The 72089-nt window shown below is 43.8% G+C and overlaps 1 protein-coding gene across 1 annotated transcript; it reads left to right on the top strand.

The window, feature by feature from the left end:
* Positions 1–52259: 52259 nt before the first annotated feature.
* Positions 52260–70711, top strand: LOC144761987 (cryptic protein-like). Its single transcript, XM_078647153.1, has 6 exons — positions 52260–52276; positions 59647–59696; positions 59818–59991; positions 62492–62606; positions 62699–62805; positions 69391–70711. Coding segments are annotated over exons 1-6 (567 nt in total). The 5' UTR covers positions 52260–52274; the 3' UTR covers positions 69510–70711.
* Positions 70712–72089: the final 1378 nt, after the last annotated feature.

Below are 72089 nucleotides of genomic sequence, written 5' to 3'. Positions count from 1 at the left end.
GCCCGACAGCACGATTTCACTGATCTATAAGAAACTGATCAATAATAGAGCTGATTTGCTTGTGCGCCTTAGGGCTATTTGGAGTGCTGACGGACTAGAAGTGGATGACGAGGACTGGCAATCTGCTTTGTCCTCGCCTAAGGAGGTTGCTATTCCTGCTCGCCTTAGGTTTGTCCAGCTTAGGATCCTCCATCGTGTGTATGTTACTGGTCCGAGTCTGGTTCGTATGGGTTATTCTTTAGACGGGTTGTGCAAGCGTGGCTGCGGTATGTCTGGCACCTTCCTCCACATTCTATGGGAATGTCCGGAGGTGGTTGAGTTTTGGTCCCGAATACATGTGGTGATGGAGAGAGTTACTGGTGTGTCGCTGCTGCCCGAAGCCAGGCGTTGTCTGCTGAATGTCTGGGAACCTAATGATTACAACACTGCGCAGATCAACTGGGCGACCCTTGGTAATATGGTTGCGAAGAGAGATATCGCTCAGCTCTGGGGATCCCACAGGCCACCCACTGTATCAAAATGGAAGGAGAACATGGATTGGTGCATGTTTCAGGAGAAGACTGTGTACCTATCCCGGGGCAGGCCCAAGAAGTGAGGTAGGATCTGGTCTCAATGGAATGCATATCGTGGAAATATATGTACTCCCCCGCAAGATGTATATCCCGAAGCCTCCTTGCCCCCCTAACTGGCATTCCGATTTCTATTGTAGATAGTATTACTGTTTGTTTCCTCGCCTACCCCCCCCCACAAATATTGAATGTACTGTCTGTACTGTACACTAGAGCTCTGCCTACATGGACTCATGATCGTGCTTTACTGTATTTTTGCCTTGTGAGTTTTGTTAATTTGTTTATTTGACTGTTTTAATAAAAAAAATTAAAAAAACAACAACAAAAAATTAGAGAAGAGTAAGAAAAAGAAATGAGAATAAATTGAAAATAGTAAGATAGAGCTGGAGAGACAGGACTGGGAAGATAGATGCAGCAGCAACAAATAGAAAGGGATAGCAGGGGAAAGATTGAGAGAGGCAGTGGGGGTAGAGATTGGGAGTAAATAGAGAAAGTAAGAAAGCCGAAAGGAGTGAAATGATAGGTACATGTAAACAAATGGTGACTGGCGATTTTATGTGAACCTTACAGCTTATGTTTTGGCAAATACACCTGGCCCAATGTGATTTCAAAGCACAATTTGGCACTTTATTTTCTAAAAGGTATCTTAGTGTAAGCGCCACAAATTACCTTGCATAGTGGTCTTTAAAATTCTGCTTTTTGCAAACTGCTTAACAATAGCACCCCCTTGTTATTTGTGACTATTTGCTCTTTGTGAGAAGTGCCAACACGTTCTCTTTTAATGCATATCATAATGCATTTCTGTTGGTATAGTCGATGAAAAGTACAACCTACTGGCTGAGAAGGTAAAGTTCTGTAAAGGAGGTAATGTTGTATTCTAGTGTACATTTAAGTATGCCAGTTTCTTAATTGCCTCATAACATGAATCTTGATACAGAATGTCCCAGGTACAACATCCTGCAGGAAAAGAAATGTGAGTATTGAGGTTGTACATTCAGCACTTCAGAGTGTCTGAGGGAGGGCTCTGAGCTGAGGTCAATTTTTTTTTCAAATGTGATAAGCTTTGGATTACACAAAGATTAAACAGTTTAGAAAATACACTGAGCTACCAGTCAGCCTACTTAACTTTACATCCTTCTACTTTAAATCCCATCTAATTGATAGGATTCAATGTTGATTTTTTTAAAAGCCGATTGAGTGTCCTTTAATATGTACCTCAAAAAATCTGCATATTTCTTCACATAGAATCAGACTGTGTGCACCCTGAATATCAAAACTAGAATACCAGAATATCGATGACAGAATATTGCTTCAAAAATATCTATAGGTAAGTAACCATAGTTTTTCTATTCCTTACACCACATATATGTACCTACACAATATATATATATCTATCTTCCAGGTATGTAGATGGGGGTTACGAAGAGTAACTCTATACTTCCCTATATGCATTTCCTTCAGATATTCTGTCCTTCATATCCTTGCACCTCGATGTTGTGAGGGGGCAATATTTAGTAGTACAACGAGTCTTTGGGAAAAGTAGCACCTATAGAGTACAGCTTTAATGTTTGGTCTACTATGCCCCTGATGTATATGCATGCACTCCTGCTAGTGCTAATCTAAAGGTCCGTAGAAACATACTCTCTTCTATCTAGATATTTCTTGAGTGTCTGTTCCTACAAAGCATCTGGGGACACATAAAATAGTATTTGTCCATAATCCTTCTTACAAAAGCTATTTGTGATAAGCTGGACATCCATCTCTGTCAGGCAGGATAAGGATGAGAAAGAATTATGACAGAGGTATATAAGTTAAGGTCTGTGAGGGATATAGGGCTAAACATTGACCTGTGGTCCATCGCAACTGTTTAGAAAATTAAATATGTATTAGCAGATTCATAAAGTACATACATGTAACAGAGCAAAATGTGATTTTAAAATGTTGAAGCACTCTGTATATGTGAAGGAATTTCAAATTAGAAGCTAAAAATTAAGTTGGTATCCATAAATTGATTTGTAGGAGCAGGGCAACTACAGCAAACTCTAGTTTGGACGATTCGTGGTCTTCACTGAGAAGCACTAGTGTGCTCCAACAGAAAGAGAGGATGTAGTAAGAGTAAAAAAATATGTCTCATTTTTTTGGGAGGAGGGGGTCGCTAAAGATCCCGACTGCAAGAAGGACGCCTTGTAACAAGGCTTTGTCGGGCAGGAACTACAATCTGACATTTATCCTGACAATATGCAGGGACTCAGACTTGCCGCCACTCTCTCTGCTATCTCAGCAGGATTGAAGGCCGATTGAGCCCCCTTGGGGAAGAAATGTGGCACAGGACCTGGATTGCAAGATTGCAGCTGGTGAGGCCTAGCAGACCACGTTGCAACCTTGACCTCAGTACCACTATGTGCTGCCCAGGTGCGACAGGCGAGATGGGAGGACTTATGAAGGCTGCACGGATGGCTGACCTTAAACTGGGAGGCAGCATAAAGTGGGTCCTCTGGAAGGCCTGATATTGAGGTGCTTAAGCCCTACTGGACCATAAGGGGTGGGGCCAGCCATGATGGCGGGAGTGGCTATAGATGCCCTGCTTCCTCAGTGGCAGATTAATTGCCCGGTGTTGCATCTATCTCGGAGCCCCAGGCTCGCTCCTGTCCCCCAGTGGTGGTCTCCTGGGGAGAGGCGGGGATATTGCTGGACTTGCCTGCCTTAGGATATTTAAAACTGCATGGAGCCTACACTGCCTATAAACTGTTGGGCTTATTTACAAGCCCCTTGCGCCGCCGGTGCGTCACATTTTGTGACACACCTGCGGTGCATTTTGCTGCCCCATATTTACAAGGACAGAAAAAGCCACCTTGCGTGGCTTTTCCTGACCTTGTAAATACGACCTCTTTACCTGCACCACTTTGCATGAAAGGGGCATTCTATGGGTGTTCCCATGCAAAACCTATGGAATCTGACACATTTCCAGATTTATGAGAAATCGTAAACCTGGTAATGCGTCTGAATGCTACGCCTCCCCAGGGGAGGCGTAACGAGGAGAAATGTATTAATTTCTCCTCGTTTTTTTTCATCATTCTATGAGTGCTGCATTCTGCAGCCCACGTATAATGAGAAATAACCTCTTATGATTGTTTATGTGCAGGATGGTGTCCCTTGCTTGTATTGTGTTTTTAAGAAAAAGAAGATGAATAAAGAGTTTTTAGGAAAAACTACGTTCACATTTGTTTCTTCAGATGACCATAATTTATCATCCTGAATTTTGAAATATGGATTGAATACTTATGGTGTGCATATAATTGATCTTGAAGTTGTGTGCTGAACCACTGCTGTTGATGTTCATTTTGGGAAGCAGTTCCCTTTTAGGGGTGTAGAAGGGTCGCACCTCTGGTTCATTGCACCACTGTGTATCCCATTTTACATTTCTAACTCTGTGTGGATGGGTGCAGGACTTGTGTGCCTTGATCCTTCTCTTTTGCCTAGACAAATCATTCTCAACTTCCACCTGGATGACCCCACATACATTAACTACACCATCCTCCTGGAATGAATGGACAACATCGGCCTCACCCAGTTGGTTACAGACCACACATACAGAGCAGGACACACACTGGACCCTATCTTCAAGTAAGCTACAGAGTCAAATACAGCCATGCCACAGAACCCACCTGGACCAACCACTTCATCATCCACTTCACCATCACATAATCACCTGGAAACACCTTCAACCCTCCCAGCACTTCCTCACACAGCTGGAGCAAAGTGACACAAACCCAGTGGATGGATGCCCTTAACTTCACCCAGCCCAATGCCGCAACCAACGTAAAACAAACAGTCGAGAACTTCAACACCTGGATCACCAATGCCGTAGAACAAGTCGCCCCCTTAAAACCAGCCAAATCCCTCATATCAACCAAAACAAACCATCTGGTACACACTGGAACTCAGCACAATGAAATGCAGTTGCAAACAACTGGAGAGAAGATGGCGCAACAGCGGAGAAGACAGAAAAGCCACCTTCAAGTCAGCCCTCAACAAATACCATCAATGACTCAAAGTTGTGAAAAAGGACTACCTTTCAGATCGCATCAAGGCAAGCGCTGACCACACCTAAGAACACTTCACTATTGTCTGAGTTCTCCTGTCCAGCAGCCACCAAGAACATGATTCCTCCTTCACAGGAACTCTACAGCGCTGTACCCTTGGGATAGTGTTCACATTGCACCAGTGGATAACCAGTAAACTGCGCAGACTGGTGTTGAGACCATACAGAATGTAATGACCACATTTTACGCTACTCTGTACACCTCCACAAGCCACATTAGGCATGACCTCCTACCTGGATGCTGTCCATTTACTGTGGCTAGATGACGGACACCGTAGGTTTCCCCAAAAAACATTGACGTGGGGAATATCATACAAGCAATCAATGGATTGCTTGGAGATACGGCACTGGGCCTAGACGAAATTACTATGACCTTTTACAAACAATATGCTCCTATTTTGGCCCCTCATCTTTTGGCCATTTGTCCCTACTGTGTGCCCAGTCCTGGATGTTGAAAAAGCATTTGACACCCTGGATTGGTACTACATGTTTGGGCCCTGCAGAGTGTGGGCATTTTGGGCAGACTCCTGCGGCTGATTAATCTTCTAATGCTGAGCATCAATAAGAGTCAGGATAGTGCAGACGATAGCACGGCCATTCACCAGCATGGGCACACCAATGACCTTCTCGTGTATCAGATGTGTGCACCAGTGTAGACGTTTGCACACATCCTAAACTCCTTCAAAGCCTGGTGTCTGGGGATTAACTAAGACCTACATAGTTCCGCTGCATCCTGACTGTCCTGTGCAGGTTATTGCAGTTGGTGTTCATGTCCTTCGAATGGAACTGCTCACCTTCAGGTATTTGGGCTTTAATATTTGTCATTTGTTGCAGGAATTAATAATGCCAATCTCAAAAAGGTGATTTCCGTCATGTGGCCTCTGATTGCTTTTGGTATTCCCTTCCTCTACATTGCAGAGCTGGGTGGCAATTTCAAATGCTGATGTTACCATGGCTCCTATATTGCATTGCAACCCTACTGCTTCACGGCCCCTGTTGTACCTTTCGTATATTGAATGTAATGCTGAGGCCTTATCTGGAAGACAGGGATTCGCAGAGTGGCCCCATCCAAACTGCAGCTGCCGTCTAAGCACAGTGTTTGGGTCCCCTGTGTTGGAGCACTGTTTATCAGCCTAACTCCAATGGCCCAACCGGTAACTGGCTGGGCTCATCCTAGTAGAAGGAGAGTGGAGATGGAGACTGAAGCGTGGACTCTGAGACAGGAATTGTTCGTCCCCAACTCCACACTTACAGCATCCTCTGATAGCCTCCTTCAGGTGGTGCATCACTGCCATCGCAGCGCACTGCAGCTATTGCCTGGGGTTCCTGTGTTGCTGTGGAGATTCCCCTTGCCTGTGTCCGATTGGGGAACCACGGGGGCTTATTGTGTCCTGCATATATTACCAGTGTCCGGTAGCCATGTATTTGTAAAGCGGTAGAGTGGATACTCCCCCTCCACCTCCCCACACACCGAAGGATGATTGTGGGTGCTTTGACTGCGCCTTCATTAACTATTCTCGAAGGGCCTCTGGCTTAAGGTTTTTGTTTTATGTATTCATGGTTCAAACTTGTTACACCATCACAATTCACTGGGCTGCGCTGGCTTTGAACATCTGCTACACAATACTGTGATTGCAATGTTGGACTGTAAGGCTCAAACTAAATTAGGGAGATACTTTTCCTATCCGAAGACAAGAGAAAGAGGCAAAATAGTGGACAAGACCAAGGGATGAGATCTACAGACTGTTTCTTGTTGCCTTCACACATCCCTGGGCATATAATGCTTCATCCCTGGCCTTTGTGCTGCTTGTTAGGCCAGCACTTCAATACTCAACGGGTCCCCCAAAGGGTCACTTTAGCAGAGAAAGTGCAAGTGTGGGGGCATCCTAGGTGTGTGTTCAAGTGAGTAATTTAAAACTGTCTAGGAGATATCAAAAGAATCTTTAATGTGAGGACCCTCCTCACAGGGTTTAACCACAAACAAGGTTGTTGCTACTATTTAGGAAAGATTTACTTGAGTAGTTTTAAGATTATGGATATAGTGTAATCAGATTAACATGTTTCGTGCCATATGGTCTGAAAAAAAATCAATGGTGCTTCTTCAGGACAGAAAAAGGAGATAGAGATCCTACCTCACACCTATGTCGTGATGTGTTGTGACGGTATCCCCATGACAAGAAAGATACCTGGTTAAAGTTTAAAAATGATATTCCAAACCTAAGAGGCAGAAAGGAGAAGAAAGAAAAAAGATTTAACTCTGCATATTTTGGTATCTGGTATAATTTGAGTCCTCACATTAAAGATAATTTTGATATCTTCTACACAGTTTTAACTTAGACACGTTCACACACATTATTACCCCCACCACACCTAGGACGCCCCCAAACCTTGCTCTTTTAACCATACGGCTTAAAAACAAAAGATCGCTTCTAAAGTGACCCTCTGGGGGACACGTAGGGAATTACAGTGCCAGCCCTACGAGGAGGAAATAGCCCAATGATAAAGCAGTACATCCTCAGGGATGAGTGAGGGCAACAAAAAACATTCCTTAAGATTCCCTCCCCAGGTCTCGTCCACCATGTTGCCTCTTGCGCTTGTCTTCTGATGGGAACAGTACCTGCCTAATTTGGTTTGACCATAACTATTGGAACCCAGGTACTGCACCTTCATTGCCTCCCATTCCCCCCGCCCCCTCTTTGTATTTTTGGTACTGTAATGCTCAACATTTACAATGTATATGTAAAGTATCAAAACCCACTGGGAATGGTATTAAAAAAATTGAAAATGTCAATTTAACTCTGCCGACATATTAATGGTGCAGTTCATGCTTCCTACTAGACATTCACACCTCTGCCGGGTGTGAGGTAGGCCATATTAAACTCTTAACTCTCAACTGAATGGCAAACGCAAAAGTGATAACATCTATCCTTCTTTTTCAGATCTGATAAAGTATGAAGAGGAAATTTTGGGATTGAAATCTGGGAGCAACACATTGACCCAACAAGCTTTGATCTTGACACACTTTTTGTTCTATCGATTTGTATGGATGTTCCATTAACCCATGGCCCAGCATGGGTGCTGCCAATCTTCCTAGTGTACATATGTTGGTGTGGGTAGGGAGGGGTTAAGGTAGGGATTTTGTGTATGTTGTAATGTTGTATGCATAAATCGGAAAAATCTGTCATCTGGTTAACCTACGTATTAACTTACTATTCTGGACAGGGCCTATAAAGAAGAAGAAACCTTTATTGAAGTCTTGATACTGTTCTAGAGTAGTTTCAGTTTGATCGACAATTGGGGACTCGATCTCCCTTCTAGGTCTGACGTGTACTAGATGTGTGTTTCTGTGATAATCAGATGGGGCTAGAAAAACTGGTGGCAGTAGGAAGGCAATGTAACATGTTCCATCCCAATCGAGGGGCAGACGAACATATGCGGTCTGACCACAAACAAAATAAGAATGACGTGAGGCTTTAACAATAGATTTCCCACTGGCACTATACTCGACAGTAGTAGTACAATCACTATGTCCTACATGTGCGGAACCATTCTTTCTGACACATAATTCGCCTTTGACTGGTAGTACTGAAATAGCAGGTAAATCTGGAGTAGTATCAGACTGAACATTCAGGACCATAAAATTCGAAGAATAATTACCTAAATTATAAACTTCATTTTCTAGATCTAACCCTGTTCTATGGGGGAGACCTTGCTTGTCTGGAAAACATGTTCTATTCAGAAGGGACATATCATTGGAGGATGACGTTAACGTGGACCATGCTCCACACGAACCATTATGTGAAAACGGATAAGGAAAGAGTGGCAGAACTCCCTTCGGTGTCTGAAAAGGGGGGAGTCGACCACACACCCAACAATTAGTAGCATTGCTGGTCTGGTGTGAATAGTGTAACATTCTGATGAATGTATTATTTCTCATAGCAAGACGATAGGATAACTCGTGAGGAGGCAGATCACTAAATGTGTGCTCTACTGTGGCATTAGAAAACTTATTTACATGAGAAATTGGAAAACATAAATGTAATGCATAACTTGTGCAGGTAACCATTAAACTTAGAAACAATAAGAAACTTAAAATGACGATACATCGTATAGAGTTTTGACTAACTCTCTCACTATGGGGGTCTATCTCATACATGTCAGGGACCTGTCTAACCGTTTCACCCGAGAGGGACTTAGACAATTAAACTGGCTGACTTATTTTACTAGACCGGAGTTTTAACTTATACTCCTGCTGCGGAGTTTTCTCTAACAGAGGAACTTTTAATTCAGATTTAAGTTCTGGTTTCAGGCAGTCTTTAGAAATGGAACAGTCCTTTGCAAAAGATTTTTCACGAAGTCCATGGAATTTTTTGACGTGGGACAGGTGAACCCATCCCTTCCTGCCCTCCAATTTCACGGCAGTCCTTGTTGTAAGTAATACCATCTGAGGCTCCTTCCAACGGGGCTCCAGCGGACTTGAACGATCAAAGTTCCTGACCAATACGAGGTCGCCTGGAATGACCTCATGCGGTTTCACCTCGGTGTTGTCTGGAAATGCGGCGGCAACCTGTGAACGACAAGAGTGTAGGGCAGACATCAAGGAAGCTAGGTAATCTGTCAGCATATTACTGGAAACATCTGTAATACTGCGGGGTCTAGGTGTACCCCACATGTTTGGGGGGCGGCCGAATACGACCTCGTACGGGGACAGACCTGATCTGGAATGTGCGACCATCCGCATGTAGAATAGAGCAACTGGCAGGGCTACTAGCCAGTCTACACCTTTCTCTTTACATATCTTGGCAATACGGATTTTCAGGGTCTGATTATGTCTCTCTACGAGACCGGCTGCTTCAGGATGGCGCACACAATGGAACTTCCACTGGTACCCTAACAGAAGGGAAACATGTTTCATCAACTCAGATGAGAATGGCTGGCCGTTATCAGAATACACGACCCTAGGGAGTCCATAACGGGGGAAGAATTCACGAACCAACTGCTTGGCAGTGGTCGCTGCTGTATAATCTGGAACTGGATATGCTTCTGTCCACCTGGACAAAGCGCATACAACTACAAGGACATACTTGAAACCTCGACATCGCTCCATCTGAATATAATCCATCTGGAGGACTTCAAAAGGGTGGTCAGGGGGTTGGAATCCACCTTGTTCCACCGGGACACTTTTACCTGGATTGAACTGGCAACATATCATACAGGTACGGACTTTCTGCTTGGCTACAGCTCGTAAGTGCTTGTTGAACCAGAGGTTCTGTATACTGTCTAACATAGCTTTCTCTCCTAGATGTGCTGGACTATGTGCGGTATTAATAATGACTTGAACCATAGAGTCGGGGAGAAACCATGTGGCTTTTCCCTTCGTCACCCATCCCTGATCTGTCTGGACCCCTCCTTGTTCGGACCATTTCTTTATTTCTTCAGGAGTAGCATGTAACTGTATGTCTATGACATCTTGTGTAGGGTCCTTAACTGTCATACAAGTAGTCTGTTCTGGAGTGGATGTCTGTGTCCTGTTAACTGGAATGTCTGGTGTCTGAGCTGTAAGCTTGGCTGTTCGATCTGCTAGATCGTTACCTTGGGAAATGATGTCAGTAATTTTCGTGTGTGCCTTGCACTTCATGATAGCGATAGCTGTCGGTAAATGTATTGCATCTAACAGAGCTTGAATGAGGAGACCATGCTGAATCTTGGTTCCATGAGAAGTCATGAAACCTCTCTCCTGCCAGAGCACTCCGAAGTCGTGTACAACTCCGAATGCGTAACGTGAATCTGTATATATGTTTACTTTCAGGTTCTTGGCACGTATGCAGGCTTGGGTCAGAGCAACTAGCTCTGCTGCTTGAGCAGACAGGGTGTCAATACGGTGTGTTTCAATAACTTCAGTTTCAGAAGTCACTGCATACGCGGCTACTAGTTCTCCTGTACTAGTTCTCATACATGAACCATCCACATAAAGTGTAAGGTCGGGATTAGGTAATGCAATGTCTGTCAGGTCTTGTCTTGGCTTAGTCATAGTGTTAATGACTTCCACACAGTCATGTGTGGCCGGATTTGAAGTAACTGACGGCAACAGTGTAGCAGGATTTAGAATGTTGCAGCGTCTGATTTCTATGTGTGGCTGGAACAGTGTCAGTTCATAACCTGTTAAACGTGCAATTGTCAAGTGCTGAGTCTGTGTTCGGTTTAAAAGAATTTCCACGGAATGTGGAACTTGTACTGTCAGGGAGTGTCCTAATACTATGGAATCACTTTGTCTGATAGCTAGAGCTGTGGCTGCAACTGACTTGAGGCACGCAGGCAGAGCCTGGGCTACTGGATCTAATGTGCTCGAAAAATAAGCACAGGGCTTGTACTGTCCTGCTTGATCTTGTGTGAGAACAGATAATGCAGTACCATCACGTTCTGTGACAAAAAGTGTAAAAGACTTACTGTAGTTCGGTGTAGCTAGAACAGGTGCTTGGCATAAGGCTTTCTTTAATTCATTAAAAACAAGTGTATGTTCCTGGGTCCAAGGGAGGACAGTCGATACGGCTGCCTCCTGTGTCGTTAACTGTATCAGTGGCTTGGCTAGAAATGCATACTGAGGAATCCATTGTCTGCAGTAAGAAGTGAGGCCAATAAAAGCTCGTACCTCCTTCTGTGTCTTGGGCTGTGGAAGACTCGCTATCAACTGGATACGGTCTGGTGTCAACTGCCTACCCCACTTGGACAATAAGTGGCCTAAGTAGATCACTTGCTGGACACAGAATTGTAATTTGGAAGGGGACACCTTCTGCCCCTGCTCGGCCAGAAAATACAGGACTGTAAGTGACGCACGCTCGCAGTCACGTTCAGAACGGGCTGTGATCAGTAGCTCATCGACATACTGGAGCAGGGCAGTGTCAGTTGGCATGTGAATGTTGTCTAGTTGTCTCTTGAGTGCTTGACTGTAAATACTAGGACTTTCTGTGAAACCTTGTGGAGCTCGTGTGAATTTATAGCTCCTTCCATTTAAACAAAAACCAAAAAGGTACTGGATGAATGGGGACACTGAAAAATGCATTCTTGAGGTCGATAACAGTGAAAAACGTAGCTTCAGAATCAATAGCTGTCAATAGGGATGAAATATCTGGGACTACTGGATACTGGGGTATGATACATTTATTAAGCTCTCGAAGGTCAATCACTAATCGATATACTGGAGGTGCATTTGGATCAGTACGTTTCATGACTGGAATGATAGGAGAATTACATACATTGGAGTCAGTTTCTACAACCACTCCTTGAGCGATGAGCTCATCAATAATTTTGGATAAGGCTGCTACAGCCTCAGGTGGCAATCTGTACTGTCTGATTCGTGGCAAGACTATACCTTGCTTGAGAGTCACACGATGGGGTGTGATTTGCATAAAACCTACATCAGTTGGACCTTGCGCCCATAAATGCTGCGGTACATTTGACAATCTTGGATCAAAATCACGTAATACATAGTGACCTTTAAAGTCTCTTAAAAATAATCGGATTCCTTCTGGGGAACAGCAAATAACTGCACCTAATTCTTTCAATGTTTTAATGCCTAACAAATTTTCTGGACATGACTTCGTAAGTAATAAATCAGTAGTTCGGGACAATGGACCAACTTCTAGAGAAACTGGTTTTGAAATCTCGTTCACAATAGGCTTTCCTGAAAATCCAAGGGAAACATTTCTAGAGCCTGAGAGCGGAGCCCCTGGAACCTCGTCATGACTGATAGTAGTCCTACTTGCCCCTGTATCAATCAAAAACTTTCTGTCTTTCCCTAATACTTGACTGTGCACATAGGGACCCTCTTGATCTACAGGTATCTCGATGAGAGGCAAGCCTACCTCCCTCTCTAGGCTGTTTCATGAATACTGTTGATACTCTGGATACTCTGACTGAGCATACTGGTACATCTGCTGTGTAACATGCTGTGTTGCAGCGATAGGCTGCGGTGCTGGAACTGTCTGTTGTGCATTCTGTGGTGACTGAGAAGTCTGTGAAACTTGTTCTTGTCTAGGCGGACGTGGTCTTTCTTTAGTCTTACCAGTTGCTATATTGTGTTTCAGAACTGCACACTCGTTTATAAAATGACCTGGCTGTTTACAATAATTGCATGTCCCTTTAACGGGAGCTGCAGGATGACTGGCTTGATTCGGACCCCTCTTCTGACTGTCTTGTGGAACAGATTGTGCAACTAATACTTTCATTTTCGTGTCTTTCATACGTCTCCTTTCGTGTTCTTGCTCTTCCCTGATTCTATTCTGGTGATACTGGAGCATCTGAAGCATTTGTGACGGGGTACTAGCTTGCCAGGTACTTTCGACTTTTAAAACCCGATTTTTAACTTGTGGGCTTGAATTCTCGACTAGTTTAGTAACAAAAAGATGAGGGTATGACTCGCTACTCGTCTTCAAACCACTGTTGATAATAAAACATTTTTCGAATCTAGAATAAAAATCACTAGTATCTTCATCCTGTTTCTGTTTGCATGCTGAGATTGCATCCCAATCTTCCTTTTTCGTGGCTAGTAACCTTGGCAAAACTTGAATCAATAACTCTGGCAATTCTTTACATTTGTCCCCAAGACCGGTACCTGGTACTCGTATTTTATCTTCAGCTTCTAGAGCTGTCCAATCTATCTTTTGCTCTCCCACCTCCCATTCTTTTTCCTTGAGTTTTTCATATACCCCTGCGGGCAACAGGACCTTTAACATTTTAATGACATCTGGATACGTGTATTCTCCCATACGGAGCATGTCTTTTAATTCTCGATGGAACCCTGCTGGATCTTTGTCGTGACAGGGAATTAATTTCTTCATCTCTAAGAGTTCCATCTTTGTGACAGGGGTGTAAACAAATACTCGTTGCATTTCACCACCCTCTGTCCTAACTGGGTGTACTTCCCGTAATGGATGCTGTCTATCTATGTAAAATGGTTTACTTTCTGGAGGTGAGACGTGAACAAAATGCGGATTAAGAAACGTTCTATATTTGTGGCGCTGTTCTAGAATAACACTAATTAAATCGGTACCTAAACCTTTCCATCTATACTGGAGTAACTCGTTCAGAACATCATGTAACGGACCTGGATCAGAATGTTGTCCCTCATACAGTGTAATGAGGTGCTGGATCATATACATACCCACCAGTCGCTGCTCGGCTGGGGGCAGTTTCAGAAACATTTGTGCCACTATTTCGTCTGGAAAAGTGGTAGAATCAGTAGTCCATTGGACTGCTGATCGGGCTAGTTCTTGTTCATGCATAGTACTAAGTTCACTATAACCGATTCTTGATTTTAGAATGTGATCGGTAGCTTGAAATACTTGTTCAAGAGAACCTTGTTCTGGTGCTGGAGGAGGGAAAACTTTCTTGTGTTCTAGACGTGAATGCCGGTCGGGAAGTCTAGTTCTACCTACATACGCTATTCTGGTGGGATTCTCGTCGTTTACCTCTTCAGTATCAGAATCGTCTTATTTCTCACTTACTTGTGCTGCTTTTCGTTTCTCGTGTCTCGTGTAACTTTATTATTTCCCTACGGATCTTCTTGTACATACTCTCTATACTACTTAGTGTCCTGTGTCTTCCCTCGGCTATATTATCACTCCACTTTGTCAGGACTCTCATTTCGGTCGGATCTTTAGTCGGACAATCTTGTTCCCTTACTAAACAATTGATTAGAAATTTTAATAGCATGAGCTGGGTCTCAGCTTTCCTTAGAGACATGATTTCGCCAATACTTTCTGGATTGTCTCCTGTACGGATGAAACGATATATTCTGTCTAGATCTTCTTTCATATTCGGTAGGGTGTCCAAATACTCGGTCACCCGTCTTACGCGCAATGAATATATAACCATATTATCATCGCCTGGGACTGGATCATAACGGCATTCGGTAAGAGCTCGCTTGATATCTGCAACGGACTGATGTTTGGGCGTACGCTGTAACGCACGTTCATGTAACTCGACTAACGTTACACGTTTGTGTGGCGGCGGGGTACCAGGAGGACCTCCCCCCGCGGCCCCTAAACTGGAATCGTCGACTGATACTCTTCGTGCTGGCAGAGTGACCGATGTAGCGGGTACTTGTACTGTAGGCTGGACCGGGGGTACCGTAACAGGTGCTGTAACAGGTGCCCCGGTGGCTGTAGGAACAGGAATTACATTATTTACAGGAGCGGGCGGAACAGGATTTGCATATTCTGGGACCGTGTCGTCCAAATAGGACGAGAGAAAAATATCAGCTGCGGTCGGTTTGTGACGTAGCTTAATCGGAACTAATGGCGGCGGGAAATTACATGGTGCTTCCGGGGTTGCTTTCGACAAGCCCTCGGCAAGAAGAGGATACATACCCTTAATAAGGGCATTTCTCTGTCTGTCTGACTGTTCGGCTTTAACTCGTTCACCTATTTCGATTAATTCCCTTTCTTGGGCTCTTTCTGAGGATTCCCTACTTAATTCTAACTTTCTGATTTCTTTTTCGGTTCTTTTATGAGATTCTTTGCTCCATAACTCGATGGCATCTTTCTGGGACTGTCTGGATTTCTTTTTCCATAATGCTTCTTCTACTCGCATGATGCACTCGGCATCCCACGTACCTGATACGGGCCATCTATACTTTTCCTCTAATTGCTTGGTGTACTCCACCCATAAATCTAGATATAATATGGCACTTATGCCATGCTTTTGATACATAAAATGACCTGGACTGTCCCTAGGCGGGACAGGAACTGCTTCCTCGAGCAGACCTTTTCTAGTTTTTAACTGACGTAACTTTGAGAACAAAGGCATAACTAGGCTGGAGTCTGGACACAATACAATACACAATGAACACGATAATAACTTGAAAAACAAATCACTCATACCACGACACTGAAAACACATGAATTGGCATTTAACAGTTCGGACAGAATATCATCTGGAATACTGAGAACAGAACACATGAATTTCTCGAGAACAGAACAGAACTTACTGGAATGACTAGATGCACTGCTAAAACAGTACGAAACTTACCGGTCTCATAAAGAGACACGTCAGGACCCGCATCCACCTAGGTGGACACTTCGTGTTGGATCTGTGTACCCAAACCCACGGACCAGAGACAAATTAATTGACCCTGTCTAGATACTACCCCAGCAATGGTACTCACCGGGCAGCAAGAACGGAAAGCCTCGGACTGGACTGGACTGCTACGACGACGGACGGACGAACTTCGGACTTCAGTTACAGGTGGGCCTCCGGATACCTCGGACCTTGGACTCTCGGCTTGGGCTCTGGTCGGGACTCGCCGCGTTCCTCCACCGCCTCGTCTGGACGCTGGACCGCAACCTCCGTCTCCTCCGTGGGCCTGAGGGATACTTGAAGCAGAAATATCTGCACGTGGCCGGTATGGTTCCGTCACGGCTGCAGAGGATCAGGGGGCCTGCGTGGCTTCTCCGGCGCGTGGGGAAAGGGCAAGTCCCTGTTCGGGCGCCATTATGTGGTAAATAAATAATTAATTACCTGATCTATTTTTGACTATAATCAATAAACGGTTAGCTCAATAAATAAGAGTCAAGATTCGAGGTAGCTGGAGTCTACAGGCTTTAATCAGACATAAAGGACAGGAACAGGACAGCCTGCATGGGAATGGGATGGCAGCTGCCGGGGGCAGGATCTGGGAGCATAAGGGATAACTTTTAATAACAGTACATTAGTATATATAGTTAAACAAAATACATTGAGTTCAATACAGTGGGCGTAGCCGTAGGCGGAGTTTGCAGCAGTCTCGAAAGATAAGGACAGAACTGATGCAACAAGAAGGCGTGTACAGGGCGTATACATAGACATGTGATACAAACGTAACAGAATATGTCATAAACGGGGCGGAAACATGGAGGGGGCTACCTGAGCAGCTGGGACCTCTAACCTAATGGTGCGCGCAAACTGACAATGACGTGTTACTAGGGAGAACTGGGGGCTATGACTTCTGCACTAGAAGAGGAGACTAAAGTCTGGAGGGTCAGATCGACATGTACCCAGGCATATCTAGTATCTGGTGTTTAGAGTACATGTTGATAGAATCCAAAAGTTATCAGGGCAAAGGCTAACAGACACTAAGACTGGTGCATGCATAATTCTATATGTAGTGCGTGTACGAGGAATATTCTATGAATATTAATACAGTATTTCTCTTACATGGAGACATAAAGGCTAGACCATGACGGAAACTATTGATGTGATTCAGTAGCTTAGGAATGCAGAGAAGGAGGGCTGGACTGATAACTAGAATCATAACATACTCTTGGCAGACTGGGAGGCAGAGCCAGGCCGAGCCGGGCACTGCGAGGCATGAAAGTAAGTGAAGGGTCAGGGATACAGGTGGGGGCTGTATCGCTCCTCGGAGAGGGTTCAGGAAACAGGAGCTGAATCTGAGTCCGGGCCCTTTTGAGGCCTAGAAACGGGGATAATTCAATGAATTAACGTGCACACTGTAAAACGTGGCAACGTAGGTTTACATAGGCCTAATATTCGTTGTTTTCACGAGGACTGGAAACTGGCATACTAGAGATGGACACAACTGTAATTGCGTCTTTAATCGATCAGAGGGGAATACATGCATATCGATCATGCACATATGACATAACATGGGGAACACGTAGGCACATACAACATGGCAAAATTTACTTTTCCACAAGTACAACGAGTCTTTCGGAAAAGTAGCACCTATAGAGTACAGCTTTAATGTTTGGTCTACTAGTCCCCTGATCTATATACATGTACTCCAGCTGGTGCTTATCTAAAGGTCGGTAGAAACATACACTCTTCTATCTAGATATTTTTTAAGGGTCTGAGCCTACAAAGCATCTGGAGACAAATAAAATAGTATTTGTCCATAATCCCTTCTTACAAAAACTATTTGTGATAAGCTGTACATCCATCTCTGTCAGGCAGGATAAGGATGAGAAAGAATCATGACAGAGGTAGATAAGTTAAGGGCTGTGAGGGATATAGGGCTAAACATTGACCTGTGGTCCATCATAACTGTTTAGAAAATTTGATATTTATTAACAGATTTATACAGTACATACATGTAACAGAGCAAAATGTGAATTTAAAATGTTTAAGCACTCTTTATATGCATAGGAATTTCAAATTAGAAGCAAAAAATTAAGTTGGTACCGATAAATTGATTTGTAGGAGCAGCACTACTACAGCAAACTCTAGTTTGGACGATTTGTGGTCTCCACTGAGAGTCAAGTCAAGTCAAGTCAAGAGATTTATATAGCGCGCTACATACCCATAGGGTCTCAAGGCGCTTGAGGAAGGGTGGGGAATTACTTGTCGAATATCCAAGTTTTAAGTTGCTTTCTGAATGCTAGGTGGTTCTGAGTAAGGCGAAGGTGAGTGGGAAGTGAGTTCCAGGTTTTAGCTGCCAGGTAGGAGAAGGATCTACCTCCCATGGTGGTTTTGTTGATGCGAGGTACAGTGGCAAGGGCTTGGTTGGAGTATCGTAGCTGACGGGAGGGGGTGTAGAAGGACAGTCGTGTGTTGAGGCATTCGGGTCCAAGTTCGTAAAGTACTTTGTGTGCGTGGGTTTGGAGGCGGAATGTTATCCTTTTATTGACGGGGAGCCAGTGGAGGTTTTTCAGGTGACCAGAGATGTGTTCTTTACGCTGGATGTCTAGTATGAGCCTGGCTGAAGCGTTCTGGATGCGTTGGAGTTTTTTCTGGAGTTTTGCGGTGGTACCGGCGTATAGGGTGTTTCCGTAGTCCAGGCGGCTCGTTACCAGTGCGTGGGTGACCGTTTTTCTAGTTCCGGTGGGGATCCAGCGAAATGTTTTTTTGAGCATGCGCAGAATGTTGAAGCAAGATGATGAAACGGCGTTGACTTGTCTGGTCATCGAGAGTGAGGAGTCCAGGATGACGCCCAGGTTCCGTGCGTGGTCCGTCGGGATGGGTGCTTTTCCAAGGGCCTCTGGCCACCAAGAGTCATCCCAGGTGGAGGGGGAGTTGCCTAAGATGAGGACTTCTGTTTTGTCTGAGTTCAGTTTCAGACGGCTGTGCTTCATCCACTCGGCTACTTCTTTCATTCCTTCGTGTAAGTTGGTTTAGGCGGTGTTAGGGTCTTTGGTGAGTGAGAGGATCAGTTGAGTGTCGTCAGCGTAGGAGATGATGTTGAGATTGTGTTGGCGAGCGATGGCCGCAAGGGGGCTCATGTATACGTTGAAGAGGGTGGGGCTGAGTGACGATCCTTGTGGCACGCCGCAGATGACTTCAGAGGCCTCTGACTTGAATGGTGGGAGGCGGACTCTCTGGGTTCTTCCGGTGAGGAACGAGGTGATCCATTCCAGTGCTTTTCCTTGGATTCCGACGTTTCTGAGGCGCTGTAGAAGGGTGCTATGACAGACTGTGTCGAAGGCAGCGGAGAGGTCGAGGAGGATGAGGGCGACTGTGTCTCCATTGTCCAGTAAAGTTCGAATGTCGTCTGTTGCTGCGATAAGTGCGGTCTCAGTGCTGTGTTTGGCTCGGAAGCCGGACTGTGAGGAGTCGAGGGATTTGTTGGTTTCGAGGAAGGTGGCGAGCTGGTTGTTGACAGCTTTCTCGATGACTTTGGCCGGGAATGGAAGAAGCGAGATGGGGCGGTAGTTTTTGAGTTCGGTGGGGTCAGCTGTGGGTTTTTTCAGAAGGGCGCTGAGTTCTGCGTGTTTCCAGCTTTCCGGGAAGGTGGCGGAGTTGAGGGAGCAGTTGATGACATCTCGGAGGTGTGGTGCTATGATGGAGTCTGCTTTGTTGAAGATGTGGTGAGGGCATGGGTCTGTTGGGGATCCTGAGTGGATGGAATTCATCAGGCGGATGGTGTCCTCAGTGGAGATTGGGTTCCAGTTGTTAAGGATGTTCAAGGGGGGTGAGGGTTCTGCAGAGGGTTGGGTGGGTTGGTCTCCGGGTCGGTTGTCGAAGCTGTTGTGGATGTCTGCGATTTTGTTGTGGAAGAAGGAAGCTAGGGAGTCGCAGAGGGCTTGGGGGGGGTGATGTCGTTGGAGTTGGCTGATGGGTTGGTAAATTCTTTGACGATGTTGAATAATTCCTTGCTGTTGTGGGCATTGTTATCTAGTCGGTCTTTGAATGCGGCTTTTTTGGCAGACCGGATTAGTTGGTGGTGTATGCGGGTGGCGTTTTTGAAGGCGTCCCTGGTGCTGGTGTTTGGGTCTTTTTTCCAGGCCTTCTCTAGGGAGCGACAGAGTTTCTTCGATTTCTTAAGATCATCGTTGAACCAGGAGGCGTTTTTGCTGCCTAGTTTGATTTGACGTTTTTTCAACGGTGCTAGGATGTCAGCGTTGTTGGATAGCCATTGGGTGAGGTTAATGGCTGCTTGGTCGGAGTTTGAGGAGTGGGCGGGGGGGTTTAGAAGAAGCGATGAGGAGATCTGGTCGATGGTGATTTTGTTCCAGTTTCTTCGCAGGGTGGGTTGAGGATGGCTGTGGATTGTGGTCTTATTTTAGATAAAGTGAACGCAGCTGTGGTCCGTCCAATGAAGAGCTGTGATGTGACTGAATGAGACATGTTTGCTGGAGGTGAAGATGGGGTCGAGTGTGTGACCTGCAATGTGGGTGGGGGTGGTGACAAGTTGTTTGAGTCCGAGGTTGTCGAGATTGTCCAGAAGGGTGGAGGTGCTGCAGTCATTGCTCTTTTCCAGGTGAAAATTGAGGTCTCCCAATAGAATGTAGTCCTCGGAGGGGAGGGCGTGTGGGGTGATAAAGTCAGTGATGTCGTCACTGAATTGTGCACGGGGTCCTGGAGGCCGGTAGAGGAGGGTGCCTCTGAGTGTGGTCTTGGGGTCGGTGTGGATCTGGAAGTGGAGGTGTTCGGCGCTGGCAAGGTTGACGTCTGAGCTGGTTGAGATGCGGATGGAGTTCTTATGGACGATAGCGATGCCTCCTCCTGTTTGCTTGATGCGGTCCTTACGGATGATCTTGTATCCTTCCGGGATGGCAATGGTGATGTCTGGGGCTGAAGAGGCATTCATCCATGTTTCTGTTAGGAAGGCGACGTCCGGTGAGATGGTGTCTAGTAGATTCCAGAGGTCGATGGCGTGTCTGTGGATCGAGCGGGTGTTGAGCAGGATGCATTTTAGGTGGTTGGTGTCAGGTCTCTGTTTGGTGTTGGTGGATGAGGAGTTGGTTTTGGTGCCGTCGAACTTGCAGGAGTTGCAAGAGAAGGGTCCATGGGTGTGTCCAGGAGCGGCTTGGAAGCAGTTGGGGGAACGGTCGGGGTTAAGGGCTAGGAGGGTGGTGGCATCGTAAGTGATGCGAGTGGGCTGGGCATTACGGGAGCCAGGGGGTCTGGCGCTGGGCGCGGTCATGGCGCGGACGGGCGTAGACGGGCTTACCTTTGGCGCACCTTCGGCGCGGCCGTAGCGCATGGACGCTGCGCGTTGGGACATCTGACATAAATGGAGAGTGGGGGGGGCGGAGCGTGGGAGGGTCAGCTGGGAGGCGGGATCTAGGTGCAGGGAGGGTCTGCAAGGGATCCCAACAAAATGGCTGCACAGTAAACAAACAAATCAGCAAAGCTCCGACAACAATCTCGAGGTGCACAACAATAAAAGCGCTAGCAGAGACAAATGTGATGCAAGTAGCGTTATTGAGCGCTGCACGAAATAATTATTTAAAGCAGTTGCAGTTGCAGAGGCACTAAAGCGCACAGGTCACGAGCGCTGCACAGAGTCAATTACAAGAATAGTGCCTGGAGTACAAATGAGCACAGGTCACGAGCGCTGCACAGAGTCAATTACAAGAATAGTGCCTGGAGTACAAATGAGCACAGGTCACGAGCGCTGCACAGAATCAATTAAAATTAAAGTGCCAGGAGTACAAATGAGCACCGTTCTCGAGCGCTGCACTGATAGCTTGTAGAGACAATACCAGTCACGCATACGATACCAGCAGGAGGGGGAGGTGAGGGGAGCGGCCGCTTCTGCGAGGAGCAGGACGGTCACAGCTGTATACGAGGGCAAGCACAGGCTCTACCTCTGTGGGTGGGAGGGTCAGCTGGGAGGCGGGATCTAGGTGCAGGGAGGGTCTGCAAGGGGTCCCAACAAAATGGCTGCACAGTAAACAAACAAATCAGCAAAGCTCCGACAACAATCTCGAGGTGCACAACAATAAAAGCGCTAGCAGAGACAAATGCGATGCAAGTAGCGTTATTGAGCGCTGCACGAAATAATTATTTAAAGCAGTTGCAGTTGCAGAGGCACTAAAGCGCACAGGTCACGAGCGCTGCACAGAGTCAATTACAAGAATAGTGCCTGGAGTACAAATGAGCACAGGTCACGAGCGCTGCACAGAATCAATTAAAATGAAAGTGCCAGGAGTACAAATGAGCACCGTTCTCGAGCGCTGCACTGATAGCTTGTAGAGACAATACCAGTCACGCATACGATACCAGCAGGAGGGGGAGGTGAGGGGAGCGGCCGCTTCTGCGAGGAGAAGCACTGGTGTGCTCCAACAAAAAGAGAGGATGTAGTAAGAGTAAAAAAAGACCAAGTAATATGGCTAATTTGTTTGGGAGTGTCGCTAAAGATCCAGACTGCAAGATGGAAGCCTTGTAGCAAGGCTTTGTGGGCAGGAACTACAATCTGGTATTTATCCTGATAATATGCAGGGAATCAGTTTTGCCACCACTCTCTCTGCTATCTCAGCAGGATTGAAGGCCGAATGAGCCTCCTTGGGGAATAAATGTGGCACAGGGACCTGGATTGCAACATAGCAGCTGGTGAGGCCTAGCAGACCATGTTGCGACCTTGACCTCAATGCCACTATGTGCTGCCCAGGTGGGACAGGCGAGATGGGAGAGTGGGCAGGCCTGCGTTCTCGACCGGAGGACTTATGGAGGCTGCACGGATGGCTGACCTGAAACCGGAAGGCAGCATAAAGTGGGTCCTCTGGAAGGCCCGATCTTGGGGTGCTTAAGCCCTACTGGACCATAAGGGGTGTGGCCAACTGTGATGGCAGGAGTGGCTCTAGATGCCCTGCTTCCTCCGTGTCAGATTGATTGCCCCCCATTGCATCTATCTCGGAGCCCCAGGCCCGCTCCTGTCCCCCAGTGGTGGCCTCCTGGGGAGAGGCGAGGGTATATTGCTGGACTTGCCTGCCTTAGGCTATTTAAAACTGCGTGGAGCCTAAACTGCCTATAAAGTATTGGGCCTATGTACAAGCCCCTTGCGCCACCGGTGCGTCACGTTTTGTGACACACCGGCGGTCCAATTTGCTGCCCCATATTTACAAGGACAGGAAAAGCCATGCTGCGTGGCTTTTCCTGTCCTTGTAAATACGACCTCTTTACCGGCAGCACTTTGCATGAAAGGGGTGTTCCATGGGTGTAGCTGTGGGTGTTCCCATGCAAAACCTATGGAACCTAACACATTTCCAGATTTACGAGAAATCGTAAACTCGGAAATGCGTCTGAATGCTATGCCTCCCAAGGTTTCTTTCCTGTTTCTATGAGTGCTGTATTCTGCAGCACAGATTGAATGAGGAAATAACCTCTTATGATTGTTTTTGTGCAGGATGGTTTCCCTTGCTCGTATGCTGTGATTTTATGAAAAAAGATGATTAATAAAGAGTTTTTGGAATAAACTATGTTCACATTTGTTTCTTGAGATGACGATAATTTATCATCCTGAATTGTGAAATATGGACTGAATACTTATGGTGTGCATATAATTGATCTTGAAGTTGAGTGATTAACCACAGCTGTTGATGTTCATTTTGGGAAGCAATTCCCTTTTAGGGGTGTTGTTAAAACGATAAATGATGTACAGACCAGGTGAAGTAGGTAAAAAGATCTCTGCTTTATTCTTTAGATCTCTTCTTAGTTACAGGTGACCAGATGTAGTTAGATCCATAAGAGTGCCCCACTAGGAGCAGGCTCTCCATTGCTCAGCCCATTCACACCAACTGGCATACATTTCCAAACCAACACAATCAACATTCTATCTGATGTCATCACTGGTTGTGTAGCAGGGAGAGAACCTCTGTAGGGAGTGTGTATCAAGTAAAGGTACATTATAACACATCCCCTTTCATAATGATAGAAAACAATTAACACATGTGAAGATGATAGAACACACGTTCCGACAAAAGAGGATGTAATAATAAGAAAAATTATATATCATCCCCTTGCTAAAGTGATCACAACAACAAATGCATGAAAGTTGCCAAACATACAAATGAGGACAAACGAAGATGGATGAGAACTCAAATATTACACCCATCTCCCTTTCAAAAAGATCACAAACAAAAAGAAAGCAAGTTAATTAAAACATACTTTAAAACCAGTGGAAACTTTCCACAAAACTTATGGCATAATCATGAGTAGCCAAGTGCACCACAAACTTAGGTACACAACAGTGGCAGAAGAGGGATCTATAACCCCCAACTGCACCAACCAAAGAGAAAAAAAAAAACAGGTCTACCCAAAAGAAATGGAAAGACACAGCCCCAAACTAAGACAGGGTAATAAAACCCCAAAAATACTCTAAAAACCAATATGGGTATCTTTTTAACCCAAAGCAAACATATTATGGACTGCTCATACTCAAAGTAAGCATATTATGAGAATATCAATTTCAACGTGCATAACTAAATTGCATAGTTTAAACATCTACTAGAGGCATTAGCCACATACAGGGTTCAAAGCCAAATAGGAGAAGCTACATAAAAGGTAAACTTCCCACGTGTGCACCCGTAACACACAGTCCGAAAAACACACTAGGTGCGTAACAATGACGCACAGTCCAAAACATAAATCAGACCTGGGTATCCCTTAACCCTGAATACAATCAAAATTCCCATTGGGAAACACAAATCCAAAGCTAACATATTAAAGGTATCCGATAATCCAACTGACAATCTAGGGTTATAGTCAAAAACCAAAAACTTAGGGTATCCTTTAACCCATGACATCTAGGGTATCCTTAAACCCCAAAACATACTTACACATAGTATGGGTATTCTTAAACCCAAAATAACACAAGTGAGAAAAACAGCAAACACTCAAAAATACATATGACATAACAATGTAATAAAAATTAATAATACAATAAGTGAGATACATGTGTGTATCATTAAAATACACAATCCTTAAATGTGCACATGACTGGAAATGCACAATCAATGGTGAGCGAGTGTATCACTGTTGTAGAAAAGTCTAAATCACCATTAAAATCCATTCGCCAAAACTAGAAGGAGAAAAGTACATGTAATGTCGAATTACAGCAATGCTTGATGCTTAAGTGCAATGCGTGAAGTCTTTCAAAAAACTAAACAAACTTGACAGCCCTTCATGAAGAAATCGGGAAAATCTCGTCGTTCTTGTTCTGTAGCTGTTTCCGGGATGACATCACTACGTACTGCGTACAGTCGACAAAAGAATTGGTGCGTGAGGAAGGATAGAAGAAGTCTGAAGACACGCAGAGTCAGTAATGACGAAATGCGCTTAAGGAGAGTAGTGTGTTGTACATTATTCCTACCTCTTTTCCTATCTTTGTTTCTATACTTTTCTCTTCTCCTGTTCTACTTCTTAGTTCTAGAATATAGGTGGCCCTGCTCTCGTCCTGACATTCCAGGTGGAGACAGTTTGTGCCTGGCCAGCTCCTTTTGAGGTTGTTGTTTCCTTGCTCTGTGGAATAAATCTACTTTACTGCACTTGGAGTCTCCTGAGTACTTACTACAATTTTGGCGACGTTGTGCAGCTGGCCAGCAGCAGTTTCCTGACTTCAGACGATTCCAGGATCCCTCCTGACTCATCGTTCGACTTGTGCAAGTTCCACAGCTAGACAACCTCAAAAGAGAAAGAACCCATCGTGTGTAGCCCTGTCTCCTTGGTCTCCGTTTGTACCAACTATCAATTTGACATTTTTGGTAGAAAATCGTGAGTACCCTGTCAAGCGCGAGCGCAACCGCCACTGTTGCTAAGCGCCGGTCCTCACGTCATCATCTCTGTCTACATGATGATCACATCGCGCTAGCACTCACCGCTTAATGCGTTCCAAGCCTCATCTCCTTGCGTGCCAAGCCTCGTTTTCACTCAATCCTTTGTGGCAGCCATCTTAACTTCGTTTTCTTTATTTTCTGCTCTCCAAGCCTCGTTTTAGAAAACATTTTGGTGTCGGCCATTTTCTACTTCTACTTTCACTCGGAGTACATGGAATCAAACCTTCTGACAGTTTTTCTTGAAAACAGACTCCTGTAAGTTGTGAGAACATTTGCCTTAAAGTAACATAATACAGTTTTATTTCTTGGAAGTGATTTCTATTGTGCAACAAGCCTTTAAGTGTACAATACCTAAAAAAAAAAAAACGAAGTTGTTTTATTTTCGCTTTTAAATTTATCTGCAATGGCACAACAAATTTTAGTAACCTTACCGCCACAATTCTTACCTGAACCTGGCATTCCAGACATACCTTGGGAAGACTGGTATGTTATGTTCGAAAATTATCTTGTGGCATTGGATGGGCAAGAATTTTCTCCAAAAAGAAAAAAAGCTATCCTTTTGAGCACGCTTGGTAAAGAGGGGCAGAGAGTTTTCAGATTCTTACCTATAGTGTTGAGAGCTAATGGCGAGGAGATGGATGATGAATTTAAGGAGGCAGTAGCAAGGCTAGAAATAAGATTTTCAAAGGAGGAGAATCTGGTCATGAACCGATACAAGTTTTACACTCAACGGCAAAAAGAATCTGAGTCAATTGATGAATTTGTAGCTCGACTCAGAGAACTTTCTATCAAATGTAAGTTCGGCGCAATGAATGACGAACTAATAAGGGACCAGTTAATTGTCCAATGCTCTAATAAGAAGATTCAGGAGAGACTTTGGGCGGCCAAAAACCCTTCGTTAAAAGATGCTATTGACTTAGCAAAAGTTATTGAAGAATCAAACAAATGTATGAAGGTTCTGGATTCTTGCAAATCGAACAATCAACAAGAAGTCTCTGTTGTTTCTGATAAGAAAAGTTCTACGGAATGCGAGCATTGTGGTAGTTCTAGAATATAGGTGGCCCTGCTCTCGTCCTGACATTCCAGGTGGAGACAGTTTGTGCCTGGCCAGCTCCTTTTGAGGTTGTTGTTTCCTTGCTCTGTGGAATAAATCTACTTTACTGCACTTGGAGTCTCCTGAGTACTTACTACATAGTGCGAGCGAGGACAGCGCGTCGGGTGGCACACAGTACGTCGCTGCATGCAGGCAGCAGAATTCCACAGCGCATCACGTAGCAGGTAAGATTGCGCGTGCTGAACCTCATTTTTAAACTGCATAGTGACAGTTAAACAATCATTTGAAGAAAATGCTTTTAAAATTGGGATTAAGACAGGATTTCCCGCACACCCGAAAAATGGGGAAAACAATACCAAAACATTCAAAACACGTCGATGTTCTCCCTCGCAGAAAAACAGATTTCATTCCTCTCAGCTGCTCTTTGTCACAACATATTCCTCCTGCATAGCTCCAGAACACGAGCAAGCAACATTGCCTTTATATTTTCCTGATCTTGATATATTAAGTCCTTCGTGTTTCACAGTAGATAGTCATTATAAAGTCAAAAACAACTCCGAGTGAGCAGGGTGTTAACTTCCACTCCAATGCCAGTAACAGAGCACAGCTGTCAGACTATAAATCTGCTTACATATTTCACACGCTGGACAGCATACTCTTACAAAAATAAACTGCGGTGTCACTTTTACCGCAGGAGCAACTAAATCCTTGTGTTGTCATTATAAAGGTCAAGATCCAAAAGAGTATATAAATCCAAAACAGTTTCAACTGCACTTCAAAGGCTGCAAGTGATGGTGAGGGTTCTTAACACTTAAGTCTCACTTGACGCTCGTCCACATAGACACATTTAAAACTCGCTATAAGTTTCATTTAGACAAATCAATTATATGCTGATACTTTTCCAGGCTGTAGGCAGGTAAATAGAAACTGGCACAATCTAATAAGGGCGACCGTTGGCAGGGTCACTGGTGGGGCAATTGTGTGCCAAGTTTCATCATATTCAGTCAAAGTTCACTTACTTGGGTCTGTTAAGTCTCAAAATTTTCAACAGAAGGAAAATGTTCTTAAATTCCTTACTCCTTTAAAGCGGCTTCATTTACTTCAGTCCTTAAAAGTCAATCCATCAAGGTAGTTCCATGGGTTCTTTGAATCGTCGCCAGTGTTAAAACGGTAAATGATGTACAGACCAGGTGAAGTAGGTAAAAAGATCTCTGCTTTATTCTTTAGATCTCTTCTTAGTTACAGGTGACCAGATGTAGTTAGATCCATAAGAGTGCCCCACTAGGAGCAGGCTCTCCATTGCTCAGCCCATTCACACCAACTGACATACATTTCCAAACCAACACAATCAACATTCTATCTGATGTCATCACTGGTTGTGTAGCAGGGAGAGAACATCTGTAGGGAGTGTGTATTAAGTAAAGGTACATAACAGGTGTTCATTGCCCCACTGTGTATCTCATTTTATGTTTCTCACTCTGTGTGGATGGGTGCAGGACTTGTGTGCCTTGATCCTTCTCTTTTGCCTAGACAAATCATCCTCTGAGACCTCAACTTCCACCTGGATGACCCCACAGACATCAACTACACCATCCTCCTGGAATGAATGGACAACATCGCCCTCACCCAGTTGGTTACAGACCACACATACAGAGTAAGACACACACTGGACCCTAACTTCACGTAAGCTACAGAGTCAAATACAGCCATGCCACAGAACCCACCTGGACCAATCACTCCATCATCCACTCCATCATCCACTTCACCATCACATGATCACCTCGCAACACCTTCAACCCTCCCAGCACTTCCTCCAACAGCTGGAACAAAGTGACACAGACAAAATTAATGGATGCCCTTAACATCACCCAGCCCAGTGCCACAACCAACCTGGAACAAACAGTCGAGAATTTCAACACCTGGATCACAAAGGCTGCAGACCAAGTCACCCCCTTAAAACCAACCAAATCCCTCATATCAACCAACCAAACCAGCTGGTACACACTGGAACTCAGCACAATGAAATGCAGCTGCAAACGACTGGAGAGAAGATGGCGCAACAGCAGAGACAATAGAATAGCCACCTTCAAGTAAGCCCTCAACAAATACCATCAATGACTCAAAGTTGTGAAAAAGGACTCTCTTTCAGACCGCATCAAGGCAAGCGCTGACAACACCTAAGAACACTTCACCATTGTGTGGGTTCTCCTGCCAAGCAGCCACCGAGAACATGATTCCTCCTTCACAGGAACTCTACAGCGCTGTAGCGAGTCACTTCCACAACAAGATATCCACCATCTACAGGAACATTGAGCCCCAACTCACCGACCTCCTGAGCCTCCTCATTCCAATGGAAACCTCCACCGACTAACAGCTCGCCACACCAAACACCTCAGCCATCATGAACTCCATCCACTCTGGAGCAGCCACCGACTCCTGCCCCCGCCGCTTCTTCAACCTAGAAAGCAACGAGTTCAGCCACCAACTCACCACCATTCTCAATGCATCCATTGCCACAGCCACCTTCCCCGATGCATGGAAACATGCCGAAGTTAGATCTCTCCTCAAGAAACCCTCCACAGACCCCAGCAAACTCCAGAACTACCACCCCATTTTGCTGCTCCCTTTTCCTGCAAAATTCCTAGGGAAAGCTATCAACTGACAATTCACCAACACCTGTAGAGAAACAACCTGCTAGGTGCCTCCCAATCCGGTTTCCGCACCAACCAGAGCACAGAAACTGCCATGATCAATGCCACGGACGACATCTACACCCTACTTGATAGAGGAGAATTGGCGGCTCAGATTATCCTCAACCTCTCTGCAGTTTTCTACTCTGTATCACACCACACACTCATCAAGAGACTACACCAAATTGGGATGAATGAACACTCTCAGATGGATTAAATCATTGCTCACTGGACATAAGCAGAGAATCCGCCTACCTCCCTTCATCTTGGAACATACAAGCACATCTGTGGACTCCCTCAAGGTTCATCCCTCAACCCACCCTCTTCAACACCTACATGACGCCTCTAGCCGACACGGTCAAAATCCACGATATCAACAACCAATTATACGCCGGTGACACCCAGCTCATCCTCTCGCTCTCAGCAGCTCCCCACCACCACTAAGACCAACTTCCACACCTGCATGAACAATGTCGCAGGCTGGATGAATGACAACTGTATGAAGTGCAATATGGACAAGACCAAAGTGCTGATCATTGGCAATCACACCTCCCTCTGAAATGACACTTGGTGACCCGCCGAACTCTGATTCACCTCCACATGAAAAGACCATGCCCTCAACCTCAACATCATCCTGGACAGCAAACTCATTGTGAAATGACAGATCAACACACTCTCCTCTGCCTGCTTCCACACTTTCCACATGCTCAAAAGAATCCTCAAATGGCTCCCTATAAGCACAAGAAAAACAGTCATGCAAGCCCTAATCACCAGGCGTCTGAGCTACAGCAATGCACTGTACAGAGGAACCACCACTGAACTCATCAGAAGGCTCCAGACGATACAGAAGTTAGCGGCCAGACTGATCCTCAACCTGCCCAACTGGATCCACATCGGCCAACACCTGAGGAACCTCTACTGGCTCCCCATACAAAAAAGCTGACACTTTAAGTGACTGACACATGTTTACAAAGTCCTATACGACCAAGGACCAGCAGCATACATGTACCACCCCCTGAACTTCCACCAACCATCCAGAAGCCTTCACTCTGTCTTCCTCACACAGACACCGCACATCTGCCGTAGCCACTTTGGGGACGATCTTTCCCCCACCTCACTGACAAGTTCTGGAACGCCTTCACTCTCCAGCTCTGAACATCACCCTTGCTGACGGACTTCAGGATGAGACTCAAGACCTGACTTTTTGACTTGCCCAGCAACCCTGCGCCTGGATCCCTTCATGGGTGATTAGCTGTATTATACAAGTACAGATTAATTGATAAAGTGGTGATCTGTGTGGCACGCATTGCTAAGCAGGTTGGCATACTTAGGATGCAGGGAGGGGATCTTGCATGTATAGAGGCCGATATTCACACCTTAGAGCTTCAATTCTTTGACACCAACATTGAGGCTACATTAGTGTCACTGAGGAGTAAGCTCTCAGACTACAATGAAGCAGCACTCCGCAAGACGCATTTTCTTGGTGAAGAAGCTGTCGCTCGACTATATGGCAAGAGGGACAGATCACGATGTTACATAAACCTTGGGTTAGTGATCACATTGCACCAGTGGATTACCAGCAAACTGCGCAGACTGGCGTTGAGACCATACAGACTGTAATGACCACATTTTACTCTACTCTGTACACCTCCACACTGCCACAAGCCACATTAGGCATGACCTCCTACCTGGATGCTGTCCAGTTGCTGTGGCTTGATGACGGACACCGTAGGTTTCCCCATAAAACATTGATGTGGGGAATATCATACAAGTAATCAATGGTTTGCTTGAAGATACGGCACTGGGCCTGGACAAACTTACTTTGGCCTTTTACAAACAACATGCTCCTATTTTGGCCCCTCATCTTTTGGCCATGTACGAAGAGACCCTATCATGTGGTGTGCTCCCGCCCTCCCTGCGAGAGGTGCCTATAGTTATCATTTGGAAATCTGATAAAGCTCCCCAGAATTTTGACTCATATAGGCCACTTTGGCTAAGTTGATTGCCTCTCGACTTCTTCTCCTGCTGCCTAATATCGTCTGCCAGGGTCAGTCAGGGTGTGTACCCGCCGCTCCACAGCTCATAACCGGTACAAAAGGGGGGTGGTGATGGAAGGAGCATCTGCACCAATCAAACACTCACACCCAGTCAAAAGATCTGGGTTTGATCCATCACCGTTCTTTAGCCCACTCTGCCACCCCAGTTCAGACATGGCTATATGCAAATCAGTCTGACCCTGTGCCTCATGGGAACAGTCCAGCCTGAACTGCCAAGTCATGCCTTCCCTGGACCGGAAACAAGCTTCCGAGGACCGGTTTCTGGCATTCCAGCCGTCTTCAGCCCGGCTTGCTTGAATCCAGAGGCAAAGTGAGCAAGGGACTCACGTCTGAGCATACCCTGCCACACTTATGGCGGCCAAAAGCGGTACAAAAGGGGGTGGTGATGGAAGGAGCATCTGAACCAATCAAACACTCACACCCAGTCAAAAGATCTGGGTTTGATCCATCACCGTTCTTTAGCCCACTCTGCCACCCCAGTTCAGACATGGCTATATGCAAATCAGTATGCAGATGATGTCACTCTCTATGTCAGAGACCCTTAGATTAACACAGATCCTACATGCGAAGTTATTTGATTTGACAGACACTCTGGCATCACTATTAACTGCACCAAATCTATCATTCTCCTGCTTACTGATGCCACACAAACCTTTCACTTGGAGTACCCTCTAACATGGGCGGGGGACCAGTTAGGTACTTGGGTGTCTGGCTCAGTCGGGATTTGGATGAACTGTGGTGGGCAAACTATGGAAGACTGATGACTTTGCTAGTTGACAGGTGCAGATGTCCAGTACCTCAGGTTGCCCGCTGGCTGTGGGATGCTGCCTATTGCAAGAGCAGCTGGGCACTTACTGGGGACTAATGCCCCAGCGCGCCAGCCTGAAGGAAATTTGGGATCCTCTGGTGGCTTCTCTGTTGGTACAAAAAAAATGCAGAACTGACCGAGTTACCTCTCCAGGTAATACTCCTTGACACTGCTGGACTGTGTCCACCCTGACTCATGTTCTGATGCACTAGGGGTGCCCCAGTCTGCCCTACAGGTGATGGGACGGGGTAGGAAGCTCCCATGGCAGGCGCCAGGAGTAGACGTCTCTCTTAGGGGGACACTAATGTACTGCTGTACTATGGGGACTACACTTGTGTTGCAATGATGCACAGTACTGTCAGTTTTGGATCAGTAGCTTGCTGTGTGGCCTTATTTTCTCAACTGCATTGTGGTTTGTATCTTGTATATGTCCTACTTTCTATATCAATAAAAGTTTGATAAACAAAAAACAAAAATGGGATTTGTATGTATTTTTTGTTGTGAATGAATATATTTTAGAAATACATGTATTTGTTTTTATCTATATTTCTGTCAGAAGTTTTGCGTATTTATTTAGATTCACATTGGATGAACTGTTTGGGCTGGGGTCTCCTGCTTTCAATAACGATTTAGTGGAAGTCCACAGAGATGGAAAGGTTAAGAAGCACTGATGTCAAAGATATGCAGGGCCACGTGTAATCCTGCAGAGGACAGATCTCAGCTAATAATCCAACTGAATCGTCCCCTCAACACGACCTCTTTAATCCTCCACTCTACCCCAGCCTTTATATAGTGCCACGTCGCTTTATAGTCAGTTATTTTGGGACTCCATGTCACAAGGATGCCTCATTCACATTTACCAAACCAGTGCATCCTGGGACATGTAGTTATGGTTTACTTTAGTTGCAACCATTGCTTTACTCCTGAAAGGTAGAATGTCCTGAACTGTTAAGACTTTATGGCAGAGTCGAGAACTTAGGAAAGATATTCGAGACCTGTAGTCACAATTCCTTTGTGGTAAACCTAATTCTCGAGTTGGTGGGTGGGGGTGTTCTGAATTTAACTGGTAATTTGAATGTGATGGTGAGCTGAAACTAATGTGAGTGCATAGAAATGTATCGTTGTTCAATTGTCAGATTATCGAGTCTTTATTTCTATATTTGCTACTTGTCATTTAGATTTTACCTCCTCGCACAGGCCTGATAGTAGCAGCATGCAAGAGTTGAGTGCACACGGGTGGCTGCAGCTCTGAATGGGGGTGGCCAGGGTGTTAAAGTTCAGTTCATTTGAAACCTTGCTAAGCCCTGTGCCTTCTTTCCCTTGCTGAGGATACCAACCCCTGCAGGTGTTCTGAGTTTGCTTCAAACTCTGGCTGACCAATCAGCCGAGCTCTGGCCTGTGATATAAATCCCTGCTCCTGGCCAGCCTCTGTTTGCTTGAATCATTTCAGAGCGTCATTCAGAGCATGTTGGAGGGAAGATAAAGTAATGAAGCAGGTGTTGTTGATGTGCGTGGACTTAGTTCTGAAGATTTCGTTTGTTTGTGTCTTTAAAAATGTGTTTTTAAAATGTATTTTGTGATTCTCTGCGGTGCATTCCTCTACTTATTTAAAACGGACTCTTGGATGCCTTGTGTTCTCTGAAATGGGTGTGGCAGATCTCAACCTCTTATCTTAGCTGTGGTTGATCAGTGGCTCCTAAGAACATGAGCAAAGTTAATTTAATGTGAGCCACACTTTCTCTTTTGTCGGGATCTTGAACCACGCAACAGTGTCTTGTTTGTTTTCACAGTTAATGCAGAGCATTGCAACTCCCAATTAAGGCTTAGCTCCTTCCCTTTAATGAGGTACCGGTGTTCAAAAGCTGCACTGTTTAGGTCCAGTGAATGAACCTGGTGAGAGAGTTTAGGAAAGCATTCCTGCCTGACTGCAACTCACGTTTAACTGTGTAAAAAGATCTAGAGAAACTATTGAGAATTAACTGTTGTGGTTTTAGCAAAAAGTAATTTTTAAACTCCCTTCTTTGATTCAGTTTCAGTTATTTCAGCTGTATTTTATTCGTGTTACCTTATGAGGGGTTATTTATAATCTCCATTCCCTTCTTCTTTAGGTTACTTGTTGAAAAAAATATTTGTAATTCCAAAACGAGAATCCCAGTCGTTTTTTATTAAAATGTAAAACTGAAGGCAGATATTTGCACATTGGATAATACTATATTACCAGTTAGCTAGGGCATCTTGACTGAAACATTAACACAAACTGGTAAGACATGTTGAATTTTGAAAGTAGATGGCATTACCCTAGATTACTGAATGGATCTGTTTTGCCCCACCCACATTAGAGCAGCTCAGCAGACTCGGGAGAGCACAAGCTTGCTTTGAAGTGTGTATTCATAGTTACAGGTAGCCGTGCCAGGCTGGATTGACATTTAAAATGTAAGAATATATGAAATAGAAGGTAGAACAGTTTAGGACTGTTGACCCTACTCAGAGGATTCACTTTAATATTTGCTCTTTAATTCACTTTCCATATGTACTCAGCTGTGTTTTGTTTTCAAATACGAATTTGGGGATGGATGTAATGGGTACAATTTTGGATTGAATCCTAGATTTTAAGCAGTGCAGGCTGGCATTGGGGTTATAAAATAACTATCCACTTCTTACATTGACCCTACAAGGGCTCTTGTCTGTGATCCTATCTATTCCCTAGAGGCGTGACCTACTCTCTACTCATGGAACAGAGAATAGTGTTTATGCCCTTTACGTGGAAAGAGTGTGAAACAATAGTGGATATTTGTCTTTCCTATGCAAATCTGCTCGGTATTGCTACTGAACTTCAAGGCTCATCCCTACTGAAACTACATGAACTAATTCAGTGTCCCCAGACTGAAAATGTGATTGAGCAAATACGTTGTTGACAGAGTGAATTGTATTGAACAATCCTATTTAACATTCTAGTCGTACACATGATTGTCTCCAGCGTTCTCACATTTTGCTCGATTTCTAACGCCTTGTGACTGTCATATATACTTTAATCCTCTTAATGCTTGCATCTTATTATTTTTAAAACTCTTGGTCCAGGATTGTTGGTGTATCTCTCCTCTTAAAATATATGCACTGCATTTGGGTTATTCCTTGTGGAACAGGATCTACCATAGCCTCCCCCCGTTCACACACAGGGTAATCATCCCCGTTTCTGTGATTGTGCTTTAATACAGACACAATACCCCTCCTTCGTGGGCTTGGAGCCTCTAGCAATGGACCTAAAAACAGTCACTTCAGCCAAAGGCCGCCCCGCCATGAGATGGAACAAACACATCTGGGAAGGGATGGACAGGCGTCTCATTGTGAAACTGAATTAAATAAACAGGACGGTTGCTTTAATATGGGAAGCAGAGCTGGTACAATCCACTGTAAAGTTCACCAAGCTGCCCAATTACGGTTTGATCGACCCGCACACTTTTGATAGTATGCCCTCAATGCTGAAAATCAAAATGCATAGTTCAGGTCAAATGCCTGGCTAGTCCAGAAACAGTGTTTATTTTCTTACTTATTAAAACATAGCCTGTCTGGATTTGTAGTGCAAGGCAAAGCAACGAACCACTGTTAGCATGGTTTCTCAAGCTCTTACACAGAAGGGCAGACAATGCGAGGCGGCTGCTGTAATACTTTTTATTGAATAGTATCTTTAATTTTGCTATGAATAACTTTCGAATAACCTTTGGCATAGTGGGAGGGTATCCTTTCTATTAAAAGGTTGAGATTGGCATTACTTACAAAGTGAACAGCCCATATTTAAGGTGCAAACATGAACTTGTCCGGTTTCTAAAGATTTTCTGGCTTTCAGAAGGTTCCTGATGGTTGTAGTGAAAGGACAGTCAGAGCTCAACTAGTTCACCAGTGTTGACATACCCGTCTGACATATAGCAGCTTGGTGAATGTATAGAGGAACCCACTAATTTTCATGCATTCTATTCCTGGGCTTTCATGTAACCACCAGATGCATTCTGGGTGATGTAGTTTGATTGCTTCCCTTTAATTAGACCAGTGGTCATTTTGAAACAGCTTGTTTCATGAGAAAAATGCTAATCCTGACTAATTTTCTCTTATACACCCCACCTGCGACAACCCTCCAGAAAATACTTTAGAGAGAATGTCCATTTAGTAAAGTGGAAGGTAAATATATCTGTAATTCCTGAAAAGGACAGAATAGCTGCAACAGTTAAGCTTCATTTATTCACGGAGTTTCCTTCCTCAGTTAGCCCATACACAGCAACATTTTCAAAGAGGAAAGTGGGGGATTTAAAACAAAAAATATATATCCGGATAATGTATTTCTCCCATTGACTTCTTTTGAAGGCAGGAGACAGCCAAACTAAAGAAATAGTTTGCTTCAAAAATCAGCAGCCTACCCCGGAATTGGGATGTATCTTAGCCATAGGCACAAGGAAGTGTGATCAATGCCTGCTTCTGATATATGTTTTGCTGCCCTCTAATTCTGCCCTCTAATTCTAAGTTTAAAAAAAATACCTCGTAAGGGTTTATCTCTCGGGATTGCTCTGTTAACCTGGTGATAAACATATAATCAAAATGGAAAAGATAAGTAAAAAAGGTCTTAATTTTGCCATGAGTTTCAGGATTGGTGGTGTTTTCGAAATTATTTCATACCCTAAACCTGCAGTCCAGAATTTGCAATCTTCTATTGTCAGTTTTGAAAGAGGACACTACCACTGTCGGATAATGCACCCACTGATATGGCTGCAGACCCTTCCAGTGTAAGGTGATTATACCTCAAATCTTTCAATTTGTAGATTGTCCTAGTATCAGGTGCAGTTAACAGGGTCTACTGCGCCCTATATATAGATTTGGAGAGCTATACACATGCACTCCTGCAGATGTATATGTCAAGCTGCTTAGAAGCATGCACTCTATCTAGATGGTGCCTAAGGGGGACCGCTCCTACAATGCACCCGGTGCTACATAAATTGGATGCCTCAAAAATCCTGCAAATCATTTCAAGCCACTAAGGCTGACTTCAAATTGATGCTTAAGTTAAACTGTAAGCTTAGTTTAAGAAACTTTGTTGGGTTCCTGAACTGGAACCAGCAGCTTTGTACATATGTTCTTTGAGCTTGATCTAAAGACTTAGAACTAGTCCAGTTATGCCATTTGAAGGACACCACGCTTTTCCCACAGAAATACCCATTTTTGACCAGCTGATCATACATGTTCAGTGTCTGCATTGGGCACCAGGATTCACACATCTTGAGTCAAGTGATTGCAAACCATGATTTCCTACTGGCTCCCACTGTATAATTGAATGAAGGCCTCCGTTTACTCGGGTTCTGCAGAGGAGTATCTTGTTACCCAGCCCCTTTAGCCAGAGTGTCTTGGAAATGGAAAAGTAACTCTATCCTTCATAAGCATCAGGCGCCTTCCCCGTTGTCTGCCTTATGCACATGGTCTGCCACGGTGCCAAAATTCCATCCATCTTTCACAATTGAATTACATTGTTTTGTCTCTAGACTTCTCTCCTCGCTAGCCTTTACCAATTCAAATCTTGATACTTGATACTTCCTGTGGGTTCTGTGTAGGGTTTTGGAGTGTACAAGAAAAGATGGCGCCTACGCTGGTAGTGGTAAATGTAAAATGGAGTAACAGTATAAGAACAGTGCAGCACGGTCAGAGGAGACCCAAAACCTCTGAGGGGTGGTCAGGGCCCACCCAATTGAGTACAAACAAGTCCTGTGCACACTTGACGAAAAGTTAGTCTTTTAAAGGTTTTCAAAGGTAAAGCAAGCAAAGTAATAATCAATGAAACAAGATGGGCTCATAATTTTTTTTTTTTTTTTTAAAGAAATGTATTAAGCCTCCCATTCTTGAGGGGTGACATCAAGAGAAAAACAACCAGCCGACACGTGTTTCGTCAAGCGAGCAAGTACCTCGTGACTCTTCAGGGCTGTTGGTGGTATAGAGTAATAGTTTTCGTAGCCGGTGATATTTCCAACCCGGCATGAATGCGTCAAATGTGCAGTGTAGATTATGATTGGAATCAAAGAAAACTACGACTAGCGTGTACAACAGTCATACTGGCAACCTGTGTGGAGCGCCAGCGGGGGTAGGACCGTGGTGTCTCTTACGTGTTAGATAATTCCTGAAAAGCTTTAAAAACTCCTTTTATATAAGTTAATGGTCCAATTTCAGATTAGTTGCCAATTTGCCAGGGACAAGGCAGGGCTGCCCTCTATCCTCTCGTCTTCGCCCTACACGTGGAGTGATTCCCTCAGAAAGTTAGAGACAACTCAGGGATATCGGGGGTACACTTCGGGGGGGATGAACATCTTCTCTCGCTCTACGCTGATGATGTGCTGGTTGTGTTAAAAGATCCGGGGAGGTTGCTTCTGAGTATTCTGGATGAGGTGAAGCTGTTTGGGGTGGTCTCGTGGTTCTCTACAAACCTTTTCAAATCTCAAGCATTGTGTCTGGGATGACACCTGAGAGGTTGTCTCCCACATTCAATTCAATGGGCTCTACGATCCATTTGGTCTTTGGGCCTTAAACCCGCCCAACTACAGCAGAGGTGGTGACCCTGATTTATAGCTGGGGGAGAGTAAAGGCAGATCTTGCATGATGGCAGCTTTATCAGCTATCCTGGAATGGGCAGGTGGCAGCCATAAAAATGACGATCCTGTCCCAAATCCTATACTTATTCCAGACCCTCTTGGTACAGCTGCCAAAGTGGGCATTAAAACAGTTACAAAGGGATGAGCGGGCAGTGTAGGTGGTACACACCACTCAGGGGTGGTTTGGGGATTCTGTGCCTGATGCATTATTACCAGGCCTCACAACTCAGTTACCTGTCTGAAAAGAGATGGTTATTTATGGATAGGGTGTTAATGGGAACAGCCTTGTGGAAGATCCCTTTTCTTGCCTGCACCCACCGTCCTGTGAGCATCTACCGGTCTCTAGTCTACTCCCGGAGTTTTTATATAGCAAAAATGTGACCCAGAGGTATCCGTTATTGGAGCGCTTTACACGATCACCAGTTGCGTTACACAAGGATACATTAATGTATTTTTGGTTAGGCGCAGGGAGATTAAGTGATTTGCCCAGAATCACAGGATGTTGCGCGTTCTTGCCAAGACTCAAACCTGGTTCCCCAGATTTACGGTCGACCGCCCTAGCCTTAGGCCACATCCTCTCCCCCTCCTCACCCACACTTAGTGTGGGACAAAGTAGCGAGTCGAAGGGGGGTTCCGATGTTCGCTTCCCCTTCACCCTGGTGGTGGGAAACCGGGAATTTGCCCCAGTCCTCGATGTAACCTTGTTTAAGGTCAGGCTGAGGCCAGAGTGTTGGTCAGAGGGACATTTTTGATGAAGAGGACCCCATACCGTTTGACACTGTGGGCTGAACTTGCGATACCGCAAGGGAAGGGGATCTGCTACACAAGATACCGCACCGTCTTGTAGTGTAGTTCCTATTATCCCAATAGGCTCTGCGCATTGGAATAATACCTTCAATAGTATAGTATAGGCCTAGACCAGACGTTAACTAGGTCTACTACTGTCGATATTAGACTTAAAGTTTTGGGTTTGCCAGCTAGCTCAGAGTTCACTAGAAACTTTCTCGAATAGGCAAGGAGGAGTTGAACCTCCCTGGATAGACAAGAAGGGATTTAGTTTCTGACAACCATAGAACATGACAACTTTGCTCTCCCCTAATCAAGAGTGTATCTCGAGAGTCGTGTGAACAAAAGGCAATTTATTTTACTCAGTCAGTATGTGCATTCTTAGTCTCATCAGATTGTAGAGAAAAGGAAGAGACGGGCGTGTTCAATAAAAGATGTTATTTATTGATCAGTCTCTTTTCTCATACAAGAGAAATGGATCAATATTATTGCAATACTTATAGTTAAGTAAAGTGCATACATTAAAAGCAGAAGTATAAAATAATACTGTAAAAACATTGATATGGTTTCTAAGCCATATGAAGGTTTAAAATGAATAAGATATATTACATACACATATACATTTGACTAATCGTACTCAACTGGTGTTTCTAACTACGCCTACCCCGTGTACCTGACCTAAGTCTAATGCGTGGGCGGGAATAGAAAGTTACAGTTTAAGTTAAGTTTGTTTTTGCCAAGTGACTGACTAAAGAATTCTCTGTGAGGGGTTATTCAGTTCTGTACCTGGAATCTAGGATGGATGAGGGATGGTATCTCTCTTCTCTGGTCTCGATATTCCAGGCTGCCTGCGAGGGCTACCCGGAAGCGCCGGAGCTGGATTTCTCGGCAGGAGAAAAACGGCTTCTCGTTCTCAGCGCGTCAGGAAGGCGGGGCTGCGCCAGCGGGGTCTGCTCTGCTCTGGGCTTCGGCAAGTCTGGCTGCTCCGATCTCGTCACCACCGCGTGTGTTTGCATAGGGCAATATCGGTAATATTTATACCTTTAAGGTGCCGAGATTGACGTAAGGATGGACATAGATACGTCAATAAGGATGTCATACGACCAGGTCGTTAGCACATTCTTTTGCTGAAGTTCTCGGTGAAATCAAAACAATGGCCGCAGGGTTTTTCCCAGGTTGTCATAGGTTTGATTTGTTTTGAGAACTCTGTATGCCTTATCAGGGGCTGGAGGAATATCGCTTGTCTAATTAGATGGCAAGCGTTATGACCTAATCAGTTAACGCGCTCCTGTGCCGTAGTGTGGCTTTATCAGATAACGGTTCCTGCATCATGGGGGTTTTCTGCCTCATGGGATGGCTGCTAGTTAACTTGTTAGTTTGTTAACCAGAATAGGGTCAGGAATAGGGGGATCGATACAGAACCTATAGGAATACATCACACCCACTCCACGCTAACTATGGACATATTTACTAATCTATGCATAGTAAAACATACTGTAGAGTATCGTGTATACCTTTACCACCCCAAAATACATAAATGCATTTTGAAATTATCAAATATACGGAAAAAACAGTCATATGTAATATATGCACTCAAGCTGTAGAATAATGCTAAAGTAATCACGCATATCTATACATTATCACTAATTGGTATATGAGAATTTACACATGAAATGGCTCTTAATACAGAAAAGAAGTTCGAGACCATATCACAGAATAAAATAATTATGAACAAACCAGCGGGCAGCTAATGTCTATAAGCTATCTAAAAGTAGAAATCTTAGTTCTCTAAGAATAGTTCTTACTTTAAGCAGAAGATAGTGTCCCGAAAAATTTGAAAAATAAAAAACGCGGTCCGTGAACTGGAGGGAAAATTGTTCATGGTATTTTGCTTTTCTAGTTGAAGGCCAAATTCAGGGAACGCCGTGTACGAGCTTGCTCAAAAGTCTCTATTTCTGCTCTGGTGAGAACATCATATCATTTAGACTCTCGAAAAAGTTGTCAACCGCTTCCTGGGAGAGTTCCACTAACTCGGAAATAGGTGTAACCATGCATTCGTGCGCATGATTGTCTCCATTGACATTCTGATTTGGATTGCTGACAGAAGGTCGTACCTGATCGATGCTGCTTTCATCTCGAACTTCACTACCCCTTAATCGTAGTGGTGAAGCTTCCACGAATGCCGTCATCAGGATTGGAAGCCGTTGAGGGCAGCACAAAGCATGAGCCTTTGTTGGACTCAACAATGTTTCTGCATCCATTGGCGCATCCGATTGTAGCGTCAGACAGGTGTCTAACACGCATTCTTCTCCGCATAGCAGGCACCTTAATACAGGTAAAACACATCGTTGCCACATTGGTCGAAATGATAGAAACCAAGTCATGTTCAGGTCTCTAAGCCGGGATAGTCCCAGGATTTTTTATATCCGGTCCCGGTATCCAATGGCTAGGATTGTTTCTTCCCTTGTCGCAGGTGTTTTGTCTGTGACATGGTTTGCCATAACGAAATATAAGGACTAAGAATAGGATTCCTGCAATTAGTCCCAAAATGAGGGGAAGTCCGCCAAAAATCGAATGGACGAAATCTGGAAAAATACCCAGTATGGCTTTGAATGGTGTTAATGCCATCGAAAATACTGTCTTAAATACCTTTGAGACCCCATTGGTATCAGAAATATTTAAGATTTCATTCAGGATTTCTGCGAAATGTATGGGGGAATTAGTTGATGATAATGAATGTATCTCTGCAGTCGTCCTTGCGACTTGGAGATCATACGTTTCTTTTGATGACGTGAGCTTTGTCGGCGTCTGAAGAAGCACTGTTTTCATTCTGCTTAAAGTATCTATTCGAATAGAAGTAATTTTCAAGTTGGGCCATGCCCTTGCCTCCCTGTCTGGAAAGGAGCTGGGGAACAATAAGCGTCCACAGCACTTGACCTTCGCAGTCGTAGTTACGAGATAAGGAGTCCCGGGCATAAGACTACAGCATCTGCGATCTACAATTAGAATGTAACTCCCATTATAGAGTCTCTGAAAGAATGGTTCTATCTCTGTTGCAGGTGCGCCTAGCTGGTGACATGAAAGGTTATTTGAGTTCCCTTCACAGGCTCCATGCAAACTAATTCCGTTACACAGACGTGTACCGCTTAGTGACATCGCACAATTATTGCCACTAAGAAACACTTTCTGTCCTTTATTACTGACACATGCATGTGAATAGGGCAGGTTCCATGTCGTTTTAATGTACCCTTTTCCCAATTTTTCGTACATGCCAGCCTGTATATATTTTTGGCAGTATTGAAACCTGAAGGTTGATATTGGAATATTAATTATCCCATGTATTATCCATTCACTGACAGGTCGTTCTGACATTGTCACTGGTAATCTCTCGAGTTTCTCAATGCTCAGGATTGTATAATCAGCACCCTTCTGGGCCATACTGATTTGTCTATCAGTAAGGTTAAAGATATGGAATAGTGACGTTGTGTTGATTAAACGCCAAGGCACATAGCCTGAACGCAGATTTTGTAACGTCCAGCCAAGCTGTACAATAGAGCGCAATTGGGACTGACCGTGTTGTAATAACAGTAAGTCTTGCGATATTATGTCGATTGCTGAAGACACAATGCTGTCCAGAGAAAAAATTCTGGAGGACAGAGTCATTAACCCATTGTCCAATACAGAAAGTGATTTTTCCAAATTAATACGGTCAATTTCCCGTATCCTTTCTGCTGTCTCAATTTGAGTAACCTTCCAGGCCTCATTGTATGCTGCATATACAGAGGCTGCTATGAAACGCTTTTGACGCTGTTTGCGTGGTCCCATAGTGAAATCACGCAAGTCAGCACCATCAGTAAGTAAAGTTAGGTGTTGCTTAATTTCTGCCAGTGTGGAAGTTTGTAGCCATTGAAGGCATAATTTGCCCACACTGTAGGTGGTTATTATTCCTGGGTGTTGTCTTTGGGAATATCTAGGGTCTGGCCTGGTCATTTTGAACCCCTGTGTTTTATTCAGGAATCTGTCTTGACAGTTATTAGTATCTGTGGGCCAGATCAACCACTGTTTCCAATCTGGATGTGTTCTGTTTTGGTTTAATACATAATTTACGTCTATCTCTTCGTCTGTAGAGCTATTGCTGTTCATTGTTGGTTTTGGAATAGACGGTTTGTTTAAGTCTTTGATTTTGGCTATGCCAAGACAGGTAGTTTGTTGAACAGTGTCATTTAAAAATATAATTTGTTCTGGGATCATGCAGGCTCTAAACAAGGATTCTACACCCTGTACTTGCCATTCTTTTGTGCCCCAAACACTCTTTACTTCAACATTTTTGTCCCATTAATCAAAACCAAAAGTATTCATTTGTTCAAAGAATGAGTCTGAATATATCAATTTCGTGTTTGTTATCATGGTCTTTGTCCCTGTCTTATTTGACAATTTGAAATAAAATGTTTCAGCATTACTTATGTTAAAACCTGAAAAGTATGAATATTTGTCGTAAACGGTTCTTGAGCTTCCTTTTTGAGGGGTTGCACAATGTTCCCATTGATTATAATTTAAAACATTTCTAGGTTGTGCAGATCTATGTAAAAAATGGTTACCATAGTGGTTGTAGCAATACATACTATCATAATTTGTAGAACCCTGCAAATAATCATGTTTGGTAAATTTAGCAGACATCACTAAGTCAGACATCATATTGTTTATACTTTCAAAGTCCCAATCATCAGCAAATGTGCTTGGTTTTACAAAGTCACTCAATGAGATTTTAATTTGGTGTGGATATTTCAGGATTTCAACCGGACCATAGATTTCGTAGTCAGTGTTGTCCCATGCTACCCCACCCGGTATAGGATTGGCTGTGAAGTTGACTGAAGAAAGTTCTCTTTTCTCGACGTGTGAAGATGTGTGTGGTTTGAGGATCAAGTTGATTTTCTGACTTGCTGTGTCCATTTTAGCATATTTTCCCTCAATGAAGCGTCCCAAAGTTAGTATCATGATGAGCCAAAGTATGAGGATAAATGCACCAAAACCCACCCAAAATTCAATCCATGGAGAAATCAGATATGTTTCTTTCAGTTGTTTCAAAAGTACTTTAGCTTTATCTTTAAAGGTTTTTGATGATGGCTATGTTTTTGATTCACTTAGGTCTTCAGAGGAATCATCGAAGTTTATGAAGTAGCCGGATGCAGTTCTGTCAAGTGTTCCAATTGCTTCAGGATTACTGTTTCTTGCATAGTTGTTTGTTACTTCATTATAGATTGGTGTGTCTCTGCTAAATGTTTTTATTTGGGTTTTCAGAGGTCTAAGTTCCATTGCATTGTTGCATAGTCCTTGTTGTAGTTCTGTAGGCGTTTCGAATGTGATTAGCCTCTTAGATTGAACCTCTGTGTTAGTAGCAAATCTTGGTGTTCTACTACTTATGGGGAGTCCACTTGGCCTACTATTTGTTATCGGCCACATGATTGTGGTTTTACCAGGTCGATGGATACAACTCGGTTCTCCTTTTTACCAGCAAGCGGCGGTAGTACAACTGATCTTGTCCCGTTGACAGACAAGACAGGAACTGCTTTTCTGTAAGAAGGCCCAAATTCCTTCTTTACCGCGATCTTTTCTCTGACTAGATCCCCGACTTTTGGAATCCAGACAGGTCTTGCTGGGACAGGTGGTGGTTCTTCAGTGGTTGTTGGCTGCTGTTTCAACTTTATGTTGCTCAGGTCTTTTCTTGTTTCGTTTAAGTCCTGTAAAATAGCCAAACGATCTTTGATATCAAAGCTTTTTTCCTGTACCACTGAAGTCTGACTGTCAAGGTCAGAGATTAACATCCTAGTTCCAAATAATAATTCGTACGGACTGAATCCCTTCAGAGAATTTCTTGGCAGGTTATTTAGACTACGTTGGACACTTATTAGATGTTTGACCCACCCAGCTCCCGAACCTAATATCCTTTCCGTTATAGATTGCTTTATGCCTTGGTTTTTTCTTTACACCATCCCGTATCCCTCAGGAAGGAAGTGAGAAGATTCCCGCTGTGCTATGCTCATTTGGCCATGTTTCCCTCAGGCTGGAGGGCTAGAGTGAAAACAATGGTCAAACGTAGCATGCTCTTAGCGTATATGCCATTTAGACTCGCAAATCTTTGTATAACAGTCCAGACGTCAGCCGAGTGCTGGTGATCTACATTATAAGTGGAAACTAGCCTGTATATGTTAATCGCAAGCCTTGCTTTTTACTGTTGAGTTTTTCTGGAGTGAAACGACACGGTATTACACCGTGTCTCTGACCACTGCGATTCCTGTTACCATTTTTGTAAAGAACTGCCCAAACTGTATGATGCAGGCTCATGCCTGGCCACCAGTACCTTGATTGTAGTTCTCCCAGAGAATCTTTTAGTTTGAGGTGTCTGAGACCCTCGCCCATATGTGCGTCTGCGATTAACAAGTTTCTCCTGTCCATGTTTGGAATCACTCTATCCCCCACTCCAGGGATTCGAGCAAAAGGGATGGAGTTTGCATCGATTATGTATGTATAATTGAGTGGATAGTTGATCGGTAGCGCTGAGCAGTCGCCTTTTGATGACGTTTTCACCGCCAGCACTGTTTCACCGTCAATATACTTCACTGTACGCTTTTTTCGAGCTACGGAAGCCGATTTAGTTGCTACCGCTGTGGCTGTCTCAGCCAATGAATTCCCTGCAACGTGAACGCCATCACGCTGATGACTCAGTGAATGTGTCACGTGAGTCTTTGGTAGTTCTTTTTGTAAAAGAGCTATTTGTTCCCAGAGCAGTTTCTGCTTTATTGTTGCACCTGTGTCATCTTTGTAACCGTTTTGAATCCATGTCTGCAAATCGTTGTTATATGATTTGACGCAGTAATACGAATCGGACACTATAAGTGTCGGGAATTCGCGATCTGCATTATCTAGCGCCATTTTCAATGCTATTATTTCAGTCTGTTGTTCTGAATTAGTTTCTACTGAGTGTGTTTTTGTTAATAGAGGTCTTAGTTTACCTCCGCGCCACACTTCTTTTGTAATCTCACATGTGGGGTTGTATGCTTGTTCTCCCCAAACGGAGGGTTGAGCCTGTCCGTCTGTATAGATTACACATGCGTATTGTCGTAAGGGCAGAATGTCGATAGGCAGAGGGAATGTTCTTTCATATTCTAGATATTTCAATTCCTTTAGTTCTGGATCAAAGTAGTAGTATACTTTGTCCGTTGTAATTGAATTCACCCATTGTATCCATTCCGGATTCAATGTTGTTGTTGGTAAATTACACGGTGTTGTTAATGCCTCAAAGGCTGATTCAGCTGTTCTGACTGTGATGTGTCTACCGTCCGCTTGATCTTTTTCTCTAGCTATTGCCGTTTGAACTGCATGAACAATGTTTTCTTTAATGCTGAATTTCTTTTCAGCTTCTGTGTAAAAGTGTGATTTGAATGCAATTGGTACCTTTTCTCCCTCATTAGAGGTCAAGTATGTGAATCCGCATCTTCCTGGGATGACTCGAATCACAAGATTGCGTGTGTTGTCACGTGTTTCTAATTTTGTTTTAATTAGCATGTCTGTTTGTAAGGATCTCAGAATTTCTGTGTGTATTTGAGTCCAATTGGTTCTTTTAAAATCTGGTTTTATCAGATCATAAAGGGGTTTGACCCTTTCTGCGTAATTTGCAATGTATGTTCTTCCGAAATTTAGGAAGCCTAGAATTGACTGTAGGTTTTTTAGTGTTCTAGGTGCTTGGAGTACGGCACATTTCTCTAGGAAATTGTCAGCCAGGCTTTTGCCTTCACTTGATAATTCATATCCTAAGAACAGGACTGTCAGATGGGCAATTCTGGATTTTTTAAAGTTGAATTTGTAACCCTCTGCTGCGAACCCAAGTATTATGGTGTTCACTCTCTTTAAGTGAGTATCCAAGTCATCATCTGTTAAGTATATGTCGTCGACATAAGATAATGCTTCGTCGTCATATGTTTGTAGTAATTCTGTTACTCTCGCTGAGAATACTCCCGGGCTGTTCTTGTACCCCTGGGCTAACCGACAGAATTGTTTTTGAGTGCCATTTATTGAGAACGCAGACAAATATCTGCTCTCTGGTGCTATGTTTTGACAAAAGAATCCATTAGAGATGTCTAATGTTGTTTTGTATTTTTTTCGCACTATGTTATTAATTAGTGCAGCACTATGCGAGTTTTGTACTGCAAAAGTTTTGCAACATGAGTTAAGGTGTCGGTAATCCAAAACTAGACGATATGAATTGTCTGGTTTGGAGACCGGAAACAAAGGGTTGTTCATTTGTGAGGTGCAAGTTTCAATCACCCCCTGGTATTCTAGCTGATCTAGGATTTCTTTTACCTGTTTTTTAGCTTCTTGCTTAATTGGGTACTGCCTCTGTGCAGTAGGTTGTGATTTTAACTGGATTTTGTGAGGAGGAGAGTCCTCATCCCATCCTACGTGATTTTTATATAAAGCAGGAGCTTGAGCTACTGCCCACTTTCTGGCAAGTGTGTATTTTTTATGAATTGGGATGTGATTTGAGAAGGCAGGCATAATTATTTCTTCGCCATGAGGGCACTCCCTGACAAACTCTGGTGGCCAGTCTTTTTCAGCTAGAAGGATGTCATAGCCCTTGGAGAGATTATCCCAAAATAGTCCCCTTATTTTTCTAGTCTTATCCCCCTCTATACGTAAAGTTATTTCATATATTTTGTGAGGTTTGCTAACTCTGGTGTCTGCAGTTTCCACTTGAAGATATTCATTCGTGTCCACTGTCTCCGGATGATTCATAAGGACTTTGCGAGCTATGCTCACTTCTGCTGCGCTGTCTAGCATTGTCTGAGCCCATTCTCCGTTTTTCAGTTGTGTCCTCAGTATTCTCGGCATTGTTAACTACCTTGATACTGGCTACCTTCTTTTTTGGAAATTGTAATTTCTTTTTTAGCTGAGCAGGTTCCTTGTCTTTGGACTTGGCGTGCTCTTCTCTTTGTTCTGATCGTCCTCTTCTTTCCGATTTCTGCGAGGAAGTCTGAAAAGATTGAGAGGGACGTGTATCAATGTCTTGATATCTATCAGGCTTCTTTATATTATCCCTATTTCTAAGGTTCTATCTTTTCCCAGAGGGGTCACTCTGGGGTGACCTGTGTCTTTGGTTCGGAGATTTTTCTCTTCGCCTAGGAGACCTTCCTCTGGACTGGAATTTCTTTTCTTTAGGATTGGATTGTTTGTTTCCATCCCAGCTCTTTTTTTGTGATGTTGAGTTATTAAAAAATATTTTTTCAGGACTTTCAATCAGTTGTGGTTTTACTGGTATTCCACCTAAACTATCTCTACCTAGTTCCTCATAGGATTTTTCTATGATTCTGGCAATTTCAGCTGGTTGGTCTGCTATATCTGTCTCTTTTAACCTCTGGCGGATCGCCACGTTTGCTGCTTCTCCCTTTATGTTGGCTAATATTATAGCCGAGACCTGCTTGAAGTCTTTTAGTAATTTCATACCAAGAGTTAAAGCGGGTTCTGGACCATATTCGTCTTGAATTTGTTTTAGCACATCTGGTATTACCGAAATGGATGGAACACCGTGCGTTTTTGTGTAAATGGAAGCAAAGACTGTACTCCAAGTGTCACAGTCCTCAATGTGTGGTGCGATTCCCATTGGGAGACATATAGTCAGAATCCTGTGTTTTTCTAACGGGGTGGTGTCTGGAAACACAGCCTCTATTTGGGTGATTTTTTGTGCTAACCAGAATGGTATTTGTTCCCGTTTAGCTGGTACTTTACCTAGGCAGGATTGTATGTTCTGTGGTGTAATTTTATTTGTGTTCCCCTGGTGAGGGGTCAGCTGTGGAATTTTAATCGCTGGCTGAATTGTTGAAGTCCGCATCACATATTGGACTAATTGTCTATGTAATTTTATTAATTGTTTTAGCTGTGTTAAAAGCTCTGCTTGAGACATCCCATTGATGTCTGGATGTGGTGTGTATCCGGCTAGGACCGGCCACGTTGCTCCTGGTCTACCTAAAGGACCGAGCCTGGTGATGTGATTATTATGTTTTAGGGCGCCATTAAATAAGAGCAGGTGCTCTTGAAATTTAAGTGGTACTTCCACCTCCTCGAAAGGAGTGTACTCTGCAGGAGGTTCCTCTGTTTTGTAATAGTGGAAGTACTTTGTTACAGCATTTTCTGCTGGAAAATGTATCCATGAATAGTATACCTCTGTCTGCCGATATTCGTGTGCCTCAATTACGAATATGACTGTACCACCTCTAGGTGTCAGTCTATTTTCTATAAGTTTTAAGGTTATAGATTTCCTTTTGATGACCGGGATGAGTATTATATCCGGGTCTGCTTCTTGCAGTGCAGTATCATCTGCTGCGAGTTCAGTTGCTAATCTAACTGCCTCTCTTTCATCATCACTGTCTACCATTTTACCGACAGGATGGTTACTTTGTTTGTTTGCAGATCAGGTTTCTTATGGAAACAAAGATTAGATGCACAATATTTTGGAACGGTTTATCCTTCAACGTTGACTAAACCAAGTACCATACATAGGAGTTTCCTCCTGCGAGGTTTGGCGGATATTACCTTTCACCCACTCCAGACGTCTTTGGAGTATTATGGGAAAAGGGGTCTGAGTGAGAAAGCACGACTGAGTTACTCTAAATGTCTTACGTTAGTTTTATCGCCCTTCCAAACGCTTTGGGCGCCATGCAGTGTAGTTCCTATTATCCCAATAGGCTCTGCGCATTGGAATAATACCTTCAATAGTATAGGCCTAGACCAGACGTTAACTAGGTCTACTACTGTCGATATTAGACTTAAAGTTTTGGGTTTGCCAGCTAGCTCAGAGTTCACTAGAAACTTTCTCGAATAGGCAAGGAGGAGTTGAACCTCCCTGGATAGACAAGAAGGGATTTAGTTTCTGACAACCATAGAACATGACAACTTTGCTCTCCCCTAATCAAGAGTGTATCTCGAGAGTCGTGTGAACAAAAGGCAATTTATTTTACTCAGTCAGTACGTGCATTCTTAGTCTCATCAGATTGTAGAGAAAAGGAAGAGACGGGCGTGTTCAATAAAAGATGTTATTTATTGATCAGTCTCTTTTCTCATACAAGAGAAATGGATCGATATTATTGCAATACTTATGGTTAAGTAAAGTGCATACATTAAAAGCAGAAGTATAAAATAATACTGTAAAAACATTGATATGGTTTCTAAGCCATATGAAGGTTTAAAATGAATAAGATATATTACATACACATATACATTTGACTAATCGTACTCAACTGGTGTTTCTAACTATGCCTACCCCGTGTACCTGACCTAAGTCTAATGCGTGGGCGGGAATAGAAAGTTACAGTTTAAGTTAAGTTTGTTTTTGCCAAGTGACTGACTAAAGAATTCTCTGTGAGGGGTTATTCAGTTCTGTACCTGGAATCTAGGATGGATGAGGGATGGTATCTCTCTTCTCTGGTCTCGATATTCCAGGCTGCCTGCGAGGGCTACCCGGAAGCGCCGGAGCTGGATTTCTCGGCAGGAGAAAAATGGCTTCTCGTTCTCAGCGCTTCAGGAAGGCGGGGCTGCGCCAGCGGGGTCTGCTCTGCTCTGGGCTTCGGCAAGTCTGGCTGCTCCGATCTCGTCACCACCGCGTGTGTTTGCATAGGGCAATATCGGTAATATTTATACCTTTAAGGTGCCGAGATTGACGTAAGGAAAGACATAGATACGTCAATAAGGATGTCATACGACCAGGTCGTTAGCACATTCTTTTGCTGAAGTTCTCGGTGAAATCAAAACAATGGCCGCAGGGTTTTTCCCAGGTTGTCATAGGTTTGATTTGTTTTGAGAACTCCGTATGCCTTATCAGGGGCTGGAGGAATATCGCTTGTCTAATTAGATGGCAAGCGTTATGACCTAATCAGATAACACGTTCCTGTGCCGTAGTGTGGCTTTATCAGATAACGGTTCCTGCATCATGGGGGTTTTCTGCCTCATGGGATGGCTGCTAGTTAACTTGTTAGTTTGTTAACCAGAATAGGGTCAGGAATAGGGGGATTGATACAGAACCTATAGGAATACATCAGTCTGGTGCAGCCGACGGTGAGAGAAACAGCATAATGACCCTTGACTCAATTTGAGAAGTGGCTGATGCATAAGGACTCAAACAGGGGACTGATCACTGAGCTGTATGGGTTCCTGCAGGACGGAGACCTGGATTTGAAGTCCTCGGCACTACTCAGATGGTAACTGGAAATAGGCAGATAGCTTTCTGCGAAAGAGTGGCATGATATATTCTATAGGGCGAGACATACAGCCACAAATGCCTCTTTTATGGAGTCTACGACAAAGATTGATACATACTGATATTTGGCACCAGAAAGTTTACATCGAGGAACCCGGAGCGCAGTGATAGGTGTTGGCGGAGTTGTGATTCACGGGGTACCCTGGTCCACATATCGAGGGAGTGTCCCACATTGAAACTGTTCTGGGACGGGGTCTTACTGGACATTGACACACATTTTGATACACAACTCCCAAGGTTCCCTTCTTCCACAGTGCTGCCATGAATGCTGCGGTAATGAACCAGGTTTTGTTGATATGCGTGTGGACTTCGGTCTGAAGATTTATTTTGGTTGTATCTTTAAAATGTTGTTTTTTAAAATGTATTTTGTGATTCTCTGCAGTGCATTCCAATACTTATTTAAAACGGACTCTTGGATGCCTTGTGGACTCTGAAATGGGTGTGGCAGATCCCAACCTCTTCCCTGAGCTGTGGCTATTTATTAGTAACTGCTAAGAACATGAGAAAAGTTAATGTAATGTGAGCCACGCTTTCTCTTTTGTTTCAGGGATCTTGAACCACAAAACAGTGTCTTGTTTGTTTTCACAGTTAATACAGTGCATTGCAACTCCCAATTAAGGCTTAGCTCCTTCCCTTTAGTGAGTTACTGGTGTTCAAAAGCTGCACTGTTTAGGTCCAGTGAATGGGCCTGGTGAGAGTTTAGGAAAGCATTCCTGCCTGACTGCAACTCACGTTTAACTGTGTAAAAAGAGCTAGGAAAACAGAATTAACCTTTTTGGGTTGAGCAAAAATTGATTAATAAACTCCCTCCTTCTATTCAGTTTAAATTATTTCAGCCGTATTATTTGTTTGACCTTATTGAGGGGTTATTTCTAATCTGCGTTCCCTCGGTTTTAAGTTATTTGTTGAACTTTTTTTTTTATTCCAAAACTGGAACCCCAGTGCTTTGTGATTTAAAATGTTAAACTACTTGTTGGCCAACATTTTAATCACAAACCACTGGAATTCTCGTTGTGTAATTAAAATTATTTTTTCAACAAATATTTTAACATCTTGACTGAGACATTGACACAAATTGGTAAAACGTGTTGCATTTTTGAGTACATGGCATTCCTGGCTATCCATCACCAATTCGAATCTTGATTCTTCCTGCAAATGTTTAAAAACTCCTTTTTATAAAAGTTGTCTGATTTCAGATCAGTTGCCAATTCGCCAGGGACAAGGCAGGGCTGCCCACTGTCCTCTCGTCTTCGCCTTATACATGGAGCGATTCCCTCAAAGTTAGCAGGGGTACACTCCGGGGGGGGGGGGGGGGGGAGGAGTGAACATCTTATCTCCCTCTATGCTGATGATGTGCTGGTTGCGTTAGAAGATCCGGGGAGGTTGCTTCTGAGTTTTCTGTATGAGGGGAAGCGGTTTTGGGTGGTCTTGTGGTTCTCTAAAAACCTTTTCAAAACTCAAGCATTGTATCTCGGGGTGACACCTGAGAGGTCCACATTCAATTCAATGGGCTCCACGATCCATTTTGTCTTTGGGCCTTAAACCCGCCCGACTATAGCAGAGGTGGTGACCCTGAATCATAGCTGGGGAAGAGTAGAGGCAGATCTCGCATGATGGCGGCTTTATCAGCTTTCCTGGAATGGGCAGGTGGCAGCCATAAAAATGACGATCCTGTCCCAAATCCTATACTTTTTCCAGACCCTCTTGTTACAGCCGCCAAAGTGGACATTAAAGCAGTTACAAAGCGAGATACAGAATTTTGTATGGGGTGGTAAACAGCCACGGATGAGCAGGCAGTGTAGCTGGTATACGCCACTCAGGGGTGGTTTGGGGATTCTGTGGCTGATGCATTTTTACCAGGCCTCACAACTTCGTTACCTGGTCAAATGGACATGCCAGAGTCTGAAAAGAGATGGTTATTTATGGATAGGGTGTTAAATGGACCATCCTTGTGGAAGATCCCTTTTCTAGCCCACACCCACCGTCCAGTGAGCATCTATCAGTCTCTGGTCTCCTCCCGGAGTTTTTATATAGCACAAATGTGACCCAAAGGTATCAGAGCGCTTTGCACGAGCACCAGTTGCGTTACATGAGGACACATGAATGTTTATTTGGCTAGGCGCAGGGAGATTAAGTAATTTGCCCAGAATCACAGGATGTTGCGCGTTCTTGCCAAGACTCAAGCCTGGTTCCCCAGATTTACGGTCGACCGCCCTAGCCGTTAGGCCACATCCTCTCCCCACCTACACTTAAAGTGTGGGACTCAGTAGTGAGTCGAAGGGGGTTTTCGATGCGCCCTTCCCCCTCACCATGGTGGTTGGAAACCGGGAGTTTGCTCCAGGCTTCAGTGTTACCTTGTTTAAGGTCAGGCTGAGGCCAAAGTGTTGGTCAGAGGGGCATTTTCGATGAGGAGGACCCTATACCCCTTTGACACTATGTGAGCTGAACTCGTGATAAGGGAAGGGGATCGGCTACACACAGATACCACACTGTCTGGTGCAGCCGACGGTGAGAGAAACAGCACAATGACCCTTGACTCAATTTGAGAAGTGGCTGATGCATAAGGACTCAAGGGGACTGATCACTGAGCTGTACGGGTTCCTGCAGGACGGAGGCCTGGATTTGAAGTCCCCGGCACAACTCAGATGGTAACGGGAAATAGGCAGATAGCTTTCTGCGAAAGAGTGGCATGATATATTCTATAGGGCGAGACATACAGCCACAAATGCCTCTTTTATGGAGTCTGTGACAAAGATTGCTACATACTGATATTTGGCACCAGAAAGTTTTCATCTGGGGAACCTGGAGCGCAGTGATAGGTGTTGGCGGAGTTGTGATTAAGAGGGTACCCTGGTCTACATATCGAGGGAGTGTCACACATTGAAACCGTTCTGGGACGGGGTCTTACTGGACATTGACACACATTTTGATACACAACTCCCAAGGTTCCCTTCTTCCACAGTGCTGTGGCTCCCCAATATGCCCCGCCTTCCTGCTTAGATCAACTTGAGACCAACACATTGCATTAGCTCTGGGGTCCGCATACCAATCGATACTAGCCTTATGGGGAACAGAAAGAACCCCACGCATTTAAATTGGCTACACAGACTATGGCACCTCTTGGGGATGGAGAAGATGTCCCTGACTTTCTCCCAGTGAGGAGACTCGTACTGGGAACTATGGAACCAGTTACATGGCCTCCTTTTACAGAAGTTCACTGAACATATTTGCCCCAGATACCTAGACTTGCTCCGGCTAACGACTCTCCAGGATTAAGCCTATAACCACCCAGGCTTTGGTGAGGCTTAGCAAACACTGAACTCTTTGTAGTACACTTAGCATATCTTGGAGCACCTGGATGGTGGGGTGAGAGGTTGGGTGGGAGGTTGGGACTTGTGTTTTGAAAAGTTGACCGTGAGGTTTGGAGCAGCTGTAATGCAAAATAAGAAATGTGGTGCTTGTCATTAGTCCCCTTTAGTTTTCAACTATAAAAACCGATTTAAACCTAAAATCTCCTTTTATTTCTTCAAGGGTATATTGCTTTCCCGCATGCCCCCCAACTTTATTCTGCCAGAGTCATTTCCTGGGCCAAGACGCTCCTTGGGGTTTGTTTGTGCTCCAGAAATAATAAAATTGCATCTTGGTCATTGTAATATCTGAGACTGTGCAGCAATGTATTTGCTTTTTTCCTTTGAATTTCTGCAGGTGAGCTGGAACGTGCAACCGTTTGTTCCTCTGGGGAAGAAATCTCTGTAAATGAGCTGAGTTTGGCTGTGCTTGCCCATTGTCTTATTTTCAGGCCCATAAGTCTTTTTTGATGCATGCTATATACAAATTGGTCTCTCCAGGCCACAGGAGGGCTTGATTTGAGACTTCAGTGCTTGTCAACGGTAATCTGCTTCTAAAATCTGTTCTTGTTCTATAACGTGACACATGGATATTTAATCACTTTTTTTCTACATTTAATCTGACATGTGCTCCGCTGTGTAATCCAAATTTCGGCATGGAGTGAAGTTAAATTCGTAGCCAAAAATATTCAATTATGATAGCAGACAAAGTTCTCCTCAGCTGTGCAGTGTTCATTATAGCACCAAACCTACTGAACCCTCGAGTGTCTGACCCCAAGCTGAATTTTCAGGCGGTTAGATTGCAGGCAATGTACTTTAGGGCCATTTCTGGTTTCTTCAGCCTCTTCCAAACAGCTGTGAAATCTTACATTCTAGTATTAATATACAGATAAGTCATTTGTTGCTTTTTGACTCCTAAATGTTTGCTAGGGTGAAACTCCTGTACAGGTTTTTATGCCAAGTATCTTTCTTTTAAATCTTGTCGTTTGCAACACTTTTTTGAGCAGTGTTTGTTTCTTATGGTTTTGCAATCTAAACTAGCTCTCATCCGAACTCCTGATCTCTCTGTACCCTGCATGAGGTCACCTAGAGCAATAGCTGCCCAGCCAGCCAAGTTAACAAATACACATAATACAATCCCACTTGAGGTTGGCAGATGAATCAGAAACTATATTGAGCTACCAGGTGGTGAATGAACATGCCTTTTTATAAAATAATATACTGTCCATACACATAAAGGAGTGAATAAACGTTTGAGCCATAAAAAGTCTAGCAACTAGTCAATATTTTACCTAAGTGGAAAGCAGTATCATTACTATCAGGAGTATTCCTTTGATCTGTATTCTTTCCAATCTACCAAATAGTATTACCCTCTAAACATATATTTTTCATGTTTGGAATCCCGCATATATCCAAGCCCGCAGTCTTGGGTCTCAACCAGGTGGATGTTCTGGGTACCTGGAACCAATGGCATATTAAGTGTGACATGGAAAAGATAAAAACTGAGTGTCCAGTAAAGTAAGTGTAATGGTTGTTGAATTGATCATCACCTCTTAGGTGATCACACCATGATCATTGACATAAACTTACTATTGCTGTCAAATCTGAGACATTTGATAGATGAAGCAGCCCTGCCCAATATAGGGGAGTTTGGCTTCTCTTCTGCTCCATGTGATTTGCACTGTTTTAGGTGTACAGAGGTGATTGTACTTGACATAACTGATCCTTCAGCATAGGGTTTAAGGTGTACTTTTTTTAAATGATAAATCTGGAATGTCCAGTACATCCATCTCAAATGGTACCCATAGAAATACCCACTGAAAGAATGTCTGGTCTGGTTGACCAAGGTCTAATTATATAGTGTAGACAGCTATTTTATTTCCAATAATTCCTTCATGTTTATTCATACTGCCATTTCATAAGAAAGTAATTCCATACCTCAGAAATAAATATTCATATTCATTACAAACAATACATAGAATAATTGCATAGGATACATACCTAAAAAGAAGTAGAATACAAGAATAAACTATTTTTAAACCCTCACAGGCTCTTAAAGACCTTAAGGAAAATGAAGCAACTCTCTGCTAAGTTTTTCTTTTGAAATGTGCTCCGCAAACAGAGAAATATATTTAGTGGCCAAAGGATACTGTGCCACACCTATAGCGAAATCTGCACAGCACCTCAGAAAAGGCCTCACTATTGGTTGGGTAACTCATCACATGTATTGCTTATAATTTGAACAGAACCATCCCCCAGTGAAATCAGATTCCTGATATAACTCTAGGGCTGGTCTTGAGAATACCTAATCATGCATTGTCGTGTAAACAATCAATTAGAAATTGAATCCCTAGTTATACAACACAATTAAGTACACAATGTAAACGTTAGTGTTTCAAATTCTGACCCATTCGCTATGCTAATGGTTTACTATTTTAATATATTTAGTTAAAAAGTGTTGTGGTTCTGCCTGGATCCTTCTGTTTGGGTGGAAGGGAGGTGGGAAAAGGTGCCTCAAAAATGCAATAGGGAAATAATAGACTTGTACTTTTTTTTAAAATATATATTATATTTTGATTTTGTAGTTAACAATACATGGGGCTTAATGGTGCAGCAAAAATCACAGGTACATTGGAGTGAAAGTGCAGTGGTTCTGATTCTACAGTAACGCTTCACATCTAATGATAAGCATGGGTGGTCTTTCCGTGAGAGAGTAGGAGCATTGCCGCACTGCCAAAAATGCCCCCCAGAAAGCCCCAGAGATTAAAAATAAAATGGTGATCAACTTATTTATCATATTATTTTTCATCTACCCATCCAGAACAGTGTCAGGACGGGGCGGGGCCACTGCTGCTTAATGGCAGCAGTGAGCTGTGCACTTCGGTTCAAAGTGCACATGTCTTTTTGGCTGGCCAGCTTGCGACGGCCAGCCAGACATGCGCATTTTACACGTCTCTAACCTAGCTGTCTTAAGTCAGCTGGTTTAAAGCAAGCCTCCAGTGTCCTCGGGAGCGCTGGGTGGGGTCTCTCCCTGCAATCCAGACGCTGCTCTCATGCTGGTGAGAAGCTTCGGGATTGGTGAAGGGAATTTGCTGGAGGCAGAGCAGACGCACTGAGGTTGTCTTGCAGCAAGCACCGTAAGTGGGTAGTTATTATTTACACTTTGCACTCACCTTGTGTGCATGCTCGCACCGATCACATATTTGCCCGACTCCCCCCGCCCCCCTCAGACTACTTGACAGCTGCTGCTGTTATACACAGGGCAGTTAGTTGAGAAACATGACATGTAAAACTGTCATTTACCATGAGTTATGGGGACAGTGTCGAATGGGATATAGCCTCACATTCTCCAATGTCTATAGCATCGTGTGTTAAACAATGTCCCCATAGCTTGTGGCACCCCTGTCCCTATGGATGACCTTTACAGAGTATTTATACATTATTGGACACTGTACCAGTGGTTCTTAACCTCCGTTCCAGGGACCCCTAGGGTTCTCAGAGCCTACTCGGGGGTCCCATGACTGCTTAGAAGATGTGCTAATGACAAATTGATAGTGTATATAAATAAAGAAGTCAAACGTACAATCTAAATTTTTAAATCAATTTGCAAATGTAAAGGAATTTGACATTGCAGGCTAAAAGGTTAGTATCCATCAAACAGAATGAAGTATGGACAATGAGTGGCCTCAATTAAATTAAGAAAAGCTCCAACAGTCCCATAAAAATAAGATTTTTTTATTTTTATTTGTACAAATAAAAATTTATTTGGGTATTTGAGGGCATGTTTTTGTAATTTTTGTGTATCGTTTTGGCATTCAAATCTTCGGAAATGCTCAGTGGGGGTCCTTGGCTTCCAATAATTACTCAGTGGGGGTCCCCGGACTCCAGTGATTGTGGGGGACCACAGAGGTCAAAAGGTTAAGGACCACTGCCTGATCAGGTCTCTATGCCACTGAATTATATTTAAGATGAAACATGTACAGTATGTTGATTGCAAGGTGAGGACAGACCCAGTCTGTTTCTTGTGAAAACACATTAAATAAACTGAATAGTTATTGCCTTTTGAGCCAGTATGTTTATCAGAAGAACACATTCCTTAACATACTACAAGAGCATGTGTTGTCCTTTGAGAGGTGCCGTCTAGTACTCTTTCCAAGGTTGGCAAGAAAAATTCAAAATCTACAGTAACAAAATGAATAAAAAGAAATGCTTGCAGTGTCCTACCTGCAATCCCTCTTCTATATTCATAATTCACTGTCTTTTATATGCAGTAGGACCCCCCACAGTACTAATCATCTGTTCTATTCTTTCTCTTCTAGGTCTCTTTATATTGCGGTTCATATTGTGCCAATGCTGCTTCTAGTAGATGGTGAGTTGTGGTGTGTTAGGGTTTTTTAATGTATTTATCTTTAATCGAGACTGCACCTAGTCTTTTATGGTGATCAGTGTGCATTCATGACCTCTTCTTCCTATTTATGTCCATTCTGCAGGGCTGTTATGGGTGACCCCAGGTGCCCAACAGGGCGTGGACCTCCGTGTGCGCATCCGAAAGCCACGGGAAAATTTTATGGTCCTAAGGAACGTCAGCGGCCAAGCCAATGCCCACAAAGGTGGAAAGGCGCAGGATTTTGCTGAAGCCATCCCCTTCCCCGGGCTCACTGAGAGTAAGGCTATCCACTCTGACCCATCTCCTCATATGCTGAAAACCTGTAATTTCTGCCATGTTGTAATAATGCCGCTTTACAAACCCTCACTGTTAGATCTGGGGGTCTCTTGGCTAAGGTAGTGACCTTTGACCAAATAGGGACCCTTGCGTCTAGTCGCGGTAAGGGGCTACACTCCTAAAATAACCCCTGCTCACCCCCTTGGTAGATTGGCACAAGCAGGTAGGCTTATCTCAGAGGCAGTGTGTAAAGCATTTGTGAACACATACAGTGACAACACTACAGATGGACACCAAACAGGTGTTATTATAAAAATAAGTATTTTTATATAGACTTAACACAAAACCAAACAAAAATAATCCACAATACTGTACTCAAGATATGTTTAAAAATAGGTTGTTCACTTAAAATCAGTCTCTAGCAACAGATAACTCTGTGAGTTATCACAAAGTCGTGATAGAAGAAATCCCAAAGTATGGCGCCAACCGAGAGGTGCGCAGCATCAGGGCCCGGAGTCAAACAGACCCCCCAAAGAACAGTACCTTGGAAAAGTGATAAAAAACAAAGATAGCTCACGGCGTTGGGGAGGTGCGGTTTCGTTGGCACTGTGCAGAGTCAGTTCTTTATGACCCCAGGGCAGGGAGACTCTGTTCCTTACTGCAGCGCAGTGGAGGTGAGACGACGGTTCCTTACTGCATCAGGGAGCTGACGTCACGATGGTACTGAAACTACGGTTCCTTACAAGGTTTTGTTGTCAGATTCTCAGTCACCCACGTCGCGGATCGGCTCCCGGCAGGTTACGGCGTCGCTCGCTGGCATTGATGTGGCATGGCTGCCGGCTTCGGGTCTATGGTGCAGTGCTCACGGCTTTGGCGCAGAAGACTGCATCGCTCTCCGGTGTCGGTGTTGCAATTTCCTTCTGCAGCTAAAACCGCAGGTTGACAAGACCTTCTTTTTTTCTTTGACAGTGTGGGGCAGGGACATCCGAAGCACCACAGGAGGTGGAGCCAGCATTGTGGAATGCAGGCACAGCCCTTTTCAGGTCCCAGGTGCTCCCCTCCCCTCACTCTACATGCAGATGGGTCTATTCAGCCCTTTGCTGACTCACCCCGTCTCCTGGAATCCCCCAGCCCCTGTCACTCAAACTCCAGACAAGGAATACACAACCTAGCAGAGGCAGGCTTGGACAATTAGGCAAGAAAATACATACTTTCTAAAAGTGGTATTTTCAAACACAGAATGTGAAAACCAACTTCACTAAAAGATTTATTTTATCATTTAGTTCAGGCATACTAAATTCGAATTTCTACCATGTTTCCTGAGTCAGTTAGGATTATAAGATGTTATAATCAAACTGCCCATTCTGGCCTATAGGTAACAGTAGCCTTGCAATATTGAAAAACAAAAACAAAAATGACTAATTCCCTATCAGGACATGCCACACACATCAGGGCATGTCCTACCTTTTACCTACAATGCACCCTGCCCTTGGACCTACCATAGGGGTGACTAATGTGCAGAAAAAGGAAGGTTTAGGGACTGGCAAATGGGTGCACTTGCCCAGTCAACATGACAGTATCAGACTGCACACAGGCTCTGTGATGGCAGGCCCGAGACACACTTTACAAGCTGCTCCAGCGGGTGGCACAATCAGTGCTGCAAGCCTAGCAGCAGCATTTGATTTACAAGCCCTGTGCACTGTGGCACTGAATAGCTGTGGCACAGTGCCGAAAAGCATCTAAAAACCGCAAAAACATAAGAGGCAACAGCAATAAATGGAAGGGAGACCCACTCTAATTGTGCCAGGTCTAATATTCACCCATGTCATAATCCATTGCTTTTTATTCCCTAACATAGACTGTGAATTGTTTAACTCTTTGGGGTTTAAAATGTGGACCAGCCGGAGGGCACCAACTCACTGCACCCTGTGCGCAGTATACCCTGTGCATGGCATCCAGGCCACCGCTAATTATTTTGCTTTCTTATTTCTGAAATGACAAGCCAGGTGTGGATCACAGGGAAGTTTGGACCAAGCATTGTTGAAGATTTGATGGAAGGGCTGCAAGCAGTGTTTGGATTTCCAATGCTGCAGCAATGTCTAATGCAAGAGCAATTTAATTGAAAAACATTAAAACTGAAAATCACATATCATGATATACTCCTGAATGTTGTTTGTTGTTTAATGTTAAAGAAAAGAAATGTTGCGACTCAAACTGATTGTGGCGGAATGTTGACGCCAAGTATCTGAATGCTTGAACCAGTACATGTGATGACAGGGTGCGACAATAAAAAATTTTAAAAAAAATAAATAAAAAAAAACTGAAAATCACATGCAGTGATCAAAGTCGAAAATCCAGTATAGTTCTGAACACAGAAAACTATTTTGGGTGCCAGAGCTCATACCCATACGTTTGGTTTGCGTGCTGCGCTTGTGTTTATTTCATCTGTTAAGACTTGAGTCACATTTTATGATGCCCTTGTCTATATCTTTCGTCCATAGGTCAGTCACTGGACCGACAATGCTGCAAAAATGGGGGCACCTGCATTTTAGGAAGTTTCTGCGCATGCACCAAACACTTCACGGGGAGGTTCTGCGAGTTTGATATTCGCACCAGGTGACTTATGCCGCCTCTGTTGTACTTTGGATGTGCTTGAGTGATGCTTCTGCTGGAAGTAGTCTTTATTCCTGTTTTTTTCCCTCATGCAGCGACTGTGGCTCAGTTCGTAATGGAGACTGGTTGGAAAGGAGCTGCTCTTTCTGCAGATGCGTTTACGGAGTCATGCACTGCTTCTTAAAATTCCAAGATGGCTGCGGTATGGACTATCTTCCTTTTAAAGCTGATATTATGTTGGAAGTGGGGAAACCGTAGTATGGTCTGTTCCACCACTCCCACTTCATGTCAACCCTCTATTGAGAGGAAACCATAGAGTAACAAATTCTATTCTCCTCTCTGAAAGGATGCTTGAGTTGGGACCAGAGTATGGAGGGGTGGCTGGTGGTGACACAGTAGATTCCTTACAGCTGAGCCACGAATCATATTTGGTAAAACGTTTTATGTATCACGGGTGAAGCCGTGTGAGCAAAGGAGAGATTCACATGGACTCAAAGTAGAACAGCAGTGACTTAAGCTAGTTGGGTAATACTAAATTGGGGAAATTACTTTTACTTAGGTAAACTCTGAATATGTGAGTTAGATATTTAAAGGAGGATAGAAATTTGGATTGAGTCTGATACATGAAATGAAATGAAATGATTCTTACTTGTAAAGCGCACTTATACTCATGAGTGTCTTGGCGCTATACGCATACCTCTGTGGAACCCTTTCTGGCTATTCCCTGTGAAATGCCCAGAGTCGCAGCGTGGGACCCATGGTTAGAATAGGCACCGAGGCGAGAATTATCAGGTCCGAGGAAATTGAGCCCGAGACCCGCCGAGGCGGGAATTGAACCCTGGTCCCGGGCCAGACCTCTGCATCAGGGTCTGCCGCTCTAACCATTGAGCCACACTTCTCCACAAGATACATGAAGTCATCTTTTTTTGATCCTGCCCTCCGATGGGAGACTGCAAAATCTCTAGATAGTTATAAACGATATAACAATAATACAAACAGCTGAAAGTGAGATAAAAGTAATACAATGTCATCAATTTAATAAAATATCTAAAACATGTCGATTTGTTTCCTTGAAACCCTATTTCTCATGTAGTGCAGCTAGCTTACTTCCTGACTTTAATTGCAAGGCAAACTGCACACTTTGAAGATATTGGACCCCCCTCTGAACAAAGTGCATATGCAGTCTTGATACTGAAATCCTTCCTGTATGGCATTGTAAGGGGCATTTTCCGCCTTTACCATCCCAATCTCGAATTAATACAAAATACATTCTGTAATCTATACAGATATGTTTGGGGTTCCCTAAACAATGCATATACCAGATGTTTGTCACTCGTACAGTGGTCTGTCTGTTGCATAGATGGAAGTTGTAACTGTTTTCCTAAATTGTTTTTTCATGGGTTACCTTTTTACAAGTAAAAGGTCACCCAATTTCTTATTGAGTAATTATAAGTACACAATGCTCCGATGAGCCACTAAGATTGCTTTTTAGGGTAATTTTATACCGCTGGAACAGTTAATGTAAGACTGTGGCCTAGAACCTAAGCAATTCCTGAACTACCGTTCTGTGACCCAAATGTTCTCTCAACTATTGCACACAAATACTCACACTCACACTAGGAGAAGCGTGGCTCAATGGTTAGAGCGGCAGACCCTAATGCAGAGGTCTGGCCCGGGACCAGTGTTCCATTCCCGCCTCGGCGGTTCTTGGACTCAATTTCCCCAGACCTGATAATTCTCGCCTCGGTGCCTAGTCTAATCATGGGTCCCACTCTGTGTCTCTGGGCAATAGCTTGCTTAATCTCCACAACGGCCCCAACAGCGCTTGGATGACTGGATTCACCTTGGGGGTGCCCAGGAGTGGACATTTCACAGGAAAGCCAGGATGGGTTCCACAGCGGTATGAATACAGCGCTACGAGACCTCTGGGTAGAAGTGCGCTATATAAAATACAAACACACACACACCAGAACCCCTCTACTCAACTCAAGAACAGGGTATTACAGTTTTGTCCTTGGGCAATGGCCACCACCCAATTGCTTGGTTTGGCAGGCCACTTAATGGGATAGTGCAGAGAGAGTTGGCAAAGGCTAAAGATTGTAAGCTAACTTGGGTCAAGAAATTATAGATGGGGAATGGAATAGGATATTGACTCGGACTCAAATTATCAAGCAACACTAGATTAAAGCTTACCCAGTGAAATATTACACCAAAGGCATCTTTCCCCTTGGAAAATAGCAGACATTTTTGGGGGGTATCCAATACATGCCTGAGATGTAGTTCCCTGTTGGTAACTTGCTTTCATATGGTTTGGTACAGTGCATGGGTGCAAATAGTTTCTCGTTTGGGTGAACATACTGGGTAGACCGTGGCCTTCATCCAAGAAGCAGGAAATAGATAGACCTGGCATTGTCCTTGGCTTGAAAATTGATAGCTTGGAACTAGGTGAAAGTATGCCCTACTTGGTGGGTGGAGGTGGAACAATGCACACGAGCAGAGAAGAGAGCATTGATGTGAGAGAAGCCATGTTATGTTACAGAGGTTTTTAAGCGCATCGGTTACCCAGAGGTGTCCTGGCGCTATTTGCCAATCCTTTTGGCAGAGCAGCAGATGCAAAGTTACTTAACAAAAAGCCAGGTCTTCAAAACCCTTTTCCTCATGGGTGAGGTGAGATATGGGAAATGACCGTTCCCCCACCCTCCTTGAATTGATTATACACAAGTGATATATTTTTTCCTGAATCAGCAGAGGCACCACTGTTAAGAATTCTTGCGTAAGAAGACGGTGCAAATTTAAATTGTATTTTTTATAATTATATGTAAAACCTGGCTCATATAATCTACTGTCACATGCTGATTGTGTGCAAGAAATGCTGAGAAGTTCCACAGACCTTGAGGCCACATGACATATGGTTGCAACTAATAAAAATGTAGGAAGTTAATACCGAGCATTTCTCAGGCGGTGAAGAGTCACTAAGGCCTTTTGATAGTTGCACCCAAGGCTTCCAAATAGGCACTGATGTGATCTGGGTTGATAGAATGGCTTGAGTGCCAGCGATCTATGCATTGTAATCAAGGAGTCAAAAACTTTACCTTCGAATGATCTAAAAAAGGCAAATGCTATCCCATAGAACAGAGCATGTGGGATATTTGCTTCATACACTGTCGCTGTAAAAGAGAATATGGTAAGATCGTTGGAGACCCACTCCATGATCAAACAACTTCCAAATCGAATGTTTTGTGTGAGAAATGTTGGATACATTTTGATAAAATGGCAATCATAATATGTATATTTGCGTTCTTGCTCAAACGAGAATTCTCTGTTGTCCAGTTAAACTTTGTCTACTTATTGTGCTTTGGGAAAAAAAGTTCTAAACCACGTAGGGCGACTGGGGTGTGGTCGAATATGAATACATAATTTGCTTCTGTCAAGGTGACCACTGGTCGGTTACCCAGTTTTCGAGCAAACATCAAATCCTAATGTTCCAAGTATATCGTAAATATGTTATGAAATAACCTTGATGACAAAATGCAGCCCTGTTTAAGGCCATTGCATAAACCGCTTCTCTTGCTTTACGCCTTATCCGCGCTCATTAATATTTGGCACCAGATATCGGTAAACACCTATTAGCATCCCCAGAAGGGTATTTGTGATCCAGAGAGCTGTCAAGTGCTGCAACGAGTTTTGTTCAACCTTATCAAAGTCTCTATAGAGTCTGAATCTTTTGAGTCAATGGTTCGAGAATCTTCAAGCTCTGCAAAATGTAGCTAATTTAATCATTTAGGAATTTCAGTTGTAGCCTGAATTTCTGTGTCTGAGGGCTTTGTCACTGATTGCATGTATGCACTGCACGTGGGTTGGCACCACATGCACAGGAAATGCATCAGGACTGGCTAGAAATTGTTCATGGAGATGTTGCAAAGAGAAAAGGGCAGTGCAGGGTGTATGTTTACAATTTTGTTAATGCACTCTGCATGAATAGAATAGCGTTTGTCACCCACCTTTGAAGGCAGAGGTGTTCTGGTGGGTTGCACACATGTTAATCTCCTGGTGTGACTCCTGAATTCAGGACGTGACCCGGTGGAAATTACATCCCACAGACCGCTGTCCATGAAGGCCAGAGACTATCCAATCCTTAGCAAGGTGCTGGGGGCTCGGTTACTGGAGCACATGCCTGCTTTGATCCACCAAGGTCAGAACAAGTTTATAGTGGGCTGGTCCACAACACTAAACCAATGTAGATAGCACAGACTGCTGGAGGAGGCCCTGACACTTTGGCCCTACTGTGTGCCGAGTCCTGGATGTTTAAAAAGCATTTGACACCCTGGATTGGCATTACATGTTTGGGCCCTGCAGAGTGTGGGCATTTGGGGCAGACTCCTGTGGCTGATTAATCTCCTTATGTTGAGCCATCAGTAAGAGTCAGGATAGTGCAGACGATAGCACACCCATTCACCAGCAGGGGCAGGCCAATGACGTTCTCATGTATCAGATGTGTGCACCAGTGTAGAAGTTGCACACTTGATAGACTTCTTCAAAGCCTGGGGACTGGGGATTAACTGAGACCTATATATTTCCACTGCATCCTGACTGTCCTGTGCAGGTTATTGCAGTTGGTGTTCATGTCCTTCAAATTGAACTCATCACCTTCAGCTATTTGGGGTTTAATATTTGTCATTTGTTGTGGGAATTAATAATGCCAATCTCAAAAAGGTGAGTTTGTCATGTGGCCTCTGATTGCTTCTGGTATTCCCTTCCCCTACAGTGCAGAGCTGGGTGGCAATCTCAAATGCTGATATTACCATGGATCCTATATTGTATTGCAACCCTACCGCTTCATGGCCCCTGTTGTACCTTTCGTATATTGAATGTGATGCTGAGGGGGTGGCCTTATCTGGAAGAAAGGGAGACACAGAGTGGCCCCATCCAAACTGCAGCTGCAGTCTAAGCAGTGTTGGGGCCCCCAGTGTTGGAGCACTGTTTAGCAGCCCAACTCCAATGACCCAACCGGTAACTAGCTAGGCTCATCCTAGTAGAAGGGGATTGGAGATGGAGACTGGAGCGTGGACTCTGATACAGGAATTGTTCATCCCCAGCTCCACACTTCCAGCATCCTCTAATAGCCTCCTTCAGGTGGTGCATTACTGCCATCGCAGCGCACTGCAGCTATTGCCTGGGGTTCCTGTGTTGCCGTAGAGATTCCCTTTGTCTGTGTCCGATTGGGGAACCACGGGGGCTTATTGTATCCTGCATATGTTATTACCAGTGTACGGTGGCCATGTATTCGTAAAGCGGTAGAGTGGCTACTCCCCCTCCACCTCCCCACACACCACAGGATTATTGTGTGCTTTTAGACTGCCTTCATTAACTATTCTCGAAGGGCCTTTGGCTCAATATTTTTGTTTATGTATTCATGGTTCAAAGTTGTTACACCATCACAATTCACTGGGCTGCGCTGGCCTTGAACATCTATGCTACACAATACTGTGATTGCACTGTTGTACTGTAATGCTCAAACCAAATTAGGGAGGTACTGTTCGTATCAGAAGACTAGAGAAAGAGGCAAGATAGTGGACAAGACCAAGGGATGGGATCCTACAGACTGTTTCTTGTTGCCTTCACATATCCCTGGGCATGTCATGCTTCATCACTGGCCTTGGTGCTGCTTGTTAGGCCAGCACTTCAATACTCAACGGGTCCCCCAAAGGGTCACTTTAGCAGAGAAAGTGCAAGTTTGGGGGCATCCTAGGTGTGTGTTCAAGTGACTAATTGAAAACTGTCTAGGAGATATCAAAATAATCTTTGTGAGGACCCTTCTCACAGGGTTTAACCATAAACAAGGTTGGTGCTACTATTTAGGAATGATTTACTCAAGTAGCTTTAAGATTATGGATGCAGTGTAATCACATGAACGTGTTTCGCGCCATATGGTCTGAAAATAATCAATGGTGCTTCTTCAGGACAGAAAAAGGAGATGGAGATCCTACCTCACACCTATGTCGTGATGTGTTGTGACGGTATCCCCATGACAAGAAAGATACCTGGTTAAAGTTTAAAAACGATATTCCAAACCTAAGAGGCAGAAAGGAGAAGAAAGAAAAAGATGTAACTCTGCATATTTTGGTAACTGGTATAATTTGAGTCCTCACATTAAAGATCATTTTCATATCTTCTACACAGTTTTAACTTAGACACGTTCACACACATTACCCCCCACACCTAGTACGCCCCCAAACTTTGCACTTTTAACCATACGGCTTAAAAACAAAAGATCTCTTCTAAAGTGACCCTCTGGGGGACACATAGGGAATTACAGCACCAGCCTAACGAGGAGCAAATAGCCCAATGATAAAACAGTACATCCTCAGGGATGAGTGAGGGCAACAAAAAACATTCCTTAGGATTCCCTCCCCAGGTCTCGTCCACCCTCTTGCCTCCTTCGCTTGTCTTCTGATAGGAACAGTACCTGCCTAATTTGGTGTGACCATAACTATTGGAACCCAGGTACTGCAACTTCCTTGCCTCCCATTCCCCCCGCCCCCTCTTTGTATTTTTGGTACTGTAATGTTCAACATTTACAATGTATATGTAAAGTATCAAAACCCACTGGGAATGGTATGAAAACATTGAAAATGTCAATTTAACTCTGCTGACATATTAATGGTGCAGTTCATGCTTCCTACTAGACATTCACACCTCTGCCGGGTGTGAGGTAGGCTATTTTAAACTCTTAACTCTCAACTGAATGGCAAACGCAAAAGTGATAACATCGATCCTTCTTTTTCAGATCTGATAAAGTATGAAGATGAAATTTTGGGATTGAAATCTGGGAGCAACACATTGACCCAACAAGCATTGATCTTGACACTCTTTATGTTATATCGATTTGTGTGGATGTTTCATTAACCCATGGCCCAGCATGGGTGCTACCAATCTTAGTGTACATATGTTGGTGTGGGTTGGGAGGGGGTAAGGGAGGGATTATTTTGTGTATGTTGTAATGTTGTCTGCATATGTCTGAAAGATCTGTCATCACAAACTATTTTTCTTCCAGTGGAAGAATAGATGAACTCTCAATGTATAACGTGGTTATTTATTTTATATTTGTTTAATCTAATACCTGCATGTCAATTTTCCCCTCTTGTAATTGTCTAAAGTGCATCAGTGTTGGCTTTATCAGAGGGTGAGTGACAAACATTTGTGAGTGCTGTGTTAAAATGTTGATAGATAGGATTTGTTAGTGTTTGTTTCTGGGAAGTTCTTTTTCTGATGTTTCTAACTTTTTATACATTTCACTCTACTCATCCCATTGCTATATTTTTAAATGCTGCTCATGGCAGGTTCTCCTCCCTCTGATTTTTTTTAATAAGGGCTTCCAATTTCAATCAAATGGCCTTGATTTCAGAACACAAACATGCATGCGTAAATTAAGTACACTCAAAGTCGAACTCAGAGGATAGCCATAACACTGCAAGGTGTCGGGGGATTAGAGTCCCCCACCATTTCATACTCTACTTTAAATGTATTGGTCCTACCCCTTTCCTGCATTGTAGTTCTCTTGGTACAGTGCCTGCTTTGCACTGCAGCCTTGGAGTAGCTGAGTGTTTCTGTTCTTACATGCATGTATGGCAAATGATTTTATTTTGTGGTGGCAGTGTATGATGGGAAAAGACAGTGACTGAGAGGTGCACCAATAATGTACTTTCAAGGAGGTTTGTGCTTCTTCCTGCTGTTGCATGCATGGGTCAATTCCTTGAAAATTTGCATCAACTTGGGGTGGTGCAATTTACCTTGAAGCAAGAGTAGGCGTACTGATGCTGGCACCACCTCCTTGTTAAGGGAAGGAAGGTACTTCCAGGTTGGGCCTGATTCTGGGTGCCCAGCGTATATTCCTCTTGACCTCATAAATGGTACTGAAGTTAGACTGTTGACCTATCTCCTTGGTACACTTGCTCACACTTGATGCATGAGCCTCTTCAGTTATCCTGTCACAGGAGTGTTATGTAAGCACAAAAGCTCCATTTGTTGCTTTCTGGAGAACTTCCTTCATTGCAGGTTTAAAGGTGGAGGAGGGGGGTTAAATGTCTTTTGCTACATTAAAGATTAGTCTCTACTTTTATCGTCGTCTGTTATTTATTACTAGATAATTTGTACAATGACTAACCGTGTTAATTCCACATACATACTCCACTACATTTTGAAACATTATTCAGTTGTATTCTGTTAAATTAGGATTGTATTCGATTTGACATTTTGACTTTGATTGGCTACTCAGTTTAAACCAGGAGTCTCCAACTTTTTCTATAAGGAGAGCTACTTCTGCTCAGTGAAAATTGTGAAAAGCCAAGCAATTAGTGCATTGTTCCCAGAGACCATCACACACTGCTTCATTGACTTTAAAGCTAATTTCCTGGGACCCAAGTAACTGTTTGAACCAAATTCTTAGTTCCCTAGCTAGAAACAATGATCTGAATGACACCATGTTCTTTTTCACCGTGTTTTAAGACCTTCCGGTTAACAACTATTATAGAAATAATAATGCAGCTCAAGTAAACATATAAGAAAATTAATCTGCCATTCAATATGCTACTGAATGATGTCCTCTGCCATGTAACCTGGTAGTTAGGGCAGTTCTGAAGAAGTAATTAACAGGACGATGACATTTTTTGCTGAATAGCGTGTATGGATATAAAGGGGTATTACTCTTTAATTTTGTTTCATGGGGCTATGGGATGCATTAAGGAAAGTGCTGCATCTACCCTCTACACCATTTGTTTTGCAAAGGTTTTGTTACATTTTCACTTTTAATGGCATCAGTTATGTTGGCAAATATATTCTCATTGCTCCCTTTACTCTCGTCTTGTCAGTAAATGTTGCTTTGTTCTTGCCAATTAAACCAATGAAAAAAGTTGAAAGATGCATAAAACAAACATCTCTAACATATCAGTGCGAAACAGGACACTGCTTGGCATCTATCAATCCCCTGTAATCTGGAGTGTAGCCTGAGAGCAACTCTGATGCAGTCATTAAAATCTTTCAGTCAGATGTGTTCAAAACTAGGATTTCACATAGTCCATATCAGAGAAGGCTTATTTTCAAAGATAATTGCATTGCAGGTGTTATTGTAGGTTTCAGCAACTACTAGCCGCCAAAAGATTAGATTGCCTTGCTTTCAATAAAATGTAGTTTTGAAGAGTAGCACTTTCCACCTCTTTAGTGGCAGACTCCTAGTTAAGCAGCACACTAATTTATCCGGAAATGTCACTAACATCCACTTGCATAAAGGGGTTTGCAGTAAACATCACACAGGGCTCCAGTTGCTCAAAATCACTAATTCAGTCATTGAACTTCTGATTAAACCTCATCAGGAGACAGCTGTGTGTCCAGGAGCTCAGACTCCGCTTTAATTTCTGAAAGGATTTGGAGCACAGAGGTAAAGTGCTGCATCTTCCATTTTTGCATGTGCTGTATGAAAAGGCTAAGTTT

Source organism: Lissotriton helveticus, chromosome 6 (assembly GCF_964261635.1).
Source record: "Lissotriton helveticus chromosome 6, aLisHel1.1, whole genome shotgun sequence".
NCBI lineage: Eukaryota > Metazoa > Chordata > Amphibia > Caudata > Salamandridae > Lissotriton > Lissotriton helveticus.
Note: the sequence above shows the minus strand (reverse complement) of the source record. Positions and strands in the feature narration are given on the sequence as shown.

What these genes read in the sequence shown, in the direction of transcription:
- LOC144761987 (XM_078647153.1), top strand. An exon ending in AATGCTGCTTCTAGTAGATG is followed by an intron (nt 59,697 to 59,817) that starts GTGAGTTGTGGT and finishes TCCATTCTGCAG; the next exon opens with GGCTGTTATGGGTGACCCCA. An exon ending in CTTCCCCGGGCTCACTGAGA is followed by an intron (nt 59,992 to 62,491) that starts GTAAGGCTATCC and finishes TTTCGTCCATAG; the next exon opens with GTCAGTCACTGGACCGACAA.